Here is a 55,130-nt window from a genome sequence, read left to right as displayed (position 1 = left end):
CGGAAGAGGGTGGATTTTCCTCACCGTCAGTGAAGCCGTAGATGCATGTGTTAGCTCTAAATTAACTGCCCTCGCAAACTGTTGATGCGGAGTTTGGCGGCCTCCTGCTTAACCGAATAAGCTCTTTTGCATGGAGTAAAAAAAAAAGCCTCGTGAGAAATTGAAATATTTAGCATAAATGTAATCCTGTGAGTCCACTTGGAGTTACATTTTTCATGGAGGTATGGTTGCGAAAAGTTCTTTTTAAAAAAAATAACTTGTTCGTTCAATCCTATATTACAAGCCATTTGTTGCTTTAGAAAACAATAATATTAAGTACTTCATCACTATATTACAAGCCATTTGTTGAAATCAACAACAGTACGAGGGAAAAAAATGATTTCCACTTGATGATGATGATGATGAAGTGCGAATTACTTTGGAAGAAAAAAAGATGTTAAATTGAATTTGCTGGTCTTGAGAACGCACGATAGAATCATACGTGTGCCTCTTCATTTTCTTTTTAGCCATTAGACTTTAGAGTCACAGAAATTATACAACACTTACGTGATGAAATAGAAACTGTCAGAAACGCAAATTGATATACAGCTAGCAGTTAATATTCCATTATTGAACAGAAACCGAATCGATTTCTATTACACACGAACTACACAAACTACAAAGAGGACAAGGTCGATAACTATGCAAGTCACAACACTAGTTTAGATATAAAACAAACTGTATGCAGAATCCACGACCTTTGGCAAACATTGATAGCACTGCTTGCTTTACATGTATTTCCTTGCGTTAAAAGTCTTTGAAATTAACCTTACAATTCAAAGATTGTCTGGTGCTCTTGATCATCAAGTCGAGGTACTCTGTTGTGCTCATAGCTTGCGCCATCATTTTCCACCTGTAGATGGGGGCTGCTGATTGGGATCTCCACCTGCTCACGTGGCATCATATCTGGAATATTTGGTCCCACCATTTCATGCTGGTTGCATCATCATTTTTTCCATTATCAATTGCAATGTTTTCCAGAATTCTTAGAAGAAGAAGAATAAAACTCTCTTTAATCTGGTTTTTGCATCAATGTTTTCACTTGTGTTTCTAAAAAATGAGAGAAGCGAAAAGACAGTGATATTGGGGAAAAAAAAACAGTTGATGATGCCAGGTCCATAATTATAAACTGGATATATACTACTATTTTCTTTTGAACCTAGCAATCGATATTAGAAAAGAACCTGAATTTGAGAGTATAAGGAAGGTGACATGGGGTTGGAGTGGAGCACCGTTGAATTATATGGTGGCCACTGTGGAAAGTTTCCATCACCAGGCCACTCCCTGAAGTTTTGTGCCTCTGCATTTGAGTGACTTCCTTGCAACAATGAATCATACATTGTGGATGAAAGACTCCTGCACACGGTAGAAGAATCTCTGGCTTAATTTTGTTGACCTTGGGAAAGTTAATTTTAAAACAAACTTATTAATAGTATAAACGAGGAAGTAAATAGTTTTCAACTACAGTCTAGCCCATCTAGAACAATATCTTAGTTATTTGCACTAATTCAAGGAAATAATGAAGTGCGGAATTAAAACCTTAAAGCGTTCAGGGGAGTAGAAGCATTGAAGATTTGGGCGTGGTTGTCAGTTCCATGGTGAAAGATTTCGGCATGGTCGCTACCAACATCAGGCAACCAGTTTACCGTATCGTTATTGAAAGAGCTGGTTGGCATCCCATGCTGTGAATCGATCCATGTGTTTGAGTTCAATATTTCACTCGTAAAATCTCTTCCATGCTTACATTTTAGTTACTTAGAATATCTAATTATAATTTAGTAAATTACCTTTATTCTTGATGGATTAAATGAAGATAGACGGTTGCTCAGGAGATATTCCTGTAACACCACAAACCAGACTCATTTTGAAAATTAAAAATTAAAAGCGTAATTAACAAATAAGTATAAATTAGTTCTTCCAACCTTTCTTTGCATGACACGTGATAGAGTGTCAACAAGACGTTTGTCGCATGATTCTAGCTCCCCCATGGACGTGAATTTTATCGGGTCTGGCTCATATATCCTACGGTTTTAGGACCAGTAAAGTTCACTTGCAGGTAAGTTTAGAACAAAAGAAGGCAAGAATAAGAACGGAGAACTAAGTACCCTTCTTCTTCTTGTTTTTTTTTTTATATATATTGTTTTTCTATAATTGATCCTAACCTTATCTGTTCCTCTGCTAGTTGAAGTCGCGGCAGCAACCTTGCAATTTCATGCTGGAGTTCCTGCAGTGAAAATCATTAAGTTGAGAAGCAACATTAAAAAAATGTTGACTGATAAAAAGGGTATTCCTTACCTCAACCTCCGAGTTAATTGCTGTTGGGCTTTCCAAGGAATGGAAGTGCATCGTTTAGGAACATTAGAAGAAGAAGAAGAAAAAAGAGTAAGTTGTCACAAACAAATCATGAAAAATTAAAAAAAGCAGAGAGATAGATTATACAGAGAAAGGAAGATATGAGTAGACAAACTTGGAAAGTTGAAGGGCGATATCACTCTCGTCCCTAAGCTGTTGTAGCGTCCTAAACACATACTGCACCGGATAATGCATAACTTAATTGAAAATACTCAAAATCTCCTTACAATAAATCTGAGATTCCCCCTCTTCCCTGTTCATAAGTTTTTCTTTTCCCTTTTTGGATGGGACTTGAGTGCACAAAACACAAACAAGAAAAAAATGGCAATAGAATGTTAACTAAGAAATTTATAATTAATCAATTACCTCTTTGTTCTGAATATCACTGCAACAAGAGAAACTGAAAAAAAATTAAATCAGGCAGTATTAACCATACAAACAAAAAAGAAAAGAGATAAAACAAAGAGACTCGGCCTGGCTAAGCATACCGATGATGCTGGCCTTGTTCAGGAATAACTCTAGCACTGCAAAGCGAAAAAAGAATACTGTGACATTTATGTTAGACTTAGTAACTATTAAGAAAGAAAAACAATACATTTAGTACATAATCTCTTTTTATAAAATCGTACAGCTCTCTTTCTTGGTCAGGAAGATTAACGAAACGAGCTAGCACGTCCTCGATCCTGATTATCCAACATGGCAAATAAAATTACAGCAACGAAAAAGATGGTTCAAAGAAGAAAATGAAACTCGTGGAGTAGAACTACAGATGGACATGAATACATGCAAAAGTATATGATTACAAAAAAAGAAGAAGGTAAAAGTGAGTTTTATTACATTTTTTGCTAGCGATTTAATGGTGGAATATCGAAAACACTGAAAAAATCTTGAAACCATAGGGGTAATATTAGAACATAAATAACTACGAGGAGAAAAGTGGAATATTAATGAATCGATAGGGGTGAAATGGTACTCTACTTAACTTGCATAGTTCCAAAAATCGAATTCCTGCATGCTTCAAGCAGAGCAGCAGCGGACCATCAATTCCGCACCCATTATGCAGGGCCCAGAATATTGTTTACAAGTCTACCCAGAGATCGTCATTAATCCTTAATTAGGTTATTCACTTTTACAATTGTCGTTACTGTTAATAATCACAACAATTTTACCAAGCTTGAGTTTTTTCTGAAATGTGTCACCAGTGTACTTGGGATTTCTCAAGCTAAGAGAAAATTGCATGAGCTAGCTAGGATTGATCACGTTAAATAAACCAATATTGATAGGGATAATCTGATAATAGTTCCTGGCCTTTTGACATAATTAAAACCGATTCTGGACAATCACCTGTTTATAGAAATGCCTTATATAATCAAAATATATGCTAAGAGCATTGGCAATTTTATGACAAGCTATGATGAGCTAGGCAATCAAGAAATGTAACAAAATCACGATTAGTATGAATGAAAGGGGCTAATAACAAAAGCAAAGGACTTGGAGTTATCTGCCTAAGGAAATGATGAAAAGGCATGGGATGCATCACCTCTTTTTGCCAGAAAAGTGACTAAGACGGCCAGAGGGAGAGAACATGATAAGGGCAATATCAATGTCACAAAGGACGGAAAGCTCATATGCTTTCTTAATGAGTCCATTCCTTCGTTTTGAAAACGTAACCTGTCGATTGGTGTTGTTTTCTATTCTCTTGATCTCCAGCTTAACACGACCCATTTCTTGATCTGTCTCATTTATGCACACAAAGTCGCAAAAAAAAGAATGCTGAATCTTCTTCGAATCGCTTTAAGAGAGTTGTGCATGACTCTATATATATATGCACGGACAAGGAGAGCCTTAAAATCAAACAAGGGATGTTATTTACCTGTGCGCGTGAGAGAGAGGTAGAAGGTCATAAAATGGACGGAGATTGAGGTTTCTGTAAAAGAAGGGGTCATAGAACTGCGAAGATTTAGTGGTTGATTTGGTTCAGTTGTCTCTAGCTAGCATAGGCGCCTTGCTATTCTGGTGGTTGCAATCAAGATTTGGTTTTGTCGGTATTCGATATAAAGCCTTAAAATGCTCCCCTTTACCCTGATTACCAGTAGTTTAAGAGCTAAATATTGTTCTCTAAACCAAACCGTCAATTAACTCATTATTGCATCTCATGATGAGACAGCAAGACGAGTAAATACCAAAGTTGCCAAAAAATCATAATATATGCTAAGCACGTAGTTGCTTATTAAACTGGACGTCCCATTTGGGATTTTAGTTGCCAAGTTCCAACGCCGAATAAGGCCAAGTTATGGCTTTATCTGTCTGCGTTGTTTGATTTGTGTTCCTTTCCCAGGAGAGCAGAAACGTGCTCGCCTGATAACAAAGTGCGACGTGAATATACCAGAACAAGTTTCTCAGGATTCACTAAATTATCAACTGAAACAATCCATATATGTGGACTCAATATCTTATGATATGATAGCTCAACTGCGGCGCCCGCACTCTTCTGCAGCTTTATCATCCATGTCTCGGTTGTTGGGGTCAGCATATGATCTTGGGGCTGCTAGCCTTTTGTTTTGTGTAAGTTGATAAACCTGCTAGGGCACTCCTGTCCGAACCCCTAAATTGGTAACTGGCATAGTTTGGATCATCTTTTGCTCCAGCGCCAGAGGATTTAGAGTTCCACTATACCAACCAATTGGACTTTTGGTCCATATCGAATGTATTAACTTTCCTTCTGCAGAATAATATGCAATTTATCCTCCATAATCAAGTGTGTAGAAACTATATCAGTATAAAATGATTCCTTTGTAAGAATATATATGTTTAGTTGAATGAGTCGGTGAAATCAATCCAACAACATTGGCAAAAGATCAAGGGGATGTGTTAGACCTGCATCTGCATGCAGAATCAAATGGTCGGTTCAGAATTAGTTCTTTTTTTGTCGGTGAGATGCTTTGTAAAGTAGAAAAATTGGCTAATCGCATTGAGTAATGATAAAATAAAAATAAAAAATGCCTGAAGTTCCCTAATTTCATCTTCTCTTTCAACATACCAACTCAGATGGGACACTCATGCAAGACACTTCCATTGATATTGAATCCTTGCTGCACCAAGAAGCCACAAATTTAATAATGTGTTCTGGCCTTGTTGTGTTTGATGTGATGTGTTCTGTCTGTCATGTTGTAAGATTAGACTCATCAAGCTATTTGTGTCAAAATTATTGTGATAGTGTCAGGATTGAAATTGCTTTAATTGTTAAGCAATTTACCATCGTGATCTTTGAATTAAAATTATCATTAAAAACATAACTTAAATTAAAAAAAAACAAAAAAAAAAAACTAAATGAATTGCTTGAAAATGATCTTTAAAAAAAAGATAGTTAAATTTATTTCATTTACAGATATTTAAGGTTAATAATTATATGTAAAAGAAAAAAGATTGAGATTGGTAATTAATTTTAAAATATTTAAGATTGTTTTTGTTACCTTTTCATCTCAAAATGCATCATATTCCATGATTTTAAAGTGAAAGCTAATGTATTTTTAACTTGTTTATTTAAAAACAAATCATATTCCACTCTCAAAATTAACCACCTAATTTTTAAAATCTTCACTAAACATTTTTGTCACTTTTGTGGATAAACCAAATTAGACAAAGAGTTGCAGCAGCCAGCAGTCTCGTTTCTTTTCTCTGACGCTCCTGAGTTAATCCATCAAGTGAACCCGTATTGTAATTAATTAAGGAGGAAGAAGTTATTTATATATAGTCTATGGCGACCAGAAAGGCCGATACATCTGCCCATAAACGTAAAAGAAGTGCCTTAGCATCATGGAAATGTCAATCACAGCAAAGAAGGAAGGGGAAAAAAAACACCACTACATAAACTATACAGAAGTAGCTGTAGCATAACCATGGATCCACACTCTTTAATCTACTATATTGGCCATGTCTACCTCCACGTATCCACAACAAATACTCGAAAGAAAATTTTAAGAGTTTAGTAAACAAGATTAACACCAAATAACCAGATTAATTTAATTACCCTTAACTTTACATTTTATTCTACAGTACTCCATATAATCTTACATGATGGAGCAGGCATTGGGGTTCTCATCGCTAAACATGTTGGTGTAGTTATCGTCCATGGTGGTCTCGCTGATAGTGGCTGTGACCGGAATTGCTCTAACATGATTCGGAGGTGCTTTCTTGTCATAAGCCTGTGAAACGTAGGGGTGTGCCACTAAAGTGTATGGCACATAAGGCCACATCTCTACCTTCTTCTTTGTTGATTGAGCTGCCTTCAACACTTTCTTCGGCTCTACGTTCCCAGTCACAGTCACCTTTTGTTGCTTCATGTCTACGTCCACAGATTTAACACCTGAAAGAAGGACATATTTTTGTAGGAAGCTCAATTTATTTAGTCCCACGAAAAGAACGCAGAGAATTAACATACAGAAAAGGTTACAAGAAGATGAATGTACATATGTAGCTAGAGAGAAGACAAGATCAATCCGTGCACAGATAACTACCCACCCTTAACTCCGAAGAGGACACTCTTGACCTTACGTTCACAGCCCTCGCAGTCCATCCTGACTTTGAGAGCTACCGTTTGCATCTGCTTCTTTTTCTTTCTTCTCTTGACATTGCTCAGTAAATCAGAGAAATACTCCAAAGTTCCTGCAACTCCCATTCTGTGTTTCTTTTTCTCACTCTAGAAAATAATGCAATTAATGGTTGATATATCTGATTTTAATTCGTTTCAAATATTGTGTATCAAGAGAAATGCATGACACAAAGTGCAAGGGGTGGAGAAAGGATGATGATAAGTATTGACGAGAGGATAGTGCTCTATATATTATACATGTAGTAACCAGCTGATACATAGGTCCAAAAGAAAAAATATAAAAAATAAGAAAAAAAATCTAGGCAAAAACACAAACTGTGGGTTCTACACTAGAACCTGCAAGAAACTTCCTCCCAAGCTAGACCGTGTGGATTCTCTTCTTATTAAAGTTAAGACACGTAATTACGGAAGAAGATTTTGAAGAAGGCTACTCATTTATTACTCCTTCAATTTGACAAGTTAACCTCTTTTATTTATATTTAAAGTTGCTTGATATTTTTGGCAGTTGTTGTCTCAATCCGCAAGTGAATTAAGCGATCTTCGATAACTAATTGTTTACTCTTGGACAATTATATCTTTATTTAAGAGAATAATTGATGAATCTCATTAAAAAATACCCTCATAAAGTATAATTAAGAGTATATATACAATGAATATATACAAAACAAGTAGATAGGCATGGATATCTCATAAAATTAAACCAGCGCCATGATAAAAGCTTCTTCTTCATCACAGGCGGCATCAAAGGGAGGAGGAGTGGATGGCTGGCTTTGGGTGAGTCTCCAAAATCCAAATCTTTGTATGCATGCTTGGGTCCGGAGTTCGTCTCCTCGGGTCCACGAGAGATAAAGCAACAGTACTACGAAAAGCCGATCAATACGAAGACATGCATTCAAATTTCAAGGAAAAGACTCTGAATACGCATGCATTTAACAATGGGGTCGTATAGTATTGCACGGCACCATCAGATGCCACGTTCCGTGCGATACGTGTCCAGGTGGGAATCTATTGGCTAAGTAGGGTTCCACGTGAGGCAAAAATACAAACATAGAGGATATGGTAGCTTGGACGAGCCTGTTTGAAAGGAGTGTTGTTTGCTGGTTACTGTCCCCTACTGAATTGCTTGATTGATTGGAGAATTGATCTGTAAGTGGGCGGTGGGGCCCCCGGGGGGGGGCGGGGGTGGGGAAGGAGACAAAAGAATAAAGAAATTCCCCTGCGGAGACAGATGGCACCATCTTTATTTCTTCTTTTTTCTTCCTAAAAGTTTTCACATTTCACTCCATGACTCTACTTCCATGAAAATGAAGTTTTTTTTTTAATTATTCTTAAGGTTTTGATATGGCAAATTATTCAGTTTCCCTTTTTCTCCCTAACAGCATGATAGGGTTAGTTATAAAGACCATTAAATGTTTTTGCGGCGACGCTTGTGGATGTGTTTTTTTATAAATAATATCAAATATAAGTTTTAAAAAATAAAAAATATATTTTAAAAAATAATCATTAATACAGTATCAAGTAATATTCTTGCTCGGAGAAAAAAAACAAAAAAAAAAAAAACCGTTATCAGCATGAATCATTTCAAATGAAATTAAGTAACAGGAAAGCTAATCAGGGCTTGACTAGTAATGAAGGGGCAGGAGCTGCCAGACGATCCGCAGCCATTTGCAGGGAGTGCTCTGGGGACAAATTATGCATCGAGAGTGGAGCTAAGACAATTTTCATCTGTTCATCGGGAGTTGTATCAGATACTTCCTGTGTTCCTTCAAGATAAAAAGTCCAAAGTCCTTAATTGATCACAACAACAGTATTGCAACCGTACGTTTCTCCTGGATTAAGGTTGTGTGGAGCAGAGGAATGAGTGGGAAAGGAGAAAAGGCAGAATTCGTTGCATTTTATAAAAACTAATCACAATTAATAAGGTTTTAGATATTAGTTTTAGATATAATGTTAATCAAGTTTGCTAAATGATAAATCTCGGAAAGTATAGATAAATTGCGTCGACTTCTCTTCAAGAAAACGTTGCATTTTATGGATAAACTCTTATTATTATTATTAAAATAATAACACATTCCATCACCTAGTATTTTTTCTAAATTTATCTAGAGTAATTAATTCTTTCTAAATTATTTAAGTATTTTTATATAATTTATGTTATATTTAATATTTATCAATTTATTATCTTCATAAAGATAAAGATAATGTATAATAAAATCAAAATATAATATTTCTTATATAAAATAATTTAGTAATTTCAAGTTTAAAAATTACTTCTACAATTATAATCTTAGCCTTTTCATCAAATAGCAAACTTGATTAACTTTACAATTACAAAATTAATACCCTATTAATACGATAAAAAAAAATGTCTAGAATTCTAAATTCTTAACTTTATATTTAAAACTTGAACCAATTTTTTTTGTAAAAGCCATCGATCATGAGTGATCATGAGTAGGAAAGGAGAAAATCTTACCCTAATTTTTTATGTAACTCGAGTTTATAATTAAATTAAGTAAGAGTTACTCCGTAGACTTGACTAATTTAGAGGAAACTCAACTGACCAATATAAAAAATATAAGGATAAAATTAAGAAATAAAGAAGGGTGAGATTGATAAAAAATTTAACCTATCACCTCGATTCGTTCTCTAATTTGAGTTTAAAATTAAATTATGTAAAAATTGTCTTGACGATCCAATTGACTTGGCTAGTTTAAAATCATCCTGGACAATTGTTAAAAAAAAAATTAAGGATGAAATTAAAAATTAAAATGATAAAACTGAAATGAAAAATGAAAAAGAAAAAAGCGGGGGTTGAATTGAGTTGGGGAGGAGGGGGGATTCATTGTTCATACCCATTTTTTTTAACCAAAACAAACTAAAAAAACAATCTAGACAAACCCATTAATGACCTTAACAAATCTAAACAACTAAATAAAAACCCAAAATTAATCTAAAACCAAAAGTATTTCCAAGCTTAGATTTAGTTTTTTAGACAATTTAAATGTGAAAAAAACTTAAGTAGAACTCTCCTCACTAAATGGAACATATTAGCATAATTAATTATTAGCATCAAAATTAATTATTTTGATGAGCAAAATTAATACCAAAGCTGATTTTCTCTATACTACTAAAATCCAGTTTATTCTCTTCTTTCCATTCATGAACTTAAAAATAAAAAAATAAAAATTCAAACTAAAATTAATGTTTAAAAAAAAAACTTTGAAAATTGAAAAGTATAAGTTCACAATGGCCATTTTACTCAAAGTTAAAAAAAGATATTCATTTCCTCTCCTTTGATTTCTTTTCTTTCAATATTATTATTTTCTAACACATTTATTTAAATTAGTTTTCAATTTGGTCCTATAAAAAAAAATCAAAATATATAATGGGACGGAAAAAAAAAACTAGTGAATCCGCAATGTTTTGTTAGAACATATCATTATAATATCACGCAACGAATCCTCCACGTCTTTTGGTGGTGTTAATAAAGAACAGTGCGGCGGGCGAAATAATTTCGTCTCCTGAAGGCCCCTTGTCCAAGATAAACATGAACCATTGAAGTCCTGTCACAGACAAGATTACAAGGCTGAAAGTAAATCAATTATATTTGTTTTGCCCAATAACCCGTGCAAGATGGTCTCTTATACGAACTTGGAATGGGAGTGAAATGCCAACCCAATTTGTGTCAAATGTGATCAAACACCAGGCGACAGTAAAATGGTTTTTTTAGGTAAGGAATAAGGTGAAGGGTTCGAAGTGGAAGAACTTTACCTCTCGGAAAGTAAATACGAAATCCTAAACAACAAGGAAGTCGATTATTGTTCACGAGCGTGAACTTTAAGCAGCAATCTACTTGTGCTCAAAGCAAATACTGGAAAAGCACAAGGATATATACAAACATGATTGAGAATCATCGCCATTCGTTCAGTACTTTCTTTAGGCCGTTTCCACAAACATTAACTGCTCAAACCCGGCCCAGCTTACTTCCCTACTTTCTGATGAAGAATTCCATGTCGAACAATAACTAAAAATAATTATGGTATTTAGTTGACCAAATTATGAATCGTTTCTTTCATGTATTAAACATATTCGATTGATTTAAGCCTTGTTGTTTACTCCGTTTATCCACCAGGTTCATATGTTAACATCACCCTACTTATCCTTTTTAATTAACAACAAAGAATTGGCCGAGTATTTAAAGATATTAGCCTACATTACTAATACCAGCAACAAAAATCATATCATATTCCACCTAAAGCCGGATCGTGAAACTATCAGTTGATGTCTTTAGTCAAACTACCTGTTGAATAACACAATCACATATACAATGATGAAATGTCTCCATCCTTCCACGGGAAAAAGTGGCGGACCCAATCACTAGGTTAATTAGGTCACTGGATCACCATGGATTAACCAGGATCATTAGCATAAGCCCTATCAGGTTTTATTTCATAAGCATACAGCATGTCTGCGCTCTCGGTGATACCTTAACAATACCTGGACCAAGGGAATCATTAGGTCACTGGATCACCATAGATTAACCAGGATCATTAGCATAAGCTCTATCAGGTTTTATTTCATAAGCATACAGAATGTCTGCGCTCTCGGTAATACCTTAACAATACCTGGACCAAGGGAATTTTAGGAAAATACAAGTAACTATACGTAGAATCAGCACTAAAAGATAAATGCACAAGAAAATGGGCAGAACAAAACATAGATCACTAAATCAAAATGAGTCTTTCCCACCAACCATCACCTATACAGTGACCAGGAGAAAAAATGAAATTCCTTTGAAGGTGGGAGAGCTTGAAAAGGATAGACAGAATATACAAGTGAGACAGGAAGGATAAGCAAAATGATTAGAGAGTTGAGATAAACATACATTTAACGAGTAGCAATAGCAATGGGATCATTAAATGGAGGAATGGAATGAGCAGGGAAGCCGCGGATGATTCAGAGGAAGTCCTTCCAGCAACAGCTGGAGCAACCGAAGGTGTCCTAGGGATGCTCTGTTGCTCATTTGTTGGAAGTGGATTTGGTGATTTATTGTCTGGAGGTGGGGCAAGATGCACATCTGCACTGTCACTTGTATATTGACCTGCAGAAAGTACAGAATAGAATCAGTTTTTTTATGGAAATAGTTTAGGCTTACAGAGGAAGTATTGACAATCCTTTGAAAGCAGATTCGACAGTTAATGAGAGAAACAGAAACTGGAAGGACATGGAGAGGGAAGTAAAATCCAGTTGTCTCAGCATCACGTGAATGATGTATGGTTGAAAAACTCATGGGAAAAAAGAAAAGTTGAACAGGGACCTTACCTGGCCCCCAATCCACAATCAATTTCATGTAAGATCAGAAGTAGACTAAGGAGAATTGAAGCACAGCTAAGAATGGGCTCTGGTTCAGCACCATTGATTCTTGCTACTTGCTACTAATTGAAGGATCAAGGACACGTGGATTTCACAATAGACTTGTAGGTTTCCAAAGTTGCATTGAAATGACAATATGATAAAGCTGCTTTGTGTGCACTATCTAACAAAAATTGCAAAACCCAAAGAAAAATTCTTCTAAAGACAGAAATTTCATCGAATTTCTTACAGAACCTCCCCTAAAGAGAATTCCATCCACTAATTTATATGAACGAACACACAGTTTGAACTAAGAACCCGGTAAGAATATTCTAAGAATCAATGATTCATTGTATTTTGAAACATCATACTTTAAAACAATGAAATAGAATTCTCCATAATTAAACCAAACAAAATCACAGTATACTTACAACTGGAATTAGACCAACCCAATTTCAAATTCTCTATGTCAAAAACCATGCGGTAGCCAATCATGAAGTTTTCTGCAATTTATGTCAACCCAGTGTCACTATACCATGATGGTCAAGGAGAATAAGTATGCAAATTCAACATGCCAAGGTGCATACTCACGTCCAATAACACCGTAACTACCATCTGTTGGCTGGAGACTTAGACAGAACATCGTAAATCCCTGCACAACATAACATTGTGGGATGAGTTTTTTGCAGCAAGTCAACCACATGAAATTCTAAAAATTACAGGCCAAAAATGATATGGTAGAACATATAGTTTATGCATAAAGTTGAAGGAACAGAGCAAAACTTGTCAAGTAAATCTCAGAAGTAGAGCTGAATAATTCCAGTAAGGCCAAATGCATGTATTGGAAGAAATTACTTTTTTTAACTGCGCAAGAGATAAGAGATTTCCAATGGGAACTGTCTTGCTGGAAAGTTTCACTTTAGCAGCCAATGCATTTTTTTGATACATTGTCTCACAAGTTCAGATTCCAATAAATCAAAAGCTTAAATCAGCTCATACCTGATGGTTCGGAATGGAATATGTGGGATTATGAACTACAAAGTTCTGGTTCCTAGGGAATTTAAGTTGAATGGCGGGAATGTTGTGTAATTCCTGTGAACTGTCCAGCAAAACAACAACCAAAAATCATTTTCCTGAGATACAAGCTAAAAGCTCACAAACTTTCAACAACTCTCCACCCTAACCTGGCATTATAGCAATAGTCCCACAGGCCTTCTTGAAAACTAATTCTTTTAGCGTTCACTTGTTTGTCAAACTGCACCAATAAACAAATAACACCTTAGCCAGATAAAAAGAAAAACTTGGATATTGCAAAACGTGGACTAAAATACGCACCTCTGACACAAGTTCATTATAAACTTCACTTGGAAAATACGTGAAAGATGAACCGCTGTCAACCAATGCTTTGAACCCGGATCTCTTAAGACAAGAATTACCAACACAATAAGATTCCACCCCGACAAAGTAAGCAACACTGAAACAATTAACAAACTAATTGCAGTAAGAATTGTAGGAATGGTAAGCATTATCAAGCCATCTAAAACAAGTCAAAACACATTTAAAAAAGGGTGGGTGCAACTGCCATACTAAGTTCCTTGTATTGGCAAAAATGGTGTTGACTGTTGGGAGGCATGCCCTCTATCACCAAAAAGAATCCTCCCAGAATCATTCTCGTCAAAACAGAGCGAGAAACAGTTTTGAATTAATCCAGCTTTAGCAAGCAAACTGGGGACAGAAATGTCTCCAGGTCCCAATCCCATAACACCATCTGGAGCAGCTCCATCAAAAAAGCTCCCACCTTGCTTCCTACCACACCTGCATTCCAATAAAAACAAAAAATAAAATCTCCAAGTCCAATCACCATGAAGAACCAGAGTAAAAGATTAAAACAACACAGCACCCTAAAACAACAGAAGCTTGAAACATTTTCCGGGCCGTGTGATCACCAACTGATGCCAAATGTAATTTATCTTCAACCAAAATCCCAGCACTCGTTGTATTTTCGAAATCATCATAGTTAAAAATGTAAGGGCAGGGATCCTTGGGATTTTTGCAATTCGAACCCCATTCGCATAACTGATGATCACAAGATAAGTGTCTGCTTGTGCTTGATAAAGATGGACTATACTCGCTTAAAGCTCTATCCTGCATAATAACAGGAGCACCTGCCAATCAATCATTCTAATAATTAAACACCATAAACCCCTTGCCCAATTTTTTCTCTTTTTTTTCTTTCTGGTTTTCCTAATCTTGATTTTGAAAATTCTGTTAACATGTAAAGTTATACGTATAAAAAAAAATCAGTTATGGATTGCGTACCAGAGAAATATTGTAGTAACTGGCAGATAGAGGGGCACATTGAATACAGTCACATGGGACCCATAACAAATCACTACCAGCATCCAATGCAACTAAAAACGACACGTTTGGAGTGCCGATATCAATCCATGTATAATGCAACCTAAATACAAAAGAATATTTAAAATTAATAATATTGAAATTTATTTAGGAGTGTTTTTTTATAATTTAATTTTGACTGACCAGTCAAGTTCGTTTCCGAAGAAGAGAGCTTGGCTTCCTTGAGAAGGAAACAGCAACTGATTTTTCTGCGAACCGAGCTTCATTCTCTGCCGTTTCAAGTCGTTACCCAGTAACAATTGAAAGTACTTGAAACTGTACCGTTTCGGCCACAAATCACCACTCGCATTGCCCTTGCGCGAAATCGATAGAGATTTAGCCTCGTCGGAGAAACGGTGTATCAGCTTGGAGGAAAATGTGAGTCCAATTGAAGCTTCAAACTGAAAGCAAAGCAGCACCACTACCACCAAAACAACCACGCGATCACACTCCATCGTGTGATTAATAATACAAGAGATTGGGTTTCTGTAGAGAGTGAAGATGAGAAATGGGGAGGGAGGATTTGGATTTTTAAGTTGGACAAATACAAGGGAATGTGAGTGAAGTGAAAGGAGTGGGTGCTAATTTGCGCTGGGGGTGCAGTGCGGGTGTAGGGTGTTTACGAGTTTTAGAGTTCAAACCTACGATTTGTAGGGGGGGGGCGTGGAAAAGGTGGGCTGGCGTCAACAAAAAGTCAAAAAGTTGGAATGATAATTTTGTGGGAGGGGGCGGTGAGAGAGCGACACGCAAGTGGGTCATAAGTGATGTGTCGACAAATGAGCGGAGGGGTTTGCTGTTTACACGTGGGATTCTTTGTTTCGTGCTCTTTTCAACTGGAAATGAGCCCCTCTGTCTTCTCCAATGCCTTTTTGGGAGGCTAAGGAAAGGAAAGGCTTCTTTTTTTCACAAATTCAAGATTTTTAATGTAAGGTTCAATTAACCCGATTGACTGTTGGGCCCTGCCCTGGCCTGCATGTTAGACAGCGATTTAAGGAAAAAGGTTGACTTTTTTATTAAAATGTTTTCTCTTTCCTGTACGGTTCAATCAAATTAAATTTCACTCCCTCATAATTCATTTTTTATATAGTATAATGAAAACATTCATGCTCGGTGTATTTAAGAAAAGAACACTAAATTTGGTTTGTGATTTTGATTTTGATTTTGGATGTGGGATAAAAAAATACGGACCTCATGTCAAGATTTTGGTTACATAATACTGCCCTACCTTAAATCATAACCCCAAATGCATATTATACTCTAGATAAAAGACTAGACTGTAGAGATTTTATTTATTATATAGCTCATTCATAATGAAATGTATCTGGACTATAATAAAATTATTTTTTTATTTTTTTTATTTGATTTTAAAAATTTTATTTAAAAAATAAAATGTTATTTTCACATGATCAAATTGTTATTCGGAGGTACTATCATCTTTCTATTTTAAAAAACTTTTTAAGATATTTTATAAAAAATTTGTTTTGCCTGCATTTTTTTTACTTTGCTATTTATATTTTTTTTGCTTTACTATTTATAAGGTTATTCTAATTTCATATCTTAAGTCATGTGTTTAATTTATTTATTAGGCTTGGCTATCGAATTCATTAAATGCCTTTTATTAGTCTGTTTTTATATATTTTCATCATATCGGTAGGTGTTTATTCCTTAAATTTTTATAATATATTCAATCTTTTTTTATATTTTGTACGGTATGGGTTTATTAAATCATTTTCATTTTCATTTATTTAGGGTGGATTTATTATTTATTTATTTAAATAAAAATATTTAATAAATATAATCGAGTAAAAATCTCATCTTTACTGTTTCTTCATTAATTATTATTAATTATTATTTTTATTTACATAAATAATTGTCATTTTATTTTTTATATTATGTGGGCTTAATTAATATGATTTGGGTTAATTCATGATAAAGTTTAGATTATAGCTCAAAAAAATCAACTCAAGTTAATTTTTAAAAAATAACAAAAATTAATTTTGTTTTGGGAAAAAAACCAAACAAAAAATTAAAAAATTAGTAAAATGTTATTTTCATATGATCGAATTGTTATTCGGAGGTACCATTATCTTTTTATTTTTAAATTCTTTTTAAGATATTTAAAAAATTTTTGTTTTGCTTGTATTTTTTTTGCTTTGCTATTTATATTTTTTTGGCTTTATTATTTATAGAATTATTCTAATTTCATATCTTAAATCATGTATTTGATTTATTTATTAGGTTTGGCTATTGAATTTATTAAAGGCCTTTTGTTAATCTGTTTTTATATATTTTCATCATATCGATAGGTGTTCATTAAAGACCTTTTGTTAATCTTTTTTTATATTTTGTACGGTATGGATTTATTAAGTTATTTTTATTTATTTAAGGTGGATTTATTATTTATTTATTTAAATAAAAACATTTAATAAACATAATTGAGTAATCTCATCTTTACTGTTTCTTCATTAATTATTATTTTTATTTACATAAATAATTATCATTTTATTTTTTATATTATGTGGGCTTAATTAATATGATTTGGGTCCATTCATGATAAAGTTTAGAATATAGCTCAAAAAAATCAACTCAAGTTAATTTTAAATAAATAATTTTTAAAAAATAATAAAAATCAATTTTGTTTTGGAAAAAAAACCAAACAAAAAATTAAAAAATTAATAATTAAGTTTTAACCGGTTTTATATAGGTTAGCTAGATTATAAGTTAACCTAAAAGTTTTACGGATGAAGTTGGATTGATATTTTTAAAATTTTATTTTAATCAAAAGGTGTTCAGGCCCCGAGCAACGTACAACAAGAAATAAGGTTTATAACTGAAAGTTTGCATTTTATTAAAAGATAATAATTTATGTATATTTTTTAAAAAAAGTTTAAATAGTCGTTTAAAATAAAATAACTAAGAAATCAAATTAATGTTGAAACAGAAAAAAAAAAGATAATTACAAAAAAAGTTTACCGAAACATGAATTAAGACGGCTTTGAAGATTCAGATATCTAAAAATAAGTTTTTGCAGTGGATTTTAACACTAAAAACGATGGTTTCCAGCTCCTGGATTATAAATTAAAGAACGATGGCTTTCAGCTTTTGGAACCAAATGATTCTCAACGGAGAAATAAATCAAACGTGGAACCAAATATATTCGGATGCCAGTCTGCCTTTGACCAGCTAGTTTGCCAGCTTTTGGATTTCTTAGCAGCTCCAAGTCTCAGGATCATGGCTTTTAGATATATTTGGTTCACCTGCACCGTGCTGCGGGTTGGGTGACTGTATTTTGAAACTGATGATGATAAGATAATTGGTTCCAATCCAACCATCACTATTACGAGTAGAAGTTTGTATTTAAAAATATTATTATGGTTATTTTTAAAAAAAATTTAATTTAAAAATATATTAAAATAATATATTTTTATTTTTAAAAAATTATTTTTAATATCACCTTAACCCAACTTGAGTTCTTCTTCTTTTTTTTATTTCTTCCTCTAAATCACAAGTTGCTAGTATATAACAACTCTATTTTAAAATATAACAGGGCAATAAAGCTGTCATCTCAGGATAAAAGATTTTTTCATATTTGCTGGGATATAAAAAGCAAGTTTTTAATTAATAAGAGGAAAAAAAATTTTTAAAGTTGCGGAACACTGAAAGCTATAAAACTACTGGAAAGTTGGCATAAAAAGTTTAGTATTTTTGATACTGCGGTAGTTTTTATAGTTATAATTTTAAAAAAATTATTTTATAAAAAATTATTTTTAATTAATTTGATATTTATATATATTTAGTTAAAATTATGATTAAAATTAAATTTGAATGAAAAAATAATTTAATATATTTAGTTAATAATATTTGTTAAATTGAAATTGTAAAATAATTTTTAAAAAATATATATTAATATTAATAATTTTTAATTTAAATATTATAGATTTAACTATTGCTATTACATCATGAAATAAATAATAATTTATATAAAATATTTTTTATTATTCCTTTAAACTGTCTATAATTTCATCACATATGAAATATATCAAATAAAACTATAATTTCCTTTATTTTTTAAACATGTAACAACTTCAAGTAAATTATCATTAAAAATAAAATTATGATTGTGATCTTCTTTTAATTTATTATTAGTGTCATTGAATAATATTAAATATTAATTTTTTAAATAAAATATAATTAAAAATAAAAAATAAAATTTTTTATTTTATTTTATTGAATCTAACCTAATTTAATATATTTAGCTTTAAATCAACCGATTTGATCAGAATAATGAACGAAGACTTTACTATCTACATGAACACTGAGTCACCTCCACTGTTTACTTAAGTGAACAGTGGAAAGTGATTTACTCACCACATATCTAGCAACTTTTGACTACTTTTTCTCATTTTGTGCTGCCAAAGTAGTAAATAATGGGGTCTATAAACAATAAATATTATTTTTTTTTACCAAATATTCGACTCAAGCGTTTTGCTTCAAACATAGAGATCTCCTTGTAAATAATTAGATTCTTCATAGATATTAAAAGGAGCTAGGATATTAGGTTTGGCGAGGTGAATTAAAAAATATTTCTATGAAAACCTAAAAGTTATGCAATCTACTAATTTTAGGGTTGGAATTTAAAATTATTCAAGAGAAAGACAAGGAAAAAAAATTTGCAGGGGGCATGTATCAAATGGTGAATGTTTGTTTTTTTCAATCTATAATTGAGCCTTATAATTGAGTCTCATAATATAATAATCTTTAAATTTTGAATAAGGCATGCTATGCTAGTAGGTCTATCATGCATCTGAAAACACCCAACTCTTCACGTAATTGTTAGCAATATTTATTGACGAGTATTATTTTTTCTTGATTAGTCATCGTCGATGTTTTTTATTATATTAGTATTATTGTTGATGGGTTCTCTCATAATCATATTATTTAATTTCAAAAACCACATATTTTGGAGATTTCAACGGTGGAAAACCCTGTCCTCTAGCTCTGGTCATCTAGCCATGAGGTTGAGTTCTCTTTTTCCCTCTTTCTCTTTTAATGGACTTATAATTCCTTCTTATTTATTTTCCCAATTTCCATTCCAAAATAGGCAGTTTTTGACCTCTGACTTCCAACCCAATTTAATTTCTCAATCAAATTGATTTATTTGGAGAAAGTGGTCGGTGTCAAAGTTGTACAGCTCCCTCTTATCCTTATCCTGTCATCGAAATCACCTTGATTGGATATTTGCAGTGAAAATCATATTTTATTTGCCGATATACGTTTCTGATATTTCTTGTAAGGAAGTTTCTAATTTTTAAAGGAGGAACCTCCAGCCTCCTCCTTCTATCTATGCCCAAAACGTGTACAGATAAGTCACTCGGGACCTTCTAATGCAAGTAACTTGTTTAATTGGCTTATAAATAGGCTTTCTTAATACCAAAAACCGGGACCCATGCTTAACTAGGATTTCAAGAATCAAATGCTGATTTCTCACCCATTAGTTTATTTATTTTACATAAAAATTATATAAAATAGAGAATTTGAAGAAAAACTAGCACAAAATTAAAATAAAAGTACAGTAAAAGCATATACAAATTAAGCATATCAATATGTACCCTTAAGAGGACAGGTACAAGGAACATGTTCACGATACACGTCAACCCTTGCTTTATCTTATCATAAAAATAGGTTAACAAATTCACAAATTTACAAATGTTCGATCATTGATTTTCTCGCTATTAATTTCCAATTCATAACGTGGATGCTCAGTCCTTAGACCACTCATAAACCCACAGAGCTGATAGGTCAGAGGCACGTGTTATGCCAGAGGTTTGCTTTTTATTTTTATAAAAAATTAAGTCATGATAATAACAATACTTAATTTTATTTGAATCCTATGCATGCAAGATTCAAGTCTATTTTAAATTTTATATTGCTAATGATTCAAGATTATTTTAAATTCTATACTATGCGGGATCCAATAATAACTGAGTCTTGACATACCCCAGTACAATATATATATTGGGATTATGATAAAAGATGTGTTTAATTTTCGGGCAATAGCTCAAATGTTTCGTGTTCTCATATAGTTTTTTTTTTATAATAATAATATTTTTTTAAAATTTACTAATAATAATAATGATAATAATAATATTAATAGTAATTTTTAATTTTATCTTTCAAATCAAATATTTAGTTGTTTTTTCAATATTAAAAACAATTTTTTTCTAATTTTTTATTTATTTTATTAATAATATTAATTATTGTAAAAATAATAATATTTATAATACCAAAATAATATTTTTAATATTAATACTTTTGATTAAAGTAAAAATAATAATATTCATAATACAAATAATACTATTTTTAATTCCAATTTTTTTTATATTAAAACTTTGAAGTATTATCAAAATAGTAATATTATAAAAAAATAATAATATCTTTGAGATGAATACTTGTATTCTAAAAAAAATAGGGACAACGCAAATTATAATATTTTTTCTATTAATACTTTGAATTGTTGAATTTTTTAATAATACTATGTTTTTGAATCACTTTTTAATTTTATAAAAAAAGCCATAAAAATTTATAATATAACTAATAATATTTTCTTTCAAATTTATTAATTATTTTATTAATAATATTAATTATAATAAAAATAATAATATTTCTAAAACAAATAATAATATTTAGAATACTACGACACATTAACATTGAGTTTCGATGAAGAACCAAATAAAATTAGATTCTTACGCTAGACCTATTAATCATGGATCCTGACACCCGGTTCATTCCTGTTGAATTCAGAATCATGACTTAAACGCCACTTGTCTCTAATAGAGCTTGATCATGACTCACCCAGCATGACCCAAGTGCCGGGGAGTGTCCAACCCCATAGTTTTAAAACCGATCTAGTAGACCTAGTGGTTGATCTAGTCTAATAATTGAGTTACAAATTAGATGGGTTGACTCGTATTATCCTAGAAAAACTCAAATAAAAAAATTGCTTTTAGACTCTTGTCAGCATTGATTTGTTTCTTTGAGGAACTCTTTTTGGGCATACCGAATCAAACTGAAAGTTTGATACCAGTTGTTTAACTAGAATCCAAGAAAAACAAGAGCACCAAGCATCAAACACCCAATTCAATTGCCAACAAAATATACACTAATAATTCACAGATTACTCGTGTTTTAAAAGACCTACTAATATAAGTCAGTCAACTGGAGAATAGCAGAGAAACAAACAAATAACAACTAAATAAAATGGAACATCTAGCTCAAAATCAGTAAGCTGAATTCGCACATTTTCAGCCACAAAATGCAACACATAGTTCAAAATTGAGAATTTCTTCGAATGCCAATTTCTTCATTATTCAGTAGCAGAAAAAAAAATGAAGATTTTCAGTTGAAACTCAGGAGCTTGTTTGATTTTTCATTGTTTACCACCCCAAAAAAAAAGGTGTAAATTTATTTTTACAAATGTTTAATTTTTTTTTTTAAATTGTCAAATTAATCAAATTCGTTCTCAATAGCAAGAGAGATTAATTTTTTCTGAGCTGAATTCATCATTTGCATGAAAATGAATTCGGTTTTGCTACGTTTCCAGGAAAGCAAACACAAACAAGTTGGGAATTTTTATTTTTATTTTAGGTTTTTTAGCATGAAAATCAAATAGAAAGTAGTAATTAAGAAAGAAATAAGAGAGTTAAAAGATATGAGAGAAGAACTAACCTCTGGTAACCATCTGTCGAAGGAGAATAGATTGGAGGCGGACAGTCAGGGCGGCAAAGAGACAAGGACTAAAACTCTTGAGTTAACGGGGAGATTAAAGAATCAAACGAGATCAATAATGTCCTGCCACGTAAGGCTGCCAATAAGGGTAGAGCCCATTGACGGAGGGGACGCCGCCTTTGGGCTGGAGATGGATTACGGGCATAGGATGTATGCGATCGAAATTGTTTTTTTTATATATATATATATATAATTAGGTTTTCCTTCTATTTGTAATTCTGAATTATTCATCTTAATCGTTTCAGTTTTTTAAAAACCCAAAAGAACGTCGTTTCACGGTTTTATATATATAAAATCAGGTCTTCACAAGGTTTCAGGTCAATTTATAAGTTCGATTGAATTTTGCTGAGTTAACTTCTTGATAAGTTTTTATTTATACCTGAACCAATTCTAGATCTAATTTGGTCGAGTCCAAGATTAATCTATCAAATCAATTTAAATTTGAAATTTATATCAAATTTAGAGACAAGAGTCAAAGCATCATGTATATACTGAAAATCCCAAATTAGTCTGTCAAGCCAATTTAAATTTTAAATTTATATCAAATTTAGAGACAAGAGTCCAAACATCATATATATATATACTGGGATATGTGCAGCATTTTAGCATACCCCAAACATCATATGTGTTCTAGGATGTGCCAGTTCCTGGACAGGACAGGCAACATAAAAACCACTTGTGTGGAGGGATATGCCAAGCTCCCCTCTAGCTTGGCGTTTAGATCCTGCATATTATAGTCTCCTCACATGTCTGCATTATATCCTTAGATAGTCTATAGTATTCGTGTTAAAATGCAAAACAGTGTAATTTATAGTTAATTTACTTACAATTAATAATATTACATAGTTAAGTAAAACACTAATTAATTTTTTTTTTTATTTATTTACATGGGGTGTCCGGGCCAACTTACACGCACCACGACTAATCCCCACGGCCAACTGAACATCCTGCAAGCCCAGTGAGCAGGTAAGGCACCGCGGGGGTGACAAACGTGCATGGTGAGGTTCGAACCCAGGTGCGGAAAAAGGGAACAAGCCCCTTCCACCGCTAGGCCAGAACCTCACTTGCAAAAAACACTAATTAATTTTAGTTATAGGTAATATGATTCTAAAATTGCAAACCCAATCTTTGCGATCGGAGATGTCATTAAAGTACAAGGATACTATAGTTGTACTGCGACAAAAATGGGATCTTTAATTGCTTCTTTGGAAACAGTTTCCATAAAATCATCGTATGCATGGCAGTGGGAGTGGTTTGGGAACGAATTGGATTTTTTCTCCTGCCCGGTTGTCTCATGTGGCTGTGATAGAGGCATTGCTATTGAGAACTTGGTAACTACTACATCGAGGTTCTGACGTTGTTTTCTGGGATAAGACTTAGATTCAAATTACTATGATGTTACAATCAATTGACTCCATAGATTTTATTTTGATAAGCCTCTTGAAACCTATGTTCCTATGTCATGCATTTGTCTGAACTTTTAGCTCCTCGCCAGTTAGGCTTTTGTCAGTACTTTTAGACAACGTACGTGGATCTGGGAACAGCATGTGGCAAGTATTTTCGTGTATCATGCCTTAGCATTATTGACCCAGGTAAGATCAGTTTTCATGATTAGTAGTTCGTTGAGTTACAATTCAACGAGCTATGTCCCATCATTATGTTGTGCAGGTGATTCTGTGATTCTGGTATTATCATGAGGACCGAGAACCGTAGGAAATGGGGGGATTGCGCCGACTTAGATGATTCCACAATGGATTGGCCACCAATTTGGCTTAACTTTTCTTTATTTTCTTTTTCGTACAAACCAGTTCGGTATGATAAACTCTCAGAGAACCTCGCGTCCAGCCAAAGTTGTCTATTTTCCACCCAGTAGGTTGGTGAAGACAGCAACAACGGATGGCCATGGCTTGTAACAGCCATGATGGTGGCATCGAGTAATTAAATAAGGATAGTAATGTGGATAACATACGCAATAGCAGAGGTGCCCGTGTATTAAATTGGTGGTGAGTATTTCGTGTTGAAGAGTTTAGGAGTATGCTTGCCTCTTCCCGTGTTAGCTCTGACAAGGGCCGTTTTTTCTGCTATCTATAATTGGATTTGGCACAATTTTCAGGCACCGAACCGATCCCTTTATATCAATCATCTTATCAATTTTGGCTCAAAAATGAAACTTTCTGCTGGTGCTAAATCCATAAAAATAGTAACATAGCATTGTTTTTTTTAAAAAAAAATTTGCCGTAAGAAATAAGTAAAGTTCAGCTAATAGTATTTGAAGTCCTAAAATAAACAATTAACAGGTAAGCAAGCAAGCGGTTGGCTAAAACCAAACTAATTAGTCGACCCCTTAATCCCTTAAAGCCCGGATTAAGATATGCGATTATTTTCCATAACTACTCTGATTTTCTTTCAAGTTTTTCTCATCATTAATTATCCATCAAGCAAACAAAGAAAAATAAAAAACCGACTTGAAAAAAAGATATAAATTAATAATATCATGAGAATAAAATCTTGAATGAAAGCGGTGTGCCTACACATGCCTCTCTCTCTTGGTGTCTCTCGTATTGTGAGTTGTCCTTCCGGGATCATCAAGGATTCGAATCTTCCTCTATCCTGTGTAGTGCGTCTCTCTTTGTTGTAATTAACTGCCTGGGAGGCAATGTCCCACGAGGCCACAATGACCCTTCATCTCCGCTCCTCTTCTCTTTTATCCGTTCCTTGGTATGCTCTCTTTTATCCAAATTTATGGTGTCCCTTTTCATCTCTTGCGTGTGTTATTCGATATATGAAAACTTTATTGTGATGATCATATGTAGAAAGTAAATGCTTGATTGTTTTTGGATCAGTTCTTGGTTTTTAATGCTGGGTACCTTCTCATGTTTGTTTTTAAATTGTGTTGCGTTGGTGTGAATTAGGAGTGTGTATGTTTTTTACGGTATTGCTGCTCCTCTCTTCTCCTGTCCTCTTGTTCTAGTTTTTATCATTGGTTTCTGTTTGGACTTCTGGTTTTGTTTTCTATAATATATTTTTGTCAGAAGAAGAGTACTAAACTGTAGAATCTTGATTATGGTAGCTTTAAGAACAAAGGAAAAACTCATAACATGGAAACGCAATCAAATTCGACGCATCATTTAATTACTTAATAAACTCTATCGCTGAGTTTGATACGATGAAACACACAGGAATTTTTTAAATATTGTGAACCACGACTGGTTGTTTTGATTCTGAAGTGTTAAAAATAGTGGGAGATAATATGTTTTCTAGAATAAACAACAAATTGATCGGTTTGACCTCCCAAAACAAGAAAAGCTAGCAAATAGTAGAGGATATGTTCAGGCTTTGTTTTCTGGCTTTTAGTCATCCTACCTTGCATGCCAGATGTTTCTCTTCATCCTTCACTGTCAAGCTTTATGGACCCTTGGAGACCTCCCTTTCTTTTGTTTTTATCTAATACTTTACTCTCATATAAAAAAAATATTGGGATTCCATTGTTTTTAGTCGAATTGAAGTGCATAACTGGATAATCCTTAATTTTCCCATCTTAAGTTTCTTCAAAAGGAGAGAGATGGGCCGCTAGAAATATCCATATGATACTCCATATTTATCTATTTGATACTCAGTGGACCACGCGGACGGTTCATGATGGGACTCTATCTTGCGGGCCTGTGGATAGTGTACATTCTAATACCTTGGCTCAAAATACCATAGGCCTGGCCGGTGTTGTTTACACGTTAATTTTGGGAGCCACTTTATAACGTAAAAGGGAAGGTATAACCAAAAACACAATCCCCTCAACCATCCATGTGGCCCTCACCAGTCCGCGGGCTGGTTTTAGATTTTTTTCCATTAAAAAATAGGATTAAAAGAATTCATGATTTAGGTTAAAAACTTTACCAACTTCTTCTAATTATATGTTATAGAAAAACATAATAATAGTAAATGGATTGAATTAAAAAGAAAAAAAAATCATGATGGCATGTATAAAAATAGCGCCTACTAAAAAATAAATACATTATGTAGCTTAATTTTTAAATAACAAAATGTTCAACAATAAAATTTTTTTAAAAAATAAAAAATAAAATAAAATATTTGAGTCAATCCAAGTTAGTATGTGTAAAAAAATAAAAAATAAAATAAAGCATTTGAATCAACCCAAGTTAGTATGTATATCAAACCTGAGACCTGAGTTGTTAGGTTAGGATAACCCTATAAAAAATAAATTATAAAAAAAATATGATACTTTGTTTTTAATTATTTAAATATAGAAAGATGAAATAAAAAAATTAAAAAACCCAAAAAATCCCAACAAGGCCACCAAATTCCACAAGCTAAATCATTTGAGTAAGATAATTTAATAGAAAATAAAATAAGAAAAACTATGAGGTCCAAATCTTAAACTAACTCAATATTAAAGAAAAAACATAAAAAAAGACCTGAAAAAGGACTAAAATTATTTGAATTAATCCGTCAAACTTATAAATTAAATTATAAGATTGATATAACCCTTTAAAATAAAAATAAAAATCATAAAATTCAATTCTCAACAAACACAATGATGAAATATAAAACTAAAAAACTAAATTATTGGAAAAAAAACTAATTTCAACCAAAATTAAGATTTCAAACATATAACCCAAGTCATAAAACTATGATTAATATATAAAAAAATATAAAATTTAATTTTTTATTAATTTAATATCAAATAATAAAATTAAAAAGCCTGAACAAAAAAAAATCTTCTCTCACTGTGCAAGTTTGTCTCTACTGTTAGCAAACAAAAGGGACTGATATTTAATCTTCAATTTGCTATTTATTTTTTTAATATTTAATTTATAATTCTTTTAAATCAATAAAATTTAATTTAATTTTTGCAAATCAAGCATTTACTGAGCTCCTAACAATGTGAGGTCCTTGTACGTCGGCATAAAATTCAATCATAAAGAAAAATCTTAAATTAATGCAATTTAAATGACCAAATAAAATGAAAAAAAATTAAGGGATAAAAAAAAAAGTTTTTGTTACGTGAATTCATAATGAAATAGACCACATTAAATGATTGATTCCTCTTATTTTTTTATATTTTTCTTCTAGAAATCGGTCAACATGTATCTTTGAATAATATTGTATTAGATTTCAATTTTATATGTAGTGTATATCTATTACTAAATAGATATAATACATGTTAAGAGGTTTAAAGGGTATGTGAGAATATAATAGATATTATTTTTGTAAATTGTGTTTTGTTTGGAAATTTATTAAAATAATATATATATTTTTATTTTTTTAAATTTATTTTTTATATTAACACATTAAAATATTTTAAAAATAAAAAAATATTTTTTTAAAAATTAAATTTTAACAAATAACCATTTCAATCTCAATGGCAATCACCCCTGATTAGTGATCTTACGCAGCTGCTTCACAAAATCTTGTCTTTGATTTTGATTGCGTACGGATTCTCTTCTTGCAGGCAAGTTAGCATTGGCACCAGGTTCTGAGTAATTAAAATCATCTCGACGTCACAGATTTTAGCCGTCTTCCCGCTGCTGCTATCTTTCCCTCTCTTCAATACTACTGCTCTTATCGACACCACACTGTTCTCCTTCCATCTCCCTCCCTCTATTTTGAGAAACCACGGCTATTTATTGACCAGCCACATTGCCAACAGTATAACTCTTCTTTCCATCCACTTCTAGATTAGATTCCCAATCCAAGGCCAAATCCCCCTTCCCTTTTTCTTTCGTTTTAAAAACGCAGACCCAAAATTAACCAAGAAACATCAACACAAACCCATAATTCACTGCGACAGAGTCTTTTGGCTCTGGGAATTGAATCTCCATGAGAGGGCGATGTTTCTTAAGAGGTACGTGATAGCTTAAGTTCAAGCATGAACATGGCTTCCAACGTTTCATCACTATCTTCTTCAACTATCGTTGGTGAGTGCATTGGTATAGAGAGCTGCCTTGATCTTAAGAACGAAGATGATATATTCACATCCTCATCAAATAAAGAAGAGACTAATTATGAGAGTTGTAGTCAACGTTTTCATCGCGAAAAGAGAGAGCAACGGTGGGTTAAGAAAAAGGAGTTTCCACCACCAATACCATTGTTGGCTCGTACGGAGAATTTGTCTTCCCATATGCCTTGGGTTTTAAAGAGGTACTATACAAGTGATGGAAGACTGATACTTAGAGAAGAGAAGGTCAGGCGTCATGAGTACTTGCGGGCTCACAGATCCAATGGACGTCTCACTTTGCATCTTGTTCCTTTGAATGATGAAGTTTCGGCCCCTCTTTTCTTCTGGTGATGAGAGACGTCATGTCATTGAGAATGATATTGATCAGTGCTATGATAATGAAGATGATGGTGAAGAAGAGCAAGTACTCGAGCAAGAACATGAAGAAGATGAGTAAGAAAATGAAAGCCTTGTAGAAGAAAGTATTGATGTGAAAGTAAATGACAATGATGGTGTAGAAAATTATTATTTTGGTAATAATGTTGATAGTGGTGAAAATATAGAGTTGGAGGAGGAGGAGGCGGAGGAGGAGGCTGTGCATGATGATCAAAGAGTTCCTTCTATGGAAAGTTCTGAGAGTGCAGGCAAATGCTTGAACTACAACAGTGTGAGAACAAGCTCCACTTGTATATTTGGGGTGCCAGTACCAGCTATAAGGCCAGTTCATACATAAGACAAACAATTAAAAAAAAAGACTGGAATTCCATTTTTAGTTTCGATGAGAATTATTTATTGAGAGATTTAGCAGCTCACTCTCATGATTTCGATGGACATGTAGCACAATTCAATATCTATATAGGTCTGGATAGCGGATGGTACCGTAGTCTTATCGATTTTAGGTTCATCAGTATAAGAGAGGAGGTTTTTCATTTTGAACTAGGGAGTTCTGTATTTCAGAGATACTCTGTTTCATGCTTATCCATTGATTATACCTTCCTCTCTGCATTTATGTATACAGTTTATTTTCTTTTTGGTTTAAATATAACTAGATTAATGGCACACTTGTTGGTCTGATAAATTTTTCTGATTTAAAAAAAATTAGTTATTGCTAATATTTTTTTTAATAAAAAAATTAAACCATGTGGGGATTAACTTGATGTGATCCAATTATTTTGATGAATTGAAAGGTAGTATAAATGACTAATAAAAATATAATTTAACTTGGAATAAATATAGAGACAATAATAAATTGGATTGATTTTGATCTACTCTTGTTAACTTGTTAATCTGCATACTAAGTCAATAAATTATGATAACCCTATATAAAGTAAATTAAAACAAATTATGAAGCTTAATTTTCAATAAATTCAATATTGGAGGATGAAATTAAAAAAAATCAACTAAAAAATTATCCGAGTCAACCACATTAACCAATCAAACTTATAGCTAGAGTCATAAGACTGAGATAACCTAATAAAAAGAAAATTAAAATAAATAATTGAGTTCAATTTCTAATCAACTTAATATTAAAAGATAATTTTTTAAAAAAAAAAGTTTAATTAAAAGATGATACAAAAAACAATTCGAGTCAATTTGAGCTAAACCACTAAATTAGTGACTCGAGTTATGAGATGAGAAAATCTTTATAGAAAACAAACCAAAATAAATCACAAACCTTAATTCTCAATCAACCCATTGTTAAAAGATAAAATTAAGAGGAAAAAATGTCAATTAGAAAAAAGGAAACAAACTTGAAACAACTGAATTAACTTGTCAAACTCGCGATTTGGGTTATAATATAGAGATAAATTCATAAAAAGTAAATTGAAAAAAATCATGATGTACAAATCTCCAATAAACCTAATATTGAAGGATGTAATTGAAACTGAAAAATCAATTAAAAAATGACAGAAAAAATAACTCAGGTTAACCCGCTAAACCCATGACCCGATTCATGAGATGAGAATAACCTCATAGAAAGAAAACCAAAACAAATCGCGAAGCCTAACTCCCAATCATTCAAATGATAAAAGATGAAATTATAAAGAGAAATAAATTAGAAAGAGGGGATGAACTCAAGTTAATCGAGTTAACCTATTAAACTTGTGGTTTGAGTTACGAAACTGAGATAACCATAAAAAAATAAAAATAAAAATATAAAAAACTTAGATTGAAAAAAACACAAATAACAAAACACTATTTTATTGAATAATGTTTTGTAAGGGGAATGTAACCCCCTTTTCTCCTATAGTTTTTTGTTAATGTAATTAAAATAAAATAAATTAGTTAAATATAAAAAAATAACTGGAGTTAACTTGTTAAACCCATGAGAGTGATAACTTATGAAAAACGAATTAAACAAATCATAAAGTATAATTCTTAATCAATTGAATATTAAAGAGGAAACTGAGAGGAAAATAAATTAGATAAAGGGGAAAAAAACTTAACTCAACCAAGTTAACAAGTCAAACTCACAATCAAAGTCATGAGAATGAGATAGCCACATGTAAATTAAATTAAGGGAAAAAAATTAATAGTGATCCTTGTAAATGTATGGTTATGGATGTGATTGGAATGAATTAGGGTTATGCCGATAAATGTTTAATCATAGATGAAAAACCAAATACAAACATTGCCAGATTTTTTTATCTTTTAAATGATTTTAATGAACTATAAGGAGATGAATACACAAATTACAGTATATTATCAATCATTGTATAAGTATTTAGCATCAAGTCAGATTATATGTTGAGGGAGGTCGATTACGATAGAATCGTTGAATGAATAAGAAGCATTTTATCTTAAGAGAATAGGCTAAAAAAGAATTTTTATGCTGTTAAATCCATAATAAAACCTTTTGTCTTAGGATACCAAAACAATGACGCGTGTCTAAACTTTTACATATTATACTACCTTGAAAATACAAATTTGATGAAGTGCAAAATCTGTAGGCATGCTTGGTATAAACTCAGAATTAACAGGGTGTGTAATTTTATCGCACACAGAAAACTTGGACACTTCTCAATCACTCATGGACCATAAAAGTTAATCATGTTTCTAAAAACTGTTGAGCACTTGACATGATATCATTTACATGATATGATAGATGCAGTTATAATGCATCCTTTCAATGGTAAAACCTGGAAAAATTTTAATAGGGTATATATCCTCATTTTTTTATGGAACTACGGAACGTACATCTTAGATTATGTTCAGACAGATTTAATCCATTCAGGTCATTTGCTACATCATATTCTTGTCGGTTGGTGATATTTACGATTTACAACTTGTCATCGGAGATGTTTATGAGGCCAAAGTTAATGTTCTTATCTATGGTCATATTCAGTCCTAATAGTTAGAGTAGAAATATAAATAGTTGTCTTCAACCATTAGTTGATGAATAGAAGCAGTTGTGGTCATTTAAGAATTTGAGAATTTGATGTATGATGCCCTAAAAAAATATAATTTTCAGATGAAGACAACTTTGATGTGGATTATCAATAATTTTCATGTGTATAAGATAGTTTATAGTTGGAGAACGCATTGAAAGTTACCATGTCAATACTAAATAAAAAATAACAAGGTTTTCACCTTAATAAATAATGGTAAAGTATCTTTTTTATTATTATTATTATTATTATCACCAATAGTTCTTGTCAACCGATTACAAGTATAAAAATAATATAAATGACTTAATTGTAAATAGAGTTTAAAGGGATGTTAAATCATCGATACAATTGGGTACAGAATTATATAAAATTGTCTCATAGTAAAAGGACATTGTATTTAGTTTTCTCTTCTCACCTGATGCTCTTTCTTTTTCTTCATTGATAAATCCCTTTTAACTAGTGAAGAGGGGGTTTTTGTTTCCCCTTTTGATTCATGTTACATCAGTGTTTATTTTTTTGACTAATTTTTTTGATGAGTTAAAGTTTTGAATGATTTGTAGCAGCATGTGATTCACACACTTCAACACTGTTTTGATTGTCTTTAAAAGGATCTTATCTATTCCAACAATTTTTAGTCATCCTCAGCTATATTAAAGGAATTTTGAATCCATATAATATTTTAGATATTTTTATAATTTTACAATAAATTATTAGTTGTGATGGATTAATAATTTGTGGGGAACGATGGCGATAATTTGTTGGGAATAATGGTTTGGGTTAATTGTTTATTTAGCATATTGTGATTTTAACATTATTGTTAGCCTTCTTGGACTCGACAGAATATCTGACATAACTCATGCCTTCCCCCACTTTGCTCTTATCCAATCAACTCAATATAAAAAAGCACAATATAAACAAAAAAAAATCATTTACTGACAATAGTTTATTTCTATGATCATGGGAGAAGAAATACTTGCATGGATGAAGGTCTAGCATGCTGATTTAAATCTCAACTTCAGTTACTCGACAATAAACTCTCTCAAAGCTTTTGTTAACTGTAATTCATTTTGATTAACTGTAACATCAAGTGTTGCAGCTCTCGTCTTTGGTCTTTATTTCGTCTACATCCCTTCATGTTTACGAACCTTGTTACCAAACAGTTTTTTTAAATGGCAGCCATCTTCCACAAACTGGTACAATCACAGAATAAGATGCTGGGTTCGGAGGACAGGCCTCGCCGGAAGTATCCACCGCAGCAGAACCACCTGCCAAGAAACAACGCTTCTCGGTTTATATAGTGGAGACATTTTTAAAATATATCAAACAAAAAACAACTTTTTTTTCTATTTTTTAAATGGAAAATAATTGTTTGCTGATGCGTTGGAAATTGCGTTTCTAAAATATTAAATTTTTTTATTAAAATAAATATTTTATATATTTTAATTTTTTAAATATGAAAATAATTTTAAAAAAATAAAAAAAATTATTTTAATATATTTAATAAATTGACTCCATCTCCAAGGAAAGTAAGTCAAATAAAGTGTCCTTCCATGTTCACACGTGTCATACTATCCTACTTTTCAACAACGAACGGTTAGAGTAATATTAATATTAGAATAGGAAAAAAGAAATAAATAAAATACAACAAGACAGCTTGAAAACGTATTCCTAAAAATCTAAAAATCCATTGTCTTACATGAGACCGGGGATTTTCCGTGCTCCATGGCGGGGCACCTTTCGCTAATCTATTCCGCCTGCCCGTCCAGACGCGGCGCCCATTTTCATTATCATCTACTGCCCTTTCTTTCCTCCCCGCTGGATTCTTCCAAGATCCATTGCTCGATTTTGCAAGATGCACTATTAGTAGCCTGTACCTCTTGTTTGAAATTTTTATTTGTGTAATTGTAATTTTTTTAATTAAATTTAAAGATAATTAAATCAAATTTATTAACTAATGATAAAAACCAAAAATAAAAATAAAAAAATTACGCAAATAAATGATGTGATGGTTTTGAAATTCACGCAAAAATCATATATATATTTAAAGTAAATTATCTGACCTCATCAGAGTACTCTATTGTACCTAAACTAGTAAAGTAAACATCAATTCAGTATTTACACACTTTCTATTTGTGTCGATTTCTTCTTCTTCTTCTTCTTCTTCTTCGCTTGGTTCTCAGCCTGCAGCGAAGGTAATCCTTTCTTTATTTCTACTCATTAGATCCATATATAATGCACATCTCACAGTTAATTCTGCTGCTTTTTGTTAAAAACTTTTTTTTTTGTAATCTTGGCTCAATTCTTGATCTGGGTTTTGCTGTTTTTTAATTGGGTAAAATCAGTTTTAATGTTGTAATTGCAGTTTTGGGGGAATTCTGGATCAGTGGACAATGATTGACTTGTTTGTGTTTTTGTTAAAAAATAAAAATAAAAATAAAGTAGTGTTAGCTAATTTATGCCTTATGTAGAAGGGTGATGGAATCTATTGATGCTGCTTTCTTATTGTATTTTGGTTGAGTGTTTTGACTTGAATTGTTCATGCTGTTTCTTTATTTTACGAATATTTAATTATTAATTTTTCTAGTGAATTGTTCGAGTGTTTCAAGACTGTTCTCCTCGTATAAATGCTCATTTTTTCACTCTTGTTCGTTCATATCTTGTCAATCTGGTTTCTGATTCGGTGAAGTGTAAGGATGCTCCCCTTTTTTGCAGCATATGCCAAGATCATAATTGGTGTTGCTAAGCTGAGGGTTTCTTGATGGGGGGTGTTTTGAGTTTAGCTAGTCCCAAATGCAGAACAAGCGACTATAATGAGGTGTTAAATAATGGAAGCTGCAAGAGGCAAAAGACATCCCCAATTTTTTATGATGAGGAAGGCCCAAGATTGATTCCATGTCTTCCTGATGAGTTATCAATCCAGATTCTTGCTAGAATTCCCAGATATTGCTACTTTAATCTGAGTTTGGTGTCACGCAAGTGGAAGGAAACGTTTGAGAGTGCTGAGCTGTTCAAAGTTAGAAAAGATTTTGGGTTAACGGAAGAATGGCTGTTTGTATTGATAAAGGATAAAGCAGATAAATTATCATGGCATGCTTTGGACCCGTTGTCAAGAAATTGGCAGAGATTGCCTCCAATGCCAAATGTTGTTTGCGCAGACAAATCTAAAAGGGGACTTTCTGGGTTTTGGTTGTGGAATGTAGTTGGGCCAGGCATAAAAATTGCTGAAGTCATAAGGAGTTGGCTGGGGCAAAAGGATACGCTGGATCAAATGCCATTTGGTGGTTGTTCCGTTGGTGCTGTTGATGGATGCCTCTATGTGCTTGGTGGGTTCTCTGGAGCTACCACCGTGAGATGTGTCTGGCGGTTCGATCCAATCTCAAACAAATGGAGCAAAATGGCTTGCATGTCTACGGGTAGAGCTTACTGTAAGACAAGCATTTTAAATAACAAGCTATATGTTGTTGGGGGGGTTAGTCAGGGCCAAGGGAGACTGGCTCCTCTTCAATCCGCTGAAGTTTTTGACCCATGCAAGGGTACATGGTCTGATGTCCCAAGCATGCCATTCTCAAGAGCTCAATTAGTGCCCACTGCCTATTTGTCTGACATGCTAAAGCCTATTGCCACCGGGATGACTTCCTACATGGGAAGATTATTCGTGCCTCAGAGTTTATACTCATGGCCCTTCATTGTTGATGTTGGTGGGGAAATATATGATCCTGAAACAAATTCATGGGCTGAAATGCCAACTGGCATGGGAGAAGGTTGGCCTGCACGGCAGGCAGGTACGAAATTGAGCGTGGTGGTAGATGGTGAATTATATGCATTTGATCCGTCTACTTCTGCAGACAGTGGTAAGATCAAGGTATATGATCACAAAGAAGATACATGGAAAGTTGTCATTGGGAAAGTCCCTGTTGCTGATTTTACAGAATCGGAATCTCCATATCTGCTCACAGGTTTTCATGGAAAGATTCATGTCCTCACAAAAGACGCCAATCAGAACATTGCAGTTATGCAGGCTGACGTGCAAGATGTTTTGGGTTCCCCATTGAACTCAACTTCTGTTTCTTCTCAGTCCTTGCATGAGCATTCTGACTCATCGGAAACAGTTGTTTGGAAGGTCATAGCCAGTAAAGATTTTGGGTCTGCTGAACTTGTAAGTTGTCAGGTTCTTGATATATAGGGCTACTTTGATTAGTGTTTTATTTAAGATACTGATTTGTCTTAGAACCTGCACAAGTGACCAAGTACTAGAAATTGGAATTCGGTGTCTGCCCATCAAGATTGCTTCCAATTGTATTCGTGTTCTTAGAACTTGAAGTAAATTTCATGATCTGTTTGAATTGCCTGACAAGAAAGGTATCCTGATGTTTGCGAACTAAAGGTGTGGTATATATGAAGAAGACGTCAACCAGCCTGTCGTGTGTCATTTTCAATTTTAGATGTGGTGTTCTGCATTTAAAATCATTCGTGCTGCCAATTTTCTTCTCTGGAGAGTTGGACTTGTGGAGTTTAAAGGTGAACAGTAGCCATAACATTCAACAATTAGGATGTAGAGTAATTTTTACGAGTTTACAGTTTTAATTTTTCTCAATGATGTATTTCTGTCTAAAGATTTCGTGTAAGAAATATTTACGATGGTCCCTACCAAATACTAAAAAACAATCTAATACAATAAAAGGGTGCGTCTGCTTTGCTTGGTGCACCGTAAGAAGATCTTGAGTCCCATATTTTGGTGGTTTCTGCATTCAACGTATAAGCCTACAGGTAGGCCGGCTTGACCTCGGGAGCATACCATGTCGAAACCGAATTTCTTACAACTCTTCAACTTGCCATCATAGGGAAGGATTTTTTAGTTTCTTGCTCCATTTTTCTAAAACAGCGAAGTAAACTGTTTAATTGAAAAGCTGAGCAGAGGATCCAGCTCTGCTATAAGTCTTTAGAATAAAAACTGATGAAACCAGCAACCAACTTTGAAGCTATTCAAGATACTGTTCGAGGCAAAATGACCATTTTCTACAGTCCATTTGTCCATGCCATCGTATTTGTGTAGATCAGCTCTAGCACGAGACACAAGATTTTAATGGGAGCCAAACTTTCTAAGCAATGCAACTATATCCGTACTTCCATGGGTAGCAGAGTGCCACTATTATTCCTCTCTATCCATATACAAGAGTAGTAAGTAATCCCAAACAAGTTTCCTCTCCAGAAAATTCTTGACAGCTATCCAAGCTCAAGATTCTGGTCCCCAAAAACCATGCGAACGCCCACTATGGTAAGGATATTTTGCCACTTCATTTTAGTAATAGCACAAGCGAAGAAAACATGCTTCGCATATTCATTTTTATTTGATGACCGTAGATTATTCTTAGGCTAGTTTTGTGCCATCTAGACTGAACCCATTTTTCTCTGAACAGCTCAAAAACAAATCATCTATAAATTGGAATTGAAATATTCATGAATTTGTAACCTTGATTGACAAGGTTGGAATTATACCCAGTTGCCAATCAAGCCAACACGAGGCAATAGTTCATTGTTTGAAGCACATAACAGGCAAGAAAGATAATATTGTACCATCGTTTCGTGTGATAACGAAGCTCATCTCTTAAAGTTATATGACTGTATTTCATTTGTTTTGTGTTTGTCATACGAAAAACTACGTGCAGAAAACTGCTCCAATAAATTTATCTTTATCTTAAAAGCAATATAAGAATATGGTAAATGTGTGACGGAGACACAATGGATGGAAGCTTGGTTTTAATCTTTTATGTTACCCCTTAGTGGGACTCCGTTTCAGCGGTTGATGAAGATTCAGTTCAAACGTGACAAATCATTCGACTGGAAGGAAAAGGACAGCTTAAAGGCAAATGTTAGGTGGCAAATCTGGACAAGCTGGCGTTAGGTAACAGAAATGGACAACTCTAATGTCTGATGTCAGGTCTTGGTAAAAGGAAGCCCAGAGCATTCATGGCCTAGTTACAAAGTGTTGAGAATTGTACCATAGATGCTAGGCCTTAGAATTTGGGCTATCAACTTCAAGAATTGGTTTGGTGCCGTTGAGCTGCAAACATATTGAAATAACTAGCCCAGCACATTTACTGCGAAACTCATGGCTCGGAATTAAATGAGAATTGAGATGACCCAACTCATTTAAACGCATTCTCTCGTAGCTGGCCATGAAAGTTATTCTGGGCTGTGACCGTGCTTGTGGATGAACTGATTTTTCAATCGAGAAAAAAAGGCGTAGATTTCGACTTCAGTATGAGAGCTATCAAAATGATAAATGCATTATCAAAATTGATTTCAGAAAGCCGTTTGACAATATTCAGTGGCCTTTCCTGCATATTGTTCTTTTTTTATTGGGCTTCACTGCTCGTTTTGCTGGCATGGCCATGTGTGGAGACAACTTTATATTTAATTTTTGTAATGATGATTTATTTGGTTTTTTTTAATAGGCAATGTGGTGTCAGTCAACGGGATTCCCTTTCCCCCTATTTTTTTTCTTTGCTTGTATGAAATTTTTTTTAGAATACTTACTTTAAGTCATCAATAATCTGATTTCAATTTTCATTTTAAATGAAAAACTCTGAAAGTTAGCTATTTAGTTTTTACATATAATATCATTTTTTTTTATGTGTAATATGTTATCTATTAGCAACCTATACCAACAACTTCTTTCTTTTAGTTGTTTGGTTTTGATGCTAATGCTTTTAAATTATCTATTTTTTTAGTAAGATCGGTGATGACACTAAGCTAGTATGTCTTAGACTTTTTGACTTTTTAAAGGTCAGTTTCCCTTTAAATACCTTAGTGTGTCTCTTAGTTCTCATTTCTTGTTTGTCAATTAATTTTCTCTTTTCTTGCAGAAGCTTGAATTGTCCATTCAAAGTTAAGTGAGTAAGCATCTATCTTATGATGGCCGGCTTGAGCTCATCAAATCTATTATACATGGTATGGTTCAATTTTGGCTAGCTATTTTCCCTGTTCTTGCTATTATTATCAATAAAATCAACAATCTATGTTGCAGTTTTTTCTAATCTGGTAACTATTTATTTAAGCATTTTGCCCTTGTTGCTTAGTTGTGTCTTCCTAAATTTGAAGGAGGTCTTGGGCTTTTCGATGCCACGATAAAAAACAAATGTTTTTTAGCTAAGCAACTATGGAACATCCATAAAAAATATGATTCTCTTTAAATCCATTGGGTTAATCATTTCTATCTTCCATATAACTCTATATGGGCATTGGAAATGCAAAATCTAAGCAACTATGGAACATCCATAAAAAATCTGATTCTCTTAAGATCCATTGGGTTAATCATTTCTATCTTCCATATAACTCTATATGGGCATTGGAAATGCAAAATTCTTCTTCCCCTCTATGAAAATCAATTTGTTCTTTTAAAAGTCACTTGATAGCTCAACTTGGAAGAATTTTTAATGTTATTGCTACTCTTCATGGTTGACAGTATTGATCAGGGTCTTTCCTAGCTAATGCTCGTGAGTTCTTTTGGTTAAAAAGTAATGCTATCAATTGGCATAATACGGTTTAGGAGCAGTAATCTTTACCATGATATAATTTTATTCTATGGCTTGCTATCCTAAGTAAGCTCAAAATAAAAGATCGTCTCGGCTTTCTCTTCAGTAATCCTATTATATCCTATGTAATCGAGGGGAGGAATCACATGCTCACTTGTTCTTCAGTTGTGACTAGTTTTTATAGTTATGGAGTCATATTAAGTAGTAGTTTCAGCTAAATTGTTCTATGTCTTTCCTTTCTGGCCAGCTTAGAGGTCTTTTTGATAAAAATAAAGGGTTGCACCAAAGAATGAAACAAGTTGTTTTTACTCTTCTTATGCAGTTAATTTCAAATGAAAGAAACAAACGTATATTTAAGCATGTTTCTAAGACACTTGATGCAGTTTTCTGCAAGTTTTAAGTTCAGTTCTTCATGGTTCCTCATTTCTACGAGAATACTATTCTTCTGTTATATGAATGCATGACAATGTCTTGGTCATGCATGTTTTACATGATGGTGTTTTGTTGTTAAGCTCATTTTGATGGTCTTTGTCTCTTTTTATTTGTCTTTTTGTATTGTGTATGTTTTTTATGGTTCTTTATTTGGTTTCCAATTATTGTTAATAGGTTAGGCTTAACACCTCCCCTAAGTTCGGGTTTTTAGTCTAACCTTTTCTTGGTTTCTTTCTGGTTTTTTGTTTGTTTAAAGAGTTTGCTCTTTCTGCTTATTTATTTGTTTTATATTCTGGTTTATGTGAATTTCATAGTTATAATTTTTAATTTTTTTATATTTTTAATTTAATAATAATGATAATAATAATAATAATAATAATAATAATAATAATAATAATAATAATAATAATAATAATAATAATAATAATAATAATAATAATAATAATAATAATAATAATCTTTAACCTTCTAAAATCACAAGAGTAAAAATCAATTGGTTCTCGTGGTCTAACGAAATTAATTAATCAATCCCCATTGTTTCAACAGTTAATTAAGTGACCGTGCAGCTGTGCTTACTGTTATTTCACCCATGCAAAAATCTGACTTTTCTCTTGGATTAACTTGCTAGTGGGATCTCCCTTGCTCCGTTATCTCTCTCTCCTGTGTTTCTCTCGGCATTGGGCTGGCAAATGAGATAATAGATAAATAAAAGCAATAGTTATTGTCTTCCTTTTTTTCTTATTTTATAGTGTTTTTGTTTTTGTTTTTAAGAAGTGTTTTAGAAGATTTTTTATTTTAATATGATAATGTTAAAAACTAATTTTTAATATATATAAGAAAGCACACGGTCAAAACTATTATCCAAATGAGAAATAAAAACAAGTATGATACAACAAAACTGAAGTGTCATTTTCGATATTCCTTGGGTTGCCTTTTTTCAGTTAGATTCAGGTGAAACAAAACAGAACTCTGATTCTGAAAGTCTCCCATTCCAGTAGTTTCTTTCTACATCAAGAAATTCAATAACCAGACTCTCCTTCATTCTTTGGGTTTGCTCTCATACTGTTCTCATAATTCACTAACATCCCTCTTGTTGCTGCATCAAGAAATAGAATCTTGGGGATTCAAAAGTTCATTCTCAAGTGTAAAGAACGCTCCTTTTCAGTCATAATCAGTTGAAAGATTGCTTCTTTCTTGGATTCCGAGGAAGAAATCACTATATTTGATCTGGGTTCTTGGTGTTTTGTTTTTTAGATAGTATACAAGTAGCGCTTTTAGTCACTGTTGTTGAAAGTCCTTTTCAAAGAGACTTTGTAGTGAAGGATACGTACCTGGATCTTTAGTAGAGTTTAAAGGGTGTTTGTTCTCTTTTGTTTTGGGATTTCGTAGAAATCATTATAGAGGCGGGGTTTCAGTAAGAGATTCGTCAATGGCAACACCACCTTCGATTGAGCTCAGATTCAGGTTACCAGATGGCAATGATATTGGGCCAAACAACTACACTGAAGCAGCCAATGTGGCGACTCTTAAAGAGCATGTAATTGAGCAATGGCCAAAAGGTTACAAATCTTTTTCACCTATTGGTTAACTTGAGTGCTTCTTGAATTACTTCTACTATCTATGTGTTTTGCCTCTTTGATTATTATTTTTACGCTGTCTGATGCGTGTACGTCTTGGTTTTTGATTCATTGCTTCGAAACTGAGATAGCTTTCAGTTTTTAAGGCTTTATTCTTGTTCTTTATGATTGTATGTTTCTAGGAATCTTTCATTTTGATACTTCTTATCTTGCCTTGTAGACATTGAGTACATCTTGTTTACCTTTTAATGGCCTTAATGTAGTTTTGCAAGTTATTTACGAGTTAGATGATTTTATCCTTATTTTCACTTCTCCAACGTGCAACAATTCTGGTAATTTCGGAGTCTATTGGGACATTAAAGACTCTGGAAGAAATGGAAACCAATTAGATTTAGATAATTTACTTGCCAAATTGGTTGAACTAAAGAAAAAGTTAAGTGCTGTTTCAAAACTAATTTGCTGGTTGCTGAAAGGAAACTTGATGTCAAGAATGGCTGATGCTGTCCTTGTTAGTACTCTGTGATTTCCGGTAAATGTATGAAAAGGAACGAGAATGGTCACAATGCCAAGTTTTGAATGTTGAAGTTTGTAATTTGTGGCTTTTCCATTATAATGGATTAATCTAAACTTGTGTTATTCTAATATTTTAAAGCCTCCTATTCTGCATTTTGTGGTGGCAAGTCCATAGTTAATGTGGATGGTAATTGGAAAATATCTTTCTCTTTCTCTTTCTCTTTCCCTTCAGTTTGCATTTGTACAAATACGGACAAAGGGTAATCATTTGGAAAAGGCACTTATAGAAGTCTTTCTTGCCCTAAATCTTGAAATGCGGTGTGGTTTAGTTTGATTACCAAATTGCATTTTGATGTCCAATTGACTTGCATTTTCTAATATGATCGTGTCTCACTTCACAGACAAGGAAAATGGCCCGAAGACTATAAAAGATGTGAAGCTTATATATGCTGGACATGTACTGGAAAACCATAGAACACTTGCCGAGTCCAGACTTCCTGTCGGTGATAGTCTCACAGGTGTAGTCACCATACATGTTGTTCTGCGTCCTCCTGGTGCACGTATAAACAATGGTGGGTAATCCACGTAGCATGCTATAGATAGTATTTCAGAATGTGCTTGAAACATGCATCTGTGTGGATTATAATGGCAATAGACTATATGACTCATAAGTCATGATAACTATTCGTGAATTTTACCTTGTATTACCACTATGAAGTCATTGATGTCTCATTTGATTACGTGTGTGTGCATCACCTAAATACATTGCTCCTAGTCAGACTAATTAATTGAGATGGGGAGAAGCTAAGATACTTTTTTTATTTTTAGTTTTCTTTTTGCGTGAGCTTGTGCTTTTAGTATCTCCCTTATCAGCTCATGTTGATGTAGGGAAGTAACAATGTTAATTCACTTCATTATCAATATATTCGGTCCCCCGTCATCCTGCTTGTATTTGACTGTTACATTGAATATCCTCACTCATCCGAGAAGCGTTCTGCCCTTTTTAATCATAAGCTAGCATGTAGAGGAGGCAAGAAGTTTCACTGACAGTGAACTCAGGCAACTTCGCTGTTATCTTCATGTTTCCATTTTAAACAGCATCCAAAGGGTTTGCCTGAAAAACAATGGAAGGAATGGATAGTGCTACTCAGCACCCGAAGAACTAACACTCAATGTATCTTTTACAGGTGATCAGCGCAATGATGTTGAATGGCGGGAGGGTTGCTCATGCTCAATCTTGTAGTTGCAAGAAGAAAATATTCTGAAGCTGCTTCAGTTGGTATAGGAGCCTTTAATGTGCAGTGTGTTAGACAGTAGATGAGGTGCAGTTTAAAATTTCGGGAACTCCAAATTTCAAATGGCTTTAGAAACAAAAAAAACTTGAAAGTCCACCACCAGCATGCCCTTTGTTTCTTTCTTCTTTTAGTTTCTTTGGCACACTACTGTGCTGTTCATTCATTAGTGTTGGCAAATGCTAGGAAAGAAATTTGTCAGTGTGGATTAGAAGTTCAGTTGATATATAGGGTTTATCCTACCAACAGAAAGGAAAAGGAGAGCAAGAGAGAGAGATAGAGAGAGCGAGAGAGAGTAGAAGCGCTTGCAGAAGAATTTATGATTTTGCTTGGATCTGTTGTTATCACACTGGCTTCTGAAAAGTTACAGAGAAGGTACAGCGTGCGATTTTTTACACGATCAATAAAACTTGCCAGATATCCACTCTGGGTTGAGTCCCAACTTTTTATCAACTTCATTTGATTTATGGCGACTCTAGTGGACCTTCCATTAGAAACGTTACTGGCAGTAACGAATTAATCAAGGATCACGCTGTCACCATGTTCTCCGGGACGTTTCGGATTGCAAAATTTTACCGGTTCTTGACTATAATATTTATTCAAACATCATGCTGTGTTTCAAGTTGGGCAAGTAACCTCTCTTATGAATCGCATCATTAGGCAAGCGCGTATATCAAATGAAGTTGTAGCTTTATCGAAGGTCACCTAATCATGGAACCTGTTCAATAATGGCTCCTGCATGCTCCGGCACCTAAAGGAAAACTTCAGGAAAGAATGAAAAAGGCACGACTGGTAGAGTGGAGGGGGAGACATAGCAACGGGGAGGAATTGACTCCAAGGCATTTTGCTAGCTTTTCGAGTGACGAACCAAAATTGATTTAGCTGGTCAAATAACTTGATTACTATGCAGTATAATGAATTACAGGAGAGAGCAAAAAGGTCATAATTTTATACGAGCTATATATACCTTATGATGCTAACAACCAGCAAAACACGATTTTATTTACAGAAGGTACAACTGCTTCTACGCTTTTGGCATCCCATTGCAGGCTTGTCGTATTTGAAACTTGACTTGTGCCAACTAATTAGCCAGTAAATAGCAACCAGCAATCTACATAATTAATTAATCACGGGAGGCAGTATGGGGATATGAACTTCTGAACTCCATAAATGGGATTTCTGAGACTTCGTAAAAAAAGCACTAAAGGAGGCTTTTAAAGATGGCTACGAGGAATGGTCCCCAAGGGAGGCTGATAATAAGCGGTTTAAGTATAGGGCTTCCTTTGATGCCGAGCATTCTTGAGAGTCATCATGAGCTTCTGTCTCTCACCTTCAACCTCTGCAAATTGAAGGCTTAGCTGAGAATAGCGGTCATGCATCTCTTTTAGTTGAGTCTCCACAGTTGTATACCTTCCCTTTAGTTCCAGCATGTCCTTGATCAACTCATTGATGTCTCTAAAGCTTTTGAATATGGCTTCCTCGTCACTGTGTTGTTTCAAGAAAGAACTAAGCAGAATGGGAAAATTTTATATTCGTTAGCTTTCTTTTCAGAGGTTTTATCTAGTGTATAGCACCACCAATTATAGGTTCACATATCAAGGAAGATTCTATAAAAAAAATTATGATAAAATTTCATATAATTTTCTACGTTACTACCAATCTTGAGCAAGTTTAACCATCTACTGTGCAACCTAGTGTACGGCAAATGGACAAGGTTAGAAAGAGAATTTTCTACTTTACTACCAATGCCAACAGGAATTCTAGTATCCCAGGTGTTTTCACAGCTGGATTGAGTGGCATACCTCTGAAAGAGAATGCTTGATCTTTTCTTTGCTTGCAACGCTTCAGCAAGCTCAATTTCTAATGCAAGCACCCTCTCTAGAGCATTTCCACACCCTGAGAATTCATTGAACAAGGGGAACATGGTTCCTAGTTCTTCATTGGCCTGAGCACAGAGCAGAAAGTTAAGTGTCCAGATGAAGAGAGCTATTACACTGAAAGGTGCAGATAGCGACCAACTTACCTTCTGTAGCTTCATAAATTCACTTTGTAAACCTGGAAACTTTTGGTCAAAATCATTATCATCTTGCAGCAGAAGTGAATTTTCGTTTTTCATCCTTTCTAACTGCATGCAAAAGAGAAAAAAATAAAGATTTAGAAGTTAGTTTTGTAAATTTACATTTACCAAATGGCTCTAATGCTATCTAAGACCTATGTTCCATTTCCATTTCTGTGCATAAGAATGTTTGACAGATGAGCAATCTGTAGGCATCATCTCCCTGGGCTTCAGAGTGCAGATATGTGTACCTGATTACTCAAGTGGTCCATGCTAGACTTTAAACTTTCAGCTCTGAAATGATCATTGATGATAGCTAAATGCTTCATGTCAATATGCAGCAACCTGTCTTGATTTATGAGCGCAGAACTTTTCATCCCATTTACACCACAAGATACACGAACATCCTGATAAGCAATTACAAAAATAAATGGTTAGAGGAAAACTTTCCAACATTATAAATTTTGCAATAGAGAGGTTGAAGAATAAGGATAGCAAAATTACAATTTTCTTTACAGAAATTCAAATATTTTACTGGCTCACACCAAAAGATATGATAAACTTTAAACCATTGACTATCAATAAATAGTAAACACGAATTTCAAGGAAATATTTAAAAGATACTTAATTCTTTATGAAACAAAAACCACTAGGAGAAAATAACACAGATATCTAATCACAATTATATTATTTTGTGTGCTATTTTCTTCTTTTATTCAACAAGTTGTTCAAAAATTAAGTTACATTATTTTTCCACTGGAAAGTAACAATACTTCAGAGACAGCAAATCTTGGACTTTTGAGACAGGAAGCGAAGGCTTGTTTCTGACTTACGCACAACTAAATTATGAAATAAGTGAAAAGGATGAATACAGGTACATTTATAGCATCTAACAAATTCTAATTGTGGATATGTAACATGATTCATTTAAGAAAGACTGAAATTTCTTCTCAATTTATGGTAGGGGAGACAAATATATGTTACCACAAACTAATCAAGTATATATTTAATTATCCTCTTGCAATAACATAATCGAACTTGAGATATACTGAACAAATTTTCAATAACACAACCACCAAGTTTTTGTTTCATTGATTACCTGCTCAGGTTGCCCATTCATGAGCGTGCTTGAATAGTCAGCTCTGTCAAAAGAGGCATGGAATGCATGTTCTGCTTCTTCACAGTTCCTCAAACTATGCCTTCCCAAACACTTCTGGTTTGGATTCCCCGTTGGACCATTCAAAGGGACCATGTGTACTCTTTTTCTTTCATAGCTTAAAGCATCAATGATTGAGTTTTCGTCGCTGGAATTTCTGATAACTGACTCGTCGGAAGACAAGCAATCCACTTTGCAAGCTCCATCATTTTGTTCTGCTTGTATGTCCACTTGTGATTTGGAATTCTCTAGCAATTCTTTCATCGAGGCAAGTTCAACAGCAATTTTTGACCTCTCCTTGTTGCATTCTTCCAAGGCAGCTTCAAGTTTTTGTTTTTCTTCCTTGCAGCACTCAAGACTTATTAATGAGCATTCCATTTCAGCCTTCATCAGGTCATAAGCATTCACTTTTTCACGTTTGTCAGAAAGGACAGATTGTAACTCAGCCTCCAATTCCAAGATTCTCATTCCCAGTTCTTCATTTTTCTTCAGATGAGAAGCTTCAGATTTCTTCCTATTCTCAATTTCATCAATGGCATCTTGTAATTTCCATAGCATCTCTTCACTGTGTTTTTTGGAGATGGACAGCTGCTGCTTCTGTTCTTGCAGCCTTGTTTCGCACTGCTCTCTGATAAATGCAATTCTCAAGGACTCTTGCATGGCAACCGGTGGTCCTTCAGGTTCTCTTTTTTCACGGGCCTGGATAAATTCAGCATCAGCTTTGTCTTTGAGCTCTTTCAAATGGATAGACAAGTTTCTGAATTCTTCGGTCTTCAAAATCTGATCAGAAAGCCTCTGGTTCAGTTCATTGCAGTGCTTCTGCAGCATCACTAATTCATCATAATATCCTTCAAGGGTAATGATCTGAGCTTTGTGTTCATCCAATTTTGCTTCAAGTACTAGAAATTTTACTTCCAGCTCAACCTTGGAGAACACCAGATTATCAATGTCTTCTTCAGATGTCACCAACAAGCACTTCAGCTTTTCAAACTCTTTAGAATGCTGAGCTTTATCCTCAATATAACTAAGCACAACATTTTGAGAGTTATTTTTGAATCCCTCGAGCTCAGCTCTTTTTGTCTCGACAAGTAACCTGTTTTCAGCAATAGAAGCCTCTAGCTCAGACTGAACAGAGTTGACATTTGTCAACAGCCTTGCATTCTCTTCAATGTATTGTGTTTCACTTGCATGACAGTGATTAAGGATGATTTCCATGTCAATATGCTTCTTCTGAAGTTGGGCGAAGTGTCCATCTGAGGAGTTCAGTTTCTGAAGCACTTCAACTCCACCCTCGTATTGAGTCTTCACAAAAATGAATTGAACATCAGCAGCTATTAAAGATTTGTGCATCTCAGACAACTGAGATTTGAGAGTGGAAGCTTCTTCACGAGCATTTTTAAGACATTCCTCTGACTGCAACAAAAGTTGGCAAACTCTTGATTTCTCAGATTCTAGACCCGACACCAAGTGTTTAAGATGAGTCAATTCAGACTCGTGGAGATCAAATTGGAGCAACTGGCACTGCTTCTCATTTAATTGGGAAGTTAGATCTGTTACTGTACTCTGTAACCCCTCTCGCAAGCTTCTCTCATCATGCAGCTCATCATTCAGAGATAGCAAACTCGCTCTCAAGCTGATCATATCTGAAGTGAGTTGGGCAGACTCCTCAGTTTTATCCTGCAAAGACACCATCAAAGCTTGCTTTTCATCTTGCAAAGATTGCAGGCATTCTCTCAAACTGTTTAGCTCCGATGCAAGCTTGGCAGATTCCTCTGTCTTATCCTGCAAACATGCCATCAAACCTTGGTTTTCATCACACAAAGATTGCAAACTCTCCTTCAAAGTGTCAAGCTCTGATGCAAGTTTGGAAGCTTCCTCGGTTTTATCCCATGAAGATGTCATCATAGCTTGTTTTTCACCATGCAGAGATTGCAAACTTTCTTTCAAACTGTTTAGCTCCAATGCAAGCTTGGAAGAGACCTCCTCTTTATCCTGTGAAGATGCTATCAAAGCTCGGTTTTCATCGTGCAGAAATAGCAAATTTTCTTTCAAACTATTTAGTTCTGATGCACGGTTGGCAGCTTCCTCGGTTTTATTCCGTATAGTTTCCATCAGAACTTGGTTTTCATCATGCAGGGTTTTGATGCTATCTTTCAAGTTGCTCAACTCTGAAGCCAGCTGAGCAGACTCCTTATCTTGAGAAGATGCCATTAAAGATTGATTTTCATCATGCAGAGATCGAAAACTTCCTTTCAAACTCTCGAGTTCGTATGCAATCCTGGAGGACACCTCATTTTTATTCTGTATAGATTCCATCAAAGCTTGATTTTCTTTCATAAGTTCTGCTGCAGTCAGCTTAGTTTTATCAAGTTCAGTAGCAACACTATCTAATGCCAAGATTTTGTGACCAAGGTCCCTGTTTTTAGAAATAAGTTCTTTCAACTGAACTGCCAAATGATCAAAATCAGAAAAAAGTTCATTGTGCTGCTGTGAACATTTTTCTTCGACTTCAGAGCTAACCTTGAGTTTGTAAGCAATACCCTCAATGTCCAACTGAAGCTTCTGCACCAAAGCATTCGACACATCTAATTTATCCACCATGTTCCTCATATCACATTCAAACTTCTGTTTCAACAATGCAAGCTCTGATTTAGCTGCAGCAATGAACACTTGTGCAGTATCTCTCTCATGAACCAGACTTTTCTTCTCTTCCCTGAGCTGGAGAATCTCATTGCAAGAATTATGCTGAAGCTCTTCTAATTGCATCATGACACCAGTTAAATCCATGGACTCTAAATCCTGATAGCCAGATTCACTAGAAGGCATTCCATTGATACATTTGTCATAGGATGCCAGCAAGTTCTGCAACTTACTCTCCATGAAATTGACTAAATCCTGCAGTTTTTCCTTCACAGAAGCCAGATCATCAAATTCACTTCTGAAAGTTTTCAACTTTTCCTGCAAAGAAAAGATCTCATTTTGAAGACCACAATTTTCTTGGGTTTTTTTCTCCAATAAACATGCCAACTCTGTTTTCTCTGCAGCACAAATCTCATACATGCTCTCATAACTTCTGTAGTGCATCACTTGAGACTCCCATTCCGCAATATTCTGCAAGAGAAGGTGATTTTTGCAGGTGACATTTTGCAAATTTGTTTCCAAAACTTGGTTTTGTTGAGCCATCTCATTGCACTTGGCAATGCAAGTAGCCCTATGCTCTTTTAAGGCATGAATATCATCCAATGCAGAGTGCAGCTTTTGTGATAATAACCCCTTCGACTCGTTTGAAAGCTCTAGCTGCCGCACAAGTTCATTTATTTTCCCTTTCATACATTTGACATCATCACTGGCTTCAAGCAAAGTTTCTTGTAGAGCCTTTGAAAGTACATCCAAGTATAGATTTGCAAAATGCATTTCACAAGCTTCTTCTTCAACCTTCCTGTAAAGCCCTTCCTGCAAATGTAGTGATCTTTTTAAGTCATCTAAAAGAATATCACAACCCAACTGCTGTTTCCTTGTCCCAACAAACTGATTTTGGAACTGAAAGAGCTTCCCCATGTGAACTTCCCTTGAATCAGATCTCTGGCTCTCCATGGTTACTGGGTTTCCTTCGAAGCCTGATTGTGAAGAATCTACAAAAGCTTGCCGGATGAGGTTCTCATTAGTTTCAAACATGGACAAAACCTGGACTGAAAGCAGTTCCAAGTCCCTTTGTAACTGGTCAACAGCAATAGAATAATTCAGGCGTGCCCTTTTGAGCGCTGCCTCTGCAGTAACAGCCCTTCTTTCAAGCTCCTTGTTCAGAGAATCCAAATCACGCTTGTCTTCAACAAGTCTTGATAGCTGGTCATTCAGATCTAAGCGCATTGTCTCCATCTCTGCCTTTGTGGATGAAACTGTATACAAGCAAGTAGCATGCTCATTTCTGAGATTCTGCAACTCCCCCAGCATCTGCCTCTGATTTTCCTCAAGCTCCTGGACAAGAGCTTCATAGTAACATTCCATCTGGTCCATTTTCTTTGCAAGGCTCTCCTGTTCAGCTTTTGATTCATCCAACTCCCTCAGAAGTTCAATTATTTTTCCGTTCATTGTGTTGGTAGTATTCATAGAGTCAGTCTCGTGAGATACCAGTCCAGGAATATTAAGACAATGAAGCATGCCTAGTTCTGGTTGATACGAGTCAACATCAAACCCTGATTCACTTACAAACTGGCCATTTTTATGTACACTCATTTCTCGGATCTCCTTCAGGCTAGATCCTTCAGAAGGTACCAAGTGGATGCTGGAAATTGGTAGCCCTGTTGCCTGCTTGAGATTCTGCAGCACACTGAGCAACTCATCTATGTCTGAACGAAGGAAACTGAAATCGCTTTCATGGTATCCCAAGCATGCCTTATTTTTAAGCTCTTTTATCTTATTTTCCATAGGTAAAAGCCCATTTAGCCATCTGAGCTGCAGATCTTGAAATCTGTGATCCTGCCTGGGCTCTGTAGCATTTCTGCTGCTAAATGGAGGAGATAACTGAGAAACCTTTAGCTGTTCAAGTTCATTTTTCAACTTTGAACACTCCGACTTCAATATGGACACCTCTTTGGTCATCTCTTCTCCAGAAGCAATCTCAGAAGCAAGTTGCTTGGCAAATTTTTGGGCTTCATGACCTATTTCATCAGCATGACCCTGTAAGCAGCTTACCTCTTGTCTAAGCTCGAGAATAGATGACTCCGCCGCTTCCAAGCTTCCTCTAAGTCTACCATTCACTTCATGTGCAGCTGCCAAGTCATTATCTGCATGGTAGTCTGAACTCCAGGCATGAACCCAATCATTCGTTCCCTGTGCTGAAAATCGATGATCAGAAAGATCCCCTTTCTCCAGCTGAGGACCCTGGCTAAGGGAAAGTCCAGCTAAGTCACCAGAGACAGTGCTCTTAAGGCGATCAATTTCATGTGTACTGCAAGTATCATGCTTCTCTGCATATAAACTCTCTGAAGTATTGGAAGAGCCATCAAAGCCAACAGTTGAGTCTGCATATTCTTCGTTTGACCCCACCTCTTGTTTGAGTGAAGCAAGGTCTTTAGATTTGTCTTTAAATCTAACTCTGATATTTACCTATAAGTCAAGCCAAAAAATAAATAACCTTGTTATTGATTGGAATCACAGTGAATGAGGATCTTTTCGATCATAGAGGAACACTATGGCAGCAGAAAAAGGACTTCAAATATAAATATGAAGTTGCTATGTTCACAGGGCAACTCAAAAGGTACCAAAAGCACGTACATGCACCCATCCTCAAATTCTACAACTGCATCGACTCAGTTGTTAAATCAAACACAAAAAAAGGCACCCCGCTGATTTAAAACAGATCTTATTATCCAACAGCTGAACAACATAAGGCATAAACAACACGTGAAATTTGAACTACATAGTTTTAAGAGTAAAATGTGTAAGCAAGAATATGCAGCAAATAGTCAGGTTTAAGTTACTAACATGGATACAGAAGTTAATATTTACTTACAAGGAAATGTCAACAGGCCACACAAGATTTCTTAAGATTCAGGAGAAATTGAGAAGCCAGTTCATGATGTACAATATAAGCAGGGATATGTGTACAAAACAAATGAACTTACCTTATCTATCTGATCATTGTTAGTCTCTTCAGAAGATGATACTTTTGCACCAGAGGATTTATTGGGGCTATTTTGGTTAGTCTGCAACCCCCTTTCTCTGAGTTCCCTCTGCTGCTCAAACTCCCTAAAAACAAATAAAAAAATTGCAGATAAGTGGTTGAAGTAGATAAAGCATTAAGTTTGCATGTTTTTATGTATTATTACCGGAAACCAGTTTTTGAAGTGAGCAGCTGTACAGTGACCTGGAAATGAACACAACAGGCATGACATGTTGGAGTGAATGATAAATCTCCAAAACAAAAGAAAATTCCTAGATCAGGCCAGAATAAGAGATATCTTAAGAGCAAATCAAATTAGGCTCTCCCAATTATACCATTATATGGCACAATCAGGAAGTATATTATTAAACTAACTTGCTCAAGACAATTTTATTTAAGAAAGGATATTCAGAATTTCTCACATGCAAAGAAGTTCCAGAATCAGATCCATGAAGAGGCAGGGCAACAACAGATGGTTTTAATGCATCTGCATAATCAGCAAGGTTGATGGTAGCCTCCCCAAGGACACTAGACCGTGATGAACCCTGATGTTAGTCAGATTCAGATCAAATAGAATTAATCTAGATGAATTTACATGAAATAAAGAATGATCTGGTACCAAGATGGCAAGCGACCACATGATAAAATAGGGGAGAAAAGATATTACCATTGATATAACAAGCTTATAGAGCTTTTCATCGTATTGCTTGGTTTTAACATCTTGGAGAAGTCTTGTGGTCTCGTAGATAGGATCTGCCCATTTGCAGGTCCCATTTCTTACATTAGCTTTGGTTGTTTTTGCAGTTGCTTTTCCAGAATCAGCAGGGATGAAAGATATAAAAAGTTTATCCCATCCTGATTGAGGAATCTGCATTGCATAAAGAGGAATGAGAGATTTAGTGATTGCAGAGACTACTATGTGCTGAATAAAAAGATAAACAATATTTTCCATCAAGCAGGAAATATGCAATCAAGCCGCAGTAACAACGAAGCTCAAACTCAGTATTATGCAAAACAGTGACTGGTGTGAGCTACATACATCACCCTTTTTGTTAAACATCAAGCAGAACTTCTACAAATCTTAACGTATTTGGTTTGATTATGGTTACAGGGTAATAAACTTCTGTATACTTGAAAATTATCAAAAAAGAATATTATTTTCTCTTCTTGCTTGTATATTCTAGAACGCTGAGAATTTTTTAAGCATGCCAATCCCCACTCTCAGGGTTTTCACCGAGCCAATGCTCTGATTTTGCAACCTGGATGATAAACACTTGTGTCATACACCACTCTGACATATTATACGATAGCATACATGGAATGCAAGAATCGGGACATTAATGAATATGTCAGCTAGGTGAATGCACATCTGATTAGTTGATTAATGTAGCACGTTATTGATTGAAAAGCCTGTGAGTACGTATAAACAAATGCGATAGCTATATACATACACCTAGGTAAAAAAAAAAAAAAAAAAAAAAAAAAAAACGATGAAGTTCTATAAGCAAATTTTCCCTTGTTTCAGTGCGTGATTTAACAAAATTCATCAAGGTAGTAGCAAGTAACAGCAAGAAAGATAACATATTGTTAAGACCAAATCTTACCTGTGTAGCATGAAACTGCAGCCGAAAGACAACTTTCACTTTAGTCTTCTCGAGCTCCCACTTGGTAATCCTCGACATTGCTGGAAAACAAAACTAATTTATTATCTGCTGCATCACAGTTCAAACGCTGCAAGATCACGCACAATCACCAGACAAAAAAACAGTATTCACAACTCTGCCACCACTGCGATCCTACAAGTCCCAGAACTAGAAATCATAAACACACACAAAAATCACTAATGAAAAAAAAAAACCCAAACTTAGATCCTTGAGCTAGCCACAAATGGTCAAACTATTTGATCACGTCAATTTGAGTAAGCAACAGAATGAACACCACAGTAACTTGTTTTCCGTCATTTCCTCGGCAACCAAAAGAACATGGGAGAATGCGTGTTCAAGAAAAAAAAAATACCTTGTGCGCAAACCTCTCTGAAACGCTAAACCCAAAAGGAGTTCAAAAAATGCCGGCTATTAGAAAAGGCAGCTCCGATCTAAACCCTGTAAAAGAACGCAGAGAATATTTTTCAAACATTCAAGAGTGCAAGACGACAAATAAGAACCAAATGCACCACCCACCACAACAGTGAGAAGACCGACAAGAAAGAGCGATGGAGTAAAAGAGAATCCAAAACCAGATGTTGAAAAAATTGCACCTTTTTTAGTCCATTACGCTATTAAAAACAAATCACACTTTTCTATTCCAACTAAAAGCTAAAAACAGTACATTAAATTTACCCGATTGACCTTGAAAAGAAAACAAAGTAGAGAGAAAACGCCAAGAAATGCACAAAACAGAAAATGCAGGAGGGGGGAGAAAAATCTAAGTGGAACTTGAGATTCAGTTCATACAATAAATAAAAAACAAAGATGAGAGACACTTACAGTTCTCGAAGGTGAAAAAAAATAAAGGGATGAGAGGAGGTGGGCGCGGAGTTGTGGACGTACATGCAGGTGCTTAAGATGGAAGCGAGAATGAGAAATCTTTACAAGGAAGGTTCTCCTTCTCTTTGTGTTGGCTCACACGCTCTGTATCTCTGTCTTAAGATTATGGGTCAGTCTATGTTTTTACCTTGTTGTTTGAGTTTGAGGTGGTTGGGATCTTTTAAGAGCGTGCGTGGTCTGTAGTCTAATCTATAACGTAGATAAGCAGTCAATGAGGATTTAAGATTGGGTTACAGACAGGGGGTTTAATTATAATAGATTTATAAATAATAATAATAATAATAATAATAATAATAATAAGGTGCGATGGAAGTGTGCTTGAAGGTGAAATATCAGCTTTCAAGATTTCTAGATTTATCCCGCCAAGGCTTTGATAAAATTGTTCTTGTCAATTGCTAATTAATTGTTGGATTATTGGCAATGATGGATTTACTTTTGCTGAGTGTTTCGAAATTACTTAAATGGCCACTTCATCGTCATCT

General features: G+C 34.3%; 8 protein-coding genes across 11 annotated transcripts in view; 4 read left to right on the top strand and 4 right to left on the bottom strand.

Annotated features, from left to right (window-relative positions):
* AST56 (STAS domain / Sulfate transporter family) overlaps positions 1–309 on the top strand; it is a 4,590-nt gene extending 4,281 nt beyond the window's left edge. Inside the window, exon 13 of the mRNA XM_011029371.1 lies at positions 1–309. Coding sequence (XP_011027673.1) covers positions 1–85 — 85 coding nt within the window. The 3' untranslated portion in view covers positions 86–309.
* Positions 310–808: 499 nt separating this feature from the next.
* On the bottom strand, positions 809–4,116 carry LOC105127924 (agamous-like MADS-box protein AGL11). Its single transcript, XM_011029403.1, has 12 exons — positions 3,932–4,116; positions 3,021–3,074; positions 2,880–2,915; positions 2,758–2,776; positions 2,507–2,568; positions 2,335–2,362; positions 2,202–2,263; positions 1,962–2,061; positions 1,827–1,877; positions 1,579–1,721; positions 1,224–1,395; positions 809–973 (listed from the first exon to the last, which is right to left on the bottom strand). The coding sequence occupies exons 1-12, from the start codon at positions 4,114–4,116 to the stop codon at positions 809–811; spliced, it is 1,077 nt and encodes a 358-aa protein (XP_011027705.1).
* A 2,131-nt stretch (positions 4,117–6,247) lies between these two features.
* LOC105127895 (heavy metal-associated isoprenylated plant protein 26) lies at positions 6,248–7,179 on the bottom strand. Its single transcript, XM_011029370.1, has 2 exons — positions 6,913–7,179; positions 6,248–6,757 (listed from the first exon to the last, which is right to left on the bottom strand). The coding sequence occupies exons 1-2, from the start codon at positions 7,067–7,069 to the stop codon at positions 6,462–6,464; spliced, it is 453 nt and encodes a 150-aa protein (XP_011027672.1). The 5' UTR covers positions 7,070–7,179; the 3' UTR covers positions 6,248–6,461.
* Positions 7,180–7,814: 635 nt separating this feature from the next.
* LOC105127894 (aspartic proteinase-like protein 1) lies at positions 7,815–15,394 on the bottom strand. Of its 4 annotated transcripts, none has more exons than XM_011029366.1 (12): positions 14,897–15,394; positions 14,675–14,816; positions 14,217–14,500; positions 13,943–14,170; positions 13,691–13,829; positions 13,540–13,610; positions 13,355–13,454; positions 12,947–13,007; positions 12,787–12,858; positions 11,889–12,104; positions 10,775–10,852; positions 10,436–10,566 (listed from the first exon to the last, which is right to left on the bottom strand). In XM_011029366.1, the coding sequence occupies exons 1-12, from the start codon at positions 15,205–15,207 to the stop codon at positions 10,451–10,453; spliced, it is 1,818 nt and encodes a 605-aa protein (XP_011027668.1). In that variant the 5' UTR covers positions 15,208–15,394; the 3' UTR covers positions 10,436–10,450. The 4 variants fall into 4 exon arrangements, with proteins under 4 accessions (XP_011027670.1, XP_011027668.1, XP_011027669.1 ...); XM_011029367.1 differs by having other exon boundaries at positions 14,256–14,500; positions 14,897–15,391; XM_011029368.1 differs by lacking the exons at positions 10,436–10,566; positions 10,775–10,852 and adding an exon at positions 7,815–7,832 and having other exon boundaries at positions 14,897–15,391.
* A 13,033-nt stretch (positions 15,395–28,427) lies between these two features.
* Positions 28,428–29,223, top strand: LOC105127923 (protein FANTASTIC FOUR 1-like). Its single transcript, XM_011029402.1, has 3 exons — positions 28,428–28,736; positions 28,816–28,943; positions 29,040–29,223. Exons 1-3 carry the CDS (start codon positions 28,428–28,430, stop codon positions 29,221–29,223), a joined length of 621 nt encoding a protein of 206 aa, XP_011027704.1.
* Positions 29,224–33,853: 4,630 nt separating this feature from the next.
* On the top strand, positions 33,854–36,320 carry LOC105127893 (F-box/kelch-repeat protein At1g22040-like). The gene is made up of 2 exons (XM_011029364.1): positions 33,854–34,071; positions 34,592–36,320. The coding sequence occupies exon 2, from the start codon at positions 34,638–34,640 to the stop codon at positions 36,060–36,062; it is 1,425 nt and encodes a 474-aa protein (XP_011027666.1). The 5' UTR covers positions 33,854–34,071; positions 34,592–34,637; the 3' UTR covers positions 36,063–36,320.
* Positions 36,321–40,724: 4,404 nt separating this feature from the next.
* Positions 40,725–44,143, top strand: LOC105127891 (membrane-anchored ubiquitin-fold protein 6-like). The gene is made up of 3 exons (XM_011029362.1): positions 40,725–41,405; positions 42,338–42,508; positions 43,124–44,143. The coding sequence occupies exons 1-3, from the start codon at positions 41,276–41,278 to the stop codon at positions 43,177–43,179; spliced, it is 357 nt and encodes a 118-aa protein (XP_011027664.1). The 5' UTR covers positions 40,725–41,275; the 3' UTR covers positions 43,180–44,143.
* Positions 44,106–54,924, bottom strand: LOC105127892 (sporulation-specific protein 15-like). Its single transcript, XM_011029363.1, is given in 13 exon segments — positions 44,106–44,517; positions 44,520–44,734; positions 45,031–45,173; positions 45,252–45,353; positions 45,536–45,691; positions 46,384–51,546; positions 52,065–52,188; positions 52,269–52,306; positions 52,525–52,647; positions 52,770–52,970; positions 53,707–53,898; positions 54,119–54,204; positions 54,589–54,924. Coding segments are annotated over 11 exon segments (6,408 nt in total). The 5' UTR covers positions 53,785–53,898; positions 54,119–54,204; positions 54,589–54,924; the 3' UTR covers positions 44,106–44,452.
* Between the last annotated feature and the right edge of the window lie 206 nt (positions 54,925–55,130).

Source organism: Populus euphratica, unplaced genomic scaffold (genome assembly GCF_000495115.2).
Source record: "Populus euphratica unplaced genomic scaffold, PopEup_1.0 scaffold93.1, whole genome shotgun sequence".
NCBI classification, from domain to species: domain Eukaryota; kingdom Viridiplantae; phylum Streptophyta; class Magnoliopsida; order Malpighiales; family Salicaceae; genus Populus; species Populus euphratica.
This window is presented reverse-complemented; position numbering and strand designations above follow the sequence as displayed.

What these genes read in the sequence shown, in the direction of transcription:
- LOC105127894 (XM_011029366.1), bottom strand. Translation starts at nt 15,207, where the DNA reads ATGGAGTGTGATCGCGTGGTTGTTTTGGTGGTAGTGGTGCTGCTTTGC. An exon ending in ATTCCATTCCGAACCATCAG is followed by an intron (nt 13,008 to 13,354) that starts GTATGAGCTGAT and finishes TATGTTGTGCAG; the next exon opens with GGATTTACGATGTTCTGTCT. An exon ending in GCTATTGCTACTCGTTAAAT is followed by an intron (nt 10,853 to 11,888) that starts GTATGTTTATCT and finishes GAGCACAAGTAG; the next exon opens with ATTGCTGCTTAAAGTTCACG.
- LOC105127924 (XM_011029403.1), bottom strand. Translation starts at nt 4,116, where the DNA reads ATGGGTCGTGTTAAGCTGGAGATCAAGAGAATAGAAAACAACACCAAT. An exon ending in CACTTTTCTGGCAAAAAGAG is followed by an intron (nt 3,075 to 3,931) that starts GTGATGCATCCC and finishes TTGGATAATCAG; the next exon opens with GATCGAGGACGTGCTAGCTC. An exon ending in CCTGACCAAGAAAGAGAGCT is followed by an intron (nt 2,916 to 3,020) that starts GTACGATTTTAT and finishes TTCGCTTTGCAG; the next exon opens with TGCTAGAGTTATTCCTGAAC.
- LOC105127895 (XM_011029370.1), bottom strand. Translation starts at nt 7,069, where the DNA reads ATGGGAGTTGCAGGAACTTTGGAGTATTTCTCTGATTTACTGAGCAAT. An exon ending in TGTCCTCTTCGGAGTTAAGG is followed by an intron (nt 6,758 to 6,912) that starts GTGGGTAGTTAT and finishes TCCTTCTTTCAG; the next exon opens with GTGTTAAATCTGTGGACGTA.
- LOC105127891 (XM_011029362.1), top strand. Translation starts at nt 41,276, where the DNA reads ATGGCAACACCACCTTCGATTGAGCTCAGATTCAGGTTACCAGATGGC. An exon ending in AATTGAGCAATGGCCAAAAG is followed by an intron (nt 41,406 to 42,337) that starts GTTACAAATCTT and finishes CTCACTTCACAG; the next exon opens with ACAAGGAAAATGGCCCGAAG. An exon ending in TGGTGCACGTATAAACAATG is followed by an intron (nt 42,509 to 43,123) that starts GTGGGTAATCCA and finishes TATCTTTTACAG; the next exon opens with GTGATCAGCGCAATGATGTT.
- LOC105127923 (XM_011029402.1), top strand. Translation starts at nt 28,428, where the DNA reads ATGGCTTCCAACGTTTCATCACTATCTTCTTCAACTATCGTTGGTGAG. An exon ending in TGATACTTAGAGAAGAGAAG is followed by an intron (nt 28,737 to 28,815) that starts GTCAGGCGTCAT and finishes TGAATGATGAAG; the next exon opens with TTTCGGCCCCTCTTTTCTTC. An exon ending in CAAGAACATGAAGAAGATGA is followed by an intron (nt 28,944 to 29,039) that starts GTAAGAAAATGA and finishes TAATGTTGATAG; the next exon opens with TGGTGAAAATATAGAGTTGG.
- LOC105127893 (XM_011029364.1), top strand. Translation starts at nt 34,638, where the DNA reads ATGGGGGGTGTTTTGAGTTTAGCTAGTCCCAAATGCAGAACAAGCGAC.